This window comes from Lepidothrix coronata, unplaced genomic scaffold, assembly GCF_001604755.1.
Source record: "Lepidothrix coronata isolate B3197 unplaced genomic scaffold, Lepidothrix_coronata-1.0 Scaffold71, whole genome shotgun sequence".
In the NCBI taxonomy this organism is placed as follows: Eukaryota; Metazoa; Chordata; class Aves; order Passeriformes; family Pipridae; genus Lepidothrix; species Lepidothrix coronata.
In genome coordinates this window covers 4421084-4491991 of record NW_016690251.1, presented here as the reverse complement: position 1 = coordinate 4491991, position 70908 = coordinate 4421084, and the positions used below count along the sequence as shown (strand labels likewise).

The following is a 70908-nucleotide window of genomic DNA, read 5'->3' as shown; positions in this document are numbered from 1 at the left end:
TGCCCGCCGCGCCCCGCCCGCCCCGGGCCGAGCCAGGCCGCCCTATCCTGGGCTGTGTCGCTATGGCAACCACCGCCCTGCCCAGGGGGGACGGCGGCCGCGCACGGACAAACAGCGCGCCACGCGTTCGGCTTCCCGGGCGGGGTGGGGGAGCTGCGGGAGGAGAGGGAGGAGGAGGAGGAGGAAGAGGGAGAGGAAGGCTGAGAAGTTTTGAGAGAAGGGGAATGGGGTTAGCGATAGATACGGCGTGTGGGCCTGTAGGGGCTTCCCCATAGAGTCGTCCACCGCAGTATATTTATTGGAGGGGGCGTATGTGCCTATAATACCTATATATACATAAATATATTCATATATACACATATATCACAGAATCCATAAGGCTGGAAAAGACCTCTGAGATCATCGAGTCCAACCTACGACCCAACACCACCATGTCAACTAGACCATGGCTCCAAAGTGCCACGTCCAGTCTTTCCTTAAACACCTCCAGGGACGGTGACTCCATCATCTCCCTGGGCAGCCCATTCCATTGTCTAATCACCCTTTCTGCGAAGAAATTCCTGCTGATGTCCAACCTAAACCTCCCCTGGCGCAGCTTAAGACTCTGTCCTCTAGTCCTGTCACGGGTTCCCCAGCGAGAAGAGGCTGATCCCCAGCTGGCTACAGCCTCCTCTCAGGGAGCCACCTGGCTATATGTACATATATGTATATATACACATATAAAAATGTGTATATATATAAAAATATATCTATATGTGTATATATATATCATATCTTTTATATATATATAATATAGAGAGATATATTTTATACACTTTTATATATATAAACACATATATACGCATATATGTATATAGAGTGTGTGTGTATATATATATATATATGCCCACCTCTGCAGATGTATTATACATAGAGGGAAATCTATATTTAGAGTTATAGATAGGGGTATCTATATATACACACCTATATATATCCCTATACGCACTCCTATATATCTCTCCCTCTGTATATACACACCTCTGTACATAGAGACACACACAATATATACATAATATATATTTATATCTAAATACATGTATATGAGGGGAGAGAGATATCTACGTAGATATATAGGTATAGATATCTATATCTGTAGATAGAGACACAGAGATATATATCTCTAGATATATATTTTTTGCCTTTTGACAAGGGCACAGAGTGACAGGATAAGGGGAAATGGCTTCAAACTGAGAGAGGGCAGGGTTAGATTAGACATGGGGAAAAAATTCTTCACTATGGGGGGGGTGAGGCACTGGTACAGGTTGCCCAGAGAAGCTGTGGATGCTCCATCCCTGGAAATGTTCAAGACCAGGTTGAACAGGGCTTTGAGCAACCTGGTCTAGTGAAAGCTGTCCCTGCCCATGGCAGTGGGGTTGGAATGAGATGATCTTTAAGGTCCCTTCCAACCCAAACCATTCTGATTCTATGAAATAATAAATATTTTTATTTGTTTGGAGTTGTCAATGCCTGGAAACTACACCCAGGATAGAGGTACCATTTAAAACACCGTATAAACATAATTTAATTCAAGTCACTGAAGTATTACCAGCTTGAAGCCAAAAAAAAAAAACAGTTGCCAAGACAGAAGATTTCAGACCCAAATACCTCAACTTTAGCAGTGACTCCTACTGACAATTTATTGTTTCCAAAACAAGGAAGGACTAAAGAAGTGGAGGTGACAGTAAAATCATCAGCTGATGAGCAATTAGCATCGATGGCAAGTGGGATCATGTAGATGAATGAGCTGACCTGAGAAAAGGAGGAGAGAAGTGGAGGGAAAGTGAGAGATAGAAGGACCCCACGTTTACACCCCAGAGGTGTTGGGGGAAGCACCAGGATCAGAGAAACACAGACAAGACAGAAGAAATTTGGAGGATAATTGACTGCTGGAGGTGGTCAAAGGGGATGGGGTGGAAGCCCAACAGACATTGAATGACAGCTGAAAACCAGGACAAAAAGAGATGCCACGGCATGGAGAAAGGAGAGGATGAAGAAAGAAGACATAAAAGTGATGTCCCCAGCAGTGCACCAGATCAGCTGAGAGATGAGGTACGTTTGAAGGGAGAAGTCAGGTCGAAGCGGTGGTTTTATTGCAAAAGAAAAACTATTATATGTTGAACTTGCTTGAGAAAGAGAAGAGGAGGGATGAGAACAAGAGAGGGCCAGGGCAAGAGGTTAGAAAGCCACTGGTGCAGCAGCTGAAAAGAGAAGAAGGAAGATGAAATATAGGGCTGCTAATAGGAAAGATGGAGGAAGGAACAATATACAGAGAGAGAGAGAAGAGCACATTGTTGGAAATCCAGGAAACTTTCAACTGCCAGACAGGACCTTTGGCCTGGGAGTCAGAGATTAAAAACAGTTTTGAAGTTTTGGAGATGGAAAAGAAAGTAGTGGATTTATAATGTGGATTTTTCCTGAGGTTTTCAGTAATGTGAGAGGACAAGCAGAGGGGAAAGATGCAAGGGGGGAGACAGTTTGTGGTGCTGAGACAAACTCAACGGTAAGAGAAAGAAGTCAGGAGAAATTTCAGCACCAGTGTCAGAGTATCTTGTATCAGAGGTCACAGGAGCACCAAAAAAGAAGGGAAGGTATCAGCTGTGCTGTGCAGAGAGGTGTTACAGTGGGAGAGGAAGAACCAGGGCATTGGGAAATCACAGGAAGAGCAATATTTGCTTAAAAATCATCCAAGGACCAGATCACTCTGGTGAGCACGGGAGCTGACACACCACAGCAGGGAGACCCCCACTAAGGCATTGAGCAAATTGCTAAAGCCTATTGAAAGCTTTATAGAGGACCTGGGGGATGGCAACAAACTGACAAACAATAGCACAAACAGATTAGAAAGACAAGAATAAGTAAAAATTGTATAAGAAAAAATAGACATGTACACATACGCATAATAAGATTTTTTTAAAAAGCAGCAGTAAAAAATACAATAAAATTTAATGTTTTTTGGCATGAATTAGGACTCCTAGGATAGTCATCCAATATGTAGCCTAATTTGTAGAGCATGTACTAACTCCTCTCAGACAGTTGTGCTTCCCCTCTCTCTGCTTAGCAAAACTATTGAAATACATCTTGTTCAGTAAGTACATCTCCACATGCTGTGTTCTCGAACATCAAGCCATCAGGGGATAAGAGTTTCTCCACCCTCGCAGATCCTTCTGCGTCATAGAAAACACTTTTTCACTTTCCCCAGTGAGTGCCAATTGCAGATGGGACCAGCTAAGGCACCTGCAGCATGCCCGGCATGAAGCAGCAAAACATCCCCAGACTCTCCCATCTTCCTAAAATTCTCCTTGCCTTGCTATTTCAGAGCTCTCTGTCCTTCACCAGGCCAGGACACAAATGCTGTGGGCAGTATATGAAGGGTAAAGCCCAGCCTGGTTTTGTCCAGCAGCATTGATGAACCCTTGTCCATGGGAATTGAGCGCTTAGTGGTTGGAGTACGACCCAGCAGCAGAGCCAGAGGAGTTGGCTCCACTCAGGATGTAATTCAATACAACAGTAATAGTTAGGAAAGTGAGATAAATTGGTGTGCTTAGTAAGACTAAGCAGAACTTATTGCTAGAGTTAGACACATTCAGCACCAGCACTATTTGCCTGGCTTTAAAGTACATCCATAGGCAGCACACGTTCGCGCCTTTGACACATTTCGATGTTCTTCTCTCTCCTGCCCCTTGGTTCAGCAATGAGTTTTGCCTTGCTTAAAGCTCTCACCAGTTGTCTGTCTCATGAAATTATTGCACACTGCATGTAATGTTTCCTGCACTTTCAGTGAGGGACAGGCAAATTTTACAAGAGGATGGTCCAGGAGGAAGGCTTCTTTCCTAAGGCTCCATCCTGTAGTTAATCTGCTCAGCGAATGTTCAGAGAATTGAGACTGTAGGTGTGCTGGTTTAAAGGTAAACCAGCAGGGGAAATGAACTCAACTCAAAAGAGAGATTATAAGTCAGAATAACAATTTAATAAAATAATACAATAAGTACGATTATACAGACAAACAATTGGTTTTAACCCACCAAACCCAAATATATAACCCAGCACCCTGGGGCATGAACAGAGTGGTGTTCTTTGGGTCCCCTGAGTCCAAAGGAAAAGGAGAGGGGAAAACCTGTTGGTGAGAGTCTGGTTGAAAAGTGGTGGTTACAGTCCAGTCCAGAGTGGTGGTCTGCAGTCTGGTTGAGAGCGGTGATCTGCAGTCTTCCTCTGGATCCCACGAGTGCTTAAAAAGGTCCCAAGACTCCAAGATTATATATTCTCCAGTTCAAGCAGGAATGCTCAGTGCCTCCCTCAGGGCGGGGGGAGGGGGGGGGGACGTTCCTTAATGGGTGTGAGGACAAGAGCAACTCCTATCTCGCAGGTCTCTTAGCACCTAGTTTATAGCCTGAGGAGTCAGACTCTATGTGCAGATGGTGTAAATGGTTCATTGATAACAGTTTCTGGGAAATGGCATGGAAGGCTATAGAATACACAGTTTTGGGTTACACCCATACAGTGATGAACTGGGCCCAGCTGTTCTAACTAGGACAGTAGAAAAGTCACTCTGTTCTCAGCTTGGCTTCTACAAAACTTGACAGAAAGGGATATTTTTGAAACTTCTATACATAGGTGACAGTTTGTAGACATTAACTCCACCCCCAAAACAATATAAATGGATATAGATATACATCCCCACACCAAGTGCCTCAACCTTCTTTCTTTAAAAATCTGCTGGAAAATATAGCTGTCAGTTTCTAAATAAAAACTATTTTACACTCAGAAACTCCTGGCAGACTTTACAAACCCAAATCCTAATCAAACCAAAGGCACATACATTCCCAAATAGTCCTCTACTCATTTGGTGTAAGTGTCTTTAATAAATACATGGTTCAGATATGGTTAATGAAGCATTTCCAAGGGGTTTCCTCACATTGTCACAAAGAGCCTCTCTGCTACCCTTCGCTTAGTATTGAGAAAGCCAGTCCCACCTGCAGTAGAAATGATCCTCGCACTCAGAGGTGGGATCTCTGGAGCTTCTGTGAGTCTCCATCCAGCTGACAAGAACACAAGCAGCACTGCACCTCACTGACTCTTGACCACCAGCTGCCCTTCCTCCTCTTTCAAAATTGAGCCCTTGCGATGGACCTGCTCATTCAGAAATGCCTTTAGGCACATACCATCCTTTCCTGGGGTTGCAAAACAAGTCCCAAGCCCAGGAGAAGACAGGCTGGACCTTACTAATAATGATAATGAGTGGTGCAAAGTCTTTCATTCAGGCCCTTCCAGTGGTGATGACCAGTTGCCTTTCCTTGCATTCATATGCAAATAGACTGGAAGTACAGGAATTAATGACTTGGCCAATGGTTACTTCTTACCTGCTATAATACACTTCTCACAGTTTGAAATATGTTTCCAAGAAGGAGACATAAACCAGGACCTCTACCTGAATGTGCTGAGATACTCTTCCAGTTGGCAGACAGTTGAGGGGACAGAGGGATGGGCATCTCACCACCCTGTGGGACTCACCATCAGGCCAAAGCTTGTCATCAGCCCTGATGACAAGGCTAGTTTGCTGATTAGCAAATTAGCATTTGCTAATTTAATGCAGAAAGGTCAATGCTCACTGTTAAAGAGATGAAGAGGGTCCTCCATGGCCAATATTTGGAAGAAGGTATTATCTTGTCACGGATCGATTCATCAGGAAGGGTATTCTTCTCTCCACTCCTGGGAATCCTTTGGAGAAAACACTTGCTCAGCAGTGTCCTCCAATCTGCTGCTGCAGGGCTTTTCACACCTGATGTGCCACACAGACTTAGATGTCATTTCTGCTGTCCCTCCTTTAGCTCAGTCAGGGGAATCCTCCCCCTCCTTAGGCTACTCTGGTTTTCCAGTCTGTCAAAATCATGAGAAATAAACAGCATTGCCCATTCTCAGCGGCATGCACATGTGGTCCTTCTAATCCATGCACACAGTCTGCTTTCCTGAGCTCATTCCCAAGACAAGTTTCAGGTCTGTATTCTTACCCACTTTGCACGAATCACATTTGTGCATCTCCTTTTTGAACTCCCACTTGTATTCCAACGGAGGAGCTTGCCATGGATAACTTCTCAAGTGGCTGAGTGCCCTTCTGCTAGGCCTAGTGAAGCCAGGGGCTTCTCTACTGTGTCCCAATGGAAGATTCAAACGGACTCGCCTAATGGCCGAAAAGTAGAGGATGTCAGTCTATTAAGAATTAAATCACGTGCTGCATGAATCCACATTAGACAAGGAGAATTATCCCATTACCAATGGGTCTCAGCATGCAGTTTCAAGTAAATAAGCATCAAGCTGGCAGCCTGAAATTCTCCTTGGGAGCTGTGCAGTTTTAATGAGCTGCCACCAGTGCTGGGGTTTGGTATTTCCCCCTTTGCTCTTTCCTGCACTTGCCTTTTTAATGAAATGCCATGGACATCAAGCCAATCCACCTGCCAAGGTGTTGCTTGTGACTGTAGGTAAAAGTAATGAATTTGGGGTAGCCCAGGAGGGTTGTCTGGAGCTGGCACTGCCAGCACCATCCTCAGGAGCAGCTTAAGGAGAGCAGCAGCAGCAATTACAGAAGACGAGAGGACTTTAGTCCCTTTGGCAGCAGCAGCAACGACCACTGCTGTGCCAGGCAGAGTGCCAGCCCTCTGCTTGCCACAATTTGGGAAATTAGCTTAGACTAAATGGTAGTAGGTCTGTTTCCCTCTCCTCTTTGTCATCTGCATCCAGCCCTCTTGTTGACCTTCACAATTATAATGGTGATAATATAATCTAGAATGTGACCCTTCCTCCTGTGCTTGGCAGAGGAACCATTCACAGCTCATCCAGCAGCTGGATGACGTGATCAGTGAATGCTGCCTGCCCTTCCAGGTGCATCCCTTACTGGAGAGCCTTGTGCCCATCAAAAATATCTGGAGGCTGCACTGTGAGAGGTTGGTACAGGAGACAGTGGCGTGTTTCCAGTGCAGACAGTACTTGAGCAGGGATCCTCTGAATTCCTGGCCAGAGGTATAGGGAGATGGTTAGCTGGGTGGAAGGGTGTCCTTACTGGCACCCCCTTACACAGACTGTCATTTGAACCACGAGGGAGGGTGCAAATGTTTTGCAGCCATGCTGACTTTTGTGTTGGGATGTGGAAGCAGACACTTCTCCTTGCCCCACTGTGGAAGGACCCAAGAAGCTGCTATGGGGCAGCTGTGGCAGGATACAGAAACACCAAAGTCCACACTAAAAGTTTCCTATGATCTGCTAGGTCACACAAAAGAGGAAAGAGGTTGTAAATAGCCTTTGAGTTTCATCACCGTTTCAAAGTTGTGTTGGACTCAGTCCAGAACTGAACCAGAACAGCTTCAGCCAAAGCTTAGTTAGAACTGAATCACAAAGTCACTGGTCTGACTCTGCTGCTTTGATTTCCTGCTAATTGCTTCGTTCATTCTTCTGTGAGCTGATTTTCCTTTCCCTGTGCTTTCCACCTCCATTCAGTTTCAAAGCATTTTAAACATACTTCATGTGGAAATAAGCAAAAAGGCATATAACATAGAGAAGTAAATACACTGCTTACGTTTGTATATGTATTCTGTAGGAGATGACTTTCTCCCTCTGATACACAACTGTCACCTTGAACTCTAACTGTGAAAACACAGCCACTACATTTCTATTTCAAAATATTCATGGGAGATGGCTTTTTATAAGAGAAGTTTGCCCTACACAGAAACTTTTCTCATTACAAGGAGCACTCATGAGTTTCACAGAACATGCTGTTGCATTTTAAACATGTTGCTGGCTTCTTAGAAGTGAGGTTGTTTTTGTCCCCTCTCCTGCTTCACTTTCACTTAAGGAGCCTGACAAGGAAAAGTATGGTACAGAGAAGTGGAAATGAAGAATAAGTGGTTGTAGTTGACATTTAATTTCTGCACAGTTGGAAAGAGAAATGAGATTGTCTATTGTTCAACTCATTATTTTTCCCAACCATTCAAGAACGTAGCAATTTGTTGTTTCGTTATTAAATACAATACGGAGATGTTATGATAATTTTTCCTTATCAAGTTCTTATTATTTACAATTCATGGACAGTGGCAGTCTCTGAGCTCTCTAGTTTGCTCTGTTTTCTGGTGTATCATTCAATTAACACGGAGGCAATCTGTTATGTCCAAAAGGTAACATGACAGGGTCTGATAAGCAAGCAAGCCACAGAAAGATCTAATAATGTTTAATGAATTACTGCAGTGCCATGTTTGGAGATGTTCCCATGGCAGCACCTTTGGATTTACATAACACATCAGTGTGTCGCTGCTTGGGATCAAGAATAGCCATATATTTTGAGGCTATGTCAGGGCCAGCCTCTTGGGTATGCCAATATAATTTTATCCACGAGGCCAGGGAAATGCCTTGTATACAGCACTGCCATTTACTCCTGGCTTTTTAAAACACAGGCAGTGCATTCCTTCTTACTCCTCATCCCGGCACCCCTTTTATCACCTTTATTGGCATTAAAGACAGAGGAAGTTTAAGGCCACAAAGTCTCTTCCAGAGAATTCTCTTCCAGACTTTCCAGTGACCTGCACATTGCCACCTCACATCCCTCAACAAGCTGCAGTACTGGAGAACCATGGAATTTAGCACTGAGAACCACTTCTCCACTCTGGATCTGTAGAAGCAAAATAGACAGTGCTGATGCTGACATCCCCAAAAGCAAGAGATAAAGGCTGTGAAGGGCGTCTGTCTGGCATGCTACACCCAGGAGCTCAGCCATGGTTGCTGTCAGGGTATCTAGATTTAAGGCAGAAAAGTGTCTTTCAGGTATCCACCTTGGAGGACATCAGGCTGCAGAGCGAGGCCATGAGTGACATGAAAGAAATTAAAACACAGGAGAAGCTTTCCTGGAGGCCAGAGAAGATTTGGTTGATGGCATATGGGAAAGGAATAATAATTTACCTTTCTTTCTCTATTTCCAGTGTTACTTCTTTTCCTTCTCATGGTGGAAATTCCCATTCCCTTTGCCTAGAGAGGTTCAGGGTGGGAATTAGTGAGCTATTTACACAGTGGGATTAGGGTACCTGATAAGGAATGACTGTTTGAAGCTGAACGCTGGCAGATTGTGGACACAAAAAGTATCGCTGCACGTATTATTACACCCAGGTTTTTCCCTTCTATTTTTTCCCCTTTTTTTTCCATTTTTTTCAATGGAAATGAAGGCTAGTGATAAAGCCAAGCCCAGAATAAAATAAGAACAACCTGGGAAAATACAGATTGATGCAAAGCCAAAGGGAAAACACTGAAAATCACTGAGAAATCTTGTACAGACTTCAGTGCAATTTGATCAATAGCTACAGGGAGAAGCAGACAGGTATAGTCTTGGAATAAAGTTCCCTGAGAAAACACTTAAAGGATTTGGATAAGGCAAATTTGGAGAGAAATAAAGAGATTACTCTGGGTTAGTATAGAGCACATTTATGTCTTAATGCACTGCTTCTACATGAAATCTTGTTGTATTTAATGCTAAGATTAGGATCAGCACAAAAACAGACTGAAGTACAGGTCAGCTGTCTTAATAAGATAGGGCTTTATGGGTAATCCCTAGGGAAAAGGATGGTTGAGGACTGAGCTGCTGAATATGGTAATAGCCATAGGAAAACTATTTTAGGAGGTACTTGAAAGGCAGCACACACATCTTCAAAGGATCTACAGATACCTCTTGACTGGAATGAAAGATTTAGACAGTCTGGAAAGCCATTTTCCTGACACTAGCTCATGAAAATAAACATAACTATCTTTCTATTCAGGCCAGAAAGCCAAGTCTACCACCCAGTGCACCAGTGAGCGAGTCCTGCTGGGAATTTCAAGGGGCAAAAGAGACCTTAAGGAAAGAAACAGCAAACAGAAGCAAGGGTGTGGTGAGAGATTGCTGCTGGGGCTGGGGAGGGCAGGCAGGCTCCTGATGGGAAGCACTGGGGCAAAGAGAATCACTGATTGATGAATACAGGTTCTGTTTCTGCACTGGGTGGACAAGGAAGGATTCAGCCCATCAGGAGAACATCCGTCCCTGCAGTTCCTGCCTATTCCCTGGAGCTTTACTGAACTGACTCCACTTTTGTTGTCTAAAAGATAAAATAAGCTTCATCATTGGCTTCAAAGGCTGGCTTTGCCTGAATAAGGAGTAAGAACCACAGGACTTGGCCTGCTTTAAAAGGCAGCTGGATGGGTAGAGTTGGTGTGCTCTCCAAAATCATTGTCAGCATTGCTCCACCTGCAGAACAGCCTCCAGGAAGAGGGCATCCCTTTCCAGCATGCCACTGTACCAAGCCCATGAAACACCTTCCCACATATGGCCCATGGAAGATGGCTTTAGGTCACAGATGACCTTCATTCAGTGATGCAAAATATACTGTTCATGAGCTGAAAAAGGGTGTTCGGGAAAGGTCATTGAACAGGCCATCCAAAAAACCTCTCCAGACTTAGGAAGTGATGTCTATTTTAAAAACAATTTTTTTTGAGATTTTAAGCAAGAACTAAACACTATTAGAAAGCTTTTTTTATTCCAAGTTACCAGTGTCACCTGGTCCTAGTTCCTTTCAGAAATAACCCTTACTAAGACAACCTTATTTATTTATTATTAAGTAATCTTTCAACTTGCAATATAGAACAGGGTTTAGTGGTCGACTTGGCAGTGCTGGGTAAACGGTTGGACTCAATGATCCTAAAGATCTTTTCCAACTTTAACAATTTTATGAGTCTATGATTTCTTTTTTAATAACATCTGCAAAAGACATTAGGCAATGCTTGCTGCAATTCACACTCAAATCAAGCCAAGCAAAGCATTTTAATAAAACTACAGCTTATCATTCTCACCTCATTGTGTTTCTTCAATGAGATAAAATTAGATTAGGATCACACAAACCAGAACAAGAAAAACAGGTTTTATGTATCAGTAACTGCATATAGAAGATGTATTTAATGTGAATAAAAGAATGCATGTCCCAAACCAATGCATATCCTATTCTCCCTCTAGTGGCCACTGCTCCTCCTTAAAAATAATACTCTGGCATGGAGATTAAATCATACCACGCTGGAAAAGAAAGAAGAGTGAAGAAGACCTGAAACAGCTTTTAATTTCAAATGTCTATTTTTCTGTGATGTCTCACTAACAGGTCGAACATTGCTGGTCAAAGGCAGCACTCTGCGATCCTTCACATCCTCCTGCCTGAAGCGACAGGGAAAATCATCTGGTTTCAAAATAGAGCCAAAATGATTTTGTTGGGTAAGGGCCAGCTCCCTTTCAACTGCTGAATCACCGATCCAGCAAAAAAATAGCAAAAAAAAGCACAAAAGCAATTTGTAATCTCTCATATCATGATTACATTAAAAAGTCGCCACTCTTTGCTAGAGTTCAAAATAGAAGGAACATTAAGATACAAATGTAGTTTTGCCAAATATTTCAATTGATACAGTTCCCTATATTTCATATGAAGTAAAACAACTATCACAATTATTTAAACATCACTTGCTTATTGGCAAAAAGTCATGTGTATAAACACATAAACCACTAATACAGTGTTGCACTCATAGCTGACTGCATAAAAAACCCAATAGCATTTATGTTGGCTGTGAGAAGCATCATTGCTGCTCTAATGATGATGGCACATTTACAGAATTTACATGGGATATTGTTGCAAGCATACTTTCAGATGATGAGCATTCCCAGAGAGAATTTATGTTTCCCCTTCTTGCCTTGGGTTAAATACGGTAATATTATTATTGGTAATAACAATTTATATTGCTGTATGAAATGTCTGGAGTATCCACTCAGTCAAGCCAGAAAGCCCATGATGACAGATGTGCTGCAGCATAGCTCCTTCTGTGCCAGGAATCTGCAGCCTGAATAGGGAAGATAGATAAAAAAACATGGGAAGAAAGGAGGGAAAGGAGGTGCACAGGGTCACACAAGAAGTCTATGAGAACAAAGCTTTTATGAACCATATGCTCACAGCCCATTACTGGATCACATGGACTGATGGAAAGGGCACAGCCAGAGCTGTATGTCCTGTTAGAAAGCCAAGGTACAGCCCCCAACATCCCCCCATCTAACCCTTCTGCTCCTTCAAAAGAAGCAAGAGACTAACAATGCAATGTCATGCCTGTGGTTTATCCTGTATACCTGCCCAGCCTGCCACGTCACAGAGAAATGAGCTCTGCCCCCAAACAAAAACCAACCTGCTCACGTATGAAATTGAGTCTAGTAAATCAAAACAGCCCTGGAATTTAAGTCAGTGCAACTTTAAGGTGCATTTACCATTCAAAGGCTAAAATGAAACACCTTATAACAGTGTTTAGTCCAAAGACACGTTGCTAATCCCACATGGAAAAGCGGCATTAATCAGAATGTTTCTACATGCTGATGGCAAAGAAGAAGCAGCTTTGGGCAGTGAAGGTCCTTGCAGGCTAAATATGGATCACAGTTTTCAGCCATTATGTTTGGAATGTAGCCCTAAACCATTTGTCTGCTAACAGAGTCCCAAAAGACATTCCTTCGACTAAGGGTATCTCGCTTGGTCACTCCATCACAGACATTTTCCAGGTGCCCACTCACCACCAAGCCACTGTAAAGTTGGCATTCATCTCCGCAAAGGCAGGGCAGCTGGCACTTGCCTTAGAGAGAGGCAGCTGTATCCATCACATCTCTTTTGTTTTGTTTTGTCTTTTGGAGAAGCTCCCTTCTGAGGAACGAGCTCTGCCTCTTTAATCTCCCCATTTTCAAGTCCCATCATCTGGAAAGGTCAAACAACTGGCCTATTTACCCCGGCTCTTCCTTCAGAAGCTGGGTAATACCTTCCACAAGATTGTTTTTGCTTCTCTCGAGAGACATTTACCAGAGGTTAGTGCACTTTTTTGCTTTGGAGATGATTGCCATCAGCACTGGAAGAGCTCCCCAAGATTGCTAAAAGGAAATGTCATCTAACAGTATCTAATTTTCAAAACAGCCTCTTCTGCATGCAAGCCCCAGCAACGCGCGGGGAGCTCTGCAGCACTTTCTGTTGTGGGAAGTTATGAGCATTATTACAAATTTAAACGTTTCTCAAGAAGTGCTATTTGAATAATTAAGAACAAGATATAGGTTTGCTGCTTTCAGGATGATTGCAATTGAAGAGACATAAATGGCAGCCCGGGTATCAGAAACAGAGAGAGTTTTCCAGGGTGACAGGCACTGGTAATGGCAAGGAGACGTGCAGCTGCTGCTGATGCCTATGTTCTTATGCCCAGTGTTGTTTCAGCTGAGCTATACTTTCCACTGAGCATTTACAAAGCACATTTAGAGTCATTTTAGAAGTAGCATATACACAAAGATTGCTTTTCTTGAAGATTAAAGAACTGAAGGACTAAAAGCAGGCTCAGACTTTCATTATACGCAGCCCCCTGACTTGCAAGAAGTAAAAAAATCTTAACTCCTCTGAAGTCTTTCCTATAGTTCACAATATTCCTAACACAAAAATTTGAACAAATTATTCTGAAGTAGTGGTAAAAACCAAAGCAGAAGAATCATAAGACTTTCAAGGCTTCATTACCCTTACTAGGAACTGATGCTAATCCCTTGAAAATAAGAACAACATAAAGTGGGACAAACCATTTAAAAATTCTACCATTTTATGAATGCATAAATATCAACCTTGTGTCTTTCCCACTGAGCAAACACTAGAAGATACTGCATGCAAGAAACAAAAATAAAAGTCCTCAAATTCCGGTGAGATCCTGACCACTGCATCCCCACCCCTGGGTCGTACAAGAGGTCTTGTCTTAATTCTGCTCACAGGCAAGCCTATCTAGAAAAGCCTCATCCTAATTTCTTTGCCTCTTGGAGTGAAAATGTGAACATTCTTTGGCTCAATAACTAATGACAACACTCGATGGCCCCTGATCCTCGCAAATGCAAGTCACCTCTGCTGTACTCTCCTTACCTAAAAAGCAAACAGCACAAACACTTTATGCATGAATATATACCCCATAAAACTGTATTCTACATGGTAGAGGATGGTTTTCAAACCTCTAACATGATGCTGTTGTTGGCTTAACCTTTTATAACGTTATAAGTTTCTACAAGACCATTAGCCAAAGAATCTTCAGAGATTTCCCACAGGCTGTGCCAGCATTCGTGTGTGCAAATGATAGAGATCTTGTGTCTGCAAAGCACGGGATTAATGCCACTGCCCTGTACCCCTATCATCAAGCTGGCATCCCTATACTTTCATTACTGTTTCCTGGCAACAAAGCACGGAGGCTCTTTCACGAATGCTAACAAGCCGTATTCATCCCGCCGGCAGACCTTTCCGGTCTGAGAGCAAGAGCCCTTGCCGAAATGAATGAGTGGATCAGTGGTATCTGCTCCTGCAATATCAGACTCAAACACAAAATCATTTTTTTCCCCTGTATGAGGAAAGTATTATTAATGTGATTTTTTTAATCTAAAAAATCACTTCTATTTTTTGTTTTTGTTTCTGGAGTCATACCATATTATTTCACCCCAAAGTGTAACAATGCCATTTCTATTCATATAGCATAGAACAAGCTTGATTTATCAGTTTGGTTTTGTCAGATGGGAAGTTTGATAGTTGGGCTGGTTTTTTCCAGTTTACAGGATCAATGTGTGGTAATGTGACAAATCTAAAACTGGGCATATTTTTTTAATTATTATTTTAAAAAGGAATATAAACAGTGCCTCCATTTTAAGGTGATTGTTTCATTAATATCTAGACTAAAAGACAAAGAACCATATCATGAGGATGTTATACCATCTACTATTTAAAAGATATGACTCTTGAACCTTCCTAGCACTAAACTAAGGCAGAACTGCTGTAGTTTAGTAACTAAGAAGTTACTAATGGCAGAAAAGTAGGAAAAGGAGATGCTTTTTGTATCTTATAGTGTTGTGAATGCACAAGGAGAGAGGAATGCTGCTTTCAAGAGCATGTCCTTACTGATTTTTCCCCAGAGAAAGGAAAATTTGCTGTTAATCTGAAGTTTTTCTCACCTACACAGTACCCACTGAGAAGCATCTCTTTCAATCTAGAGGAAACATGGGTCGATTAAAAAAAACCCAACCAAATAACCAAAAATAATTCTGCTGAATTAAGATTAGGACGTTGTTTAAGTATTTGGAAAAAGAAAGGAAAATACTATTATTCCCTGTTCTTGGTTACCAAGAACTCCCACCAATATTCTGATACCAGGAGTCTTCTTCTCTCTTTAAATTCCATTATGCTGGTTATATCAGATTATGCAGGGTATCTGCATCCTCTGAGGAACATCTTTGACTCTCCTCACAACCTCCCACTCTAGCCCTGGTGAGTCTTTAGTTAATACTGAGGTGTTTAACAAATGAATGGACCCTTATGCACTGTGTCTGCCTTCCCCTTAGGCTTGCTCATCCCAAAATGCTGCCTGCTTCACATCATGAGAAGATATATTGCATGGTCTTATCATCAAGAAAAAAACATTGTATCAACAGAGAGTCAATACCCGGGTTTGTACTGATGTTGCCAATATTGTTAATACTTTAATGTCCTAAGGAAATTTTTTTTTACTTGAAAAAGATTTGAGCGTACCGTAGAACCGTTAATTTTCTGAGATTTTTCCCCTGGCAGCTGGCTCCGGTTTGAAGTCAGGGCAAAGAGACCTTTTGGATCATTAACATTGCTCTATGACCAAGTGTTTTCCCCCCAACAATTGTTTTCTTGGATAAAACTGTCCAGGTAGTGAGAAAGTGAGTAATGTGTTTCAATCACACTTAGCAGATCTAAAGGGTTGGCTGCCCCTTGCTGTAATATATGGCTCTGGCTGTGTTAGCCTAAAATGAGTTTAAGATAAATTCCCTGAAGAAATGGTTCATGGTGTATAATCTGGCTGCTGAACAGTATTTCTTCAGGTGACAGGATCCCCATCCAAAGTTCTCAAAGGCTGCAGCTGCTGAACAAAGTCAGCACATGGACATTCCCTGTATATAAACAGATGTTCCGCAAAAAATTTAACATTTTCAAAGGGCTCATTGAAGAAGGGAAGTACAACCCCTGAGATAGGAGCTATGGCACAATCCATGGCTGTGGTCTCGGCGTGCAGAGACAAGAGGTGACACCATCACAGCCACTAGAGAAAGTCACTCAGGGTCCAGAGACATGAACACCAAGCCCTGAGACATGTTATTTGTCCTCTCCTCATTGATAGACCCACTTGGGCTAAAGGACATGTTATTCCCTCCCCAGGATATGAATTTCTCCCTTTGATTATCACCTGAAGTTGAGAGTTCAAAGTTTGCTAGAGTCCAAAGGGGCAATAACAATCCCAAGTCTTGTTTGCTGCTTAGCTATAAAGAGCAGGCATGGATGCAGTGTGATAGTGATCAATAAATGCAACCCATTAGTTGACTCCCCCTCAGACATGTTTTGGATGCCAGTTCCCACCCACAGTTCCTGTTTTTAGGAGATTAGAGGCTGATTTGCCAGAGCTGAGAAGCCATGGGCTGTCCCTCGCAGGCCTGGCTGCAGATCAGCAGTGGGTTCTTGGACAGAAAACAAGGCAAAGGGAACACCCAAATCCAATACAGGAGAATGGAATCAGATTTGTGTCTTAATTTGATACTATAATGTTGCATAAGACAGGCCATAGAAATTTCTTCTCTTTCACAGAAAACGCATTGTCAACCCCCAAATTTCAATTTGTCATTACTTGTGAATGGTTAACGCTGCTTTTATCCTAACATGGTGTTAGGGAGGACTAAATATGTGCAATGACCAATAGAATTGTTAAAACCTAGACCAAAAAACCCTCAAACTCCAAAAATATTTTGCAATCAGCAAACAGCAAGAGATTGTTATATTTCTAACACTGCAGGTTTGGGAAAGGAGAGTCTAGAAGGCAGCACTGTATTTTCAGGCAATGCTACCCAATAGGTGCATCTTCTCTGAGAAACTCATTTAAGCTGGCTCTGCCCTGCTGGTCCTGCCCCATGTTCTTGGATGGAGGAGAGGTGAGGAGATCACTTTTCTCATCTGCTTTATGGTTGCACTTCTCCATGCATTCTCAGATGGTTTCAACACCTGCCTGAATCAAGCAGGGGAGAGAAAAGCAGTGAAAAGCTGCCATCAAATACCTGCGATCACCAGTGGCTTCACAGAAGTCATCCTTCTGTGCTTTTGTCACCTCGATGTTACTGCTTCACGAAGCAGCTAATTCACTGTTAGAGCAAGAATGTTTCCCTGTGCAGGAAATCACACCTTCGGCAGCAGTGTAGACTCACTTTCATGTAGCAACCGTGAGATCACATTTTCACATTTATCTGAAAAATGACTAACCTCAAAGTAATGAAGTTGTATCGGTGGCATAGGATTCTCCAGGATAAACTATCACTTCACACAGAATTCACGAGGGAGAAGAAGTATGGGGGGGAGACTTCACAGTTCCTCTGTCTTGCCAGAAAAGAAAAATACCTTTTTTAACAAAATTTTTCAGCGCTAGAAAAATATTCATGTGTTTTAACCATTTTATGAAGAACAAAAGCCTTTTCAAAAAATTCAATATAATTTATAAGAATAATTTTAAACAAAAGAATTTTAGTCATCTTTCAAGAGAAAAGTTTTCTCTAGAAAAATTATGACCAGCTGTGTGTGAAATAATTGCCTTTCAGGCTGAAACCAGGAAATTTTTTTTTTATTTAGGATATTGACTGCTTAATATTGTATAGACCTACTTTGTGACCAGAAGCACAGTGGAAAGGACTGTCTTAATCCACCTGCATACCTCATTTCAATCCAGCAGCTTCATATGTTCATCTATCCAAGTACCTGTTCTCATTTCACTCACTAGAGGTGGGAAATTTATGCATTTGGAGGTAAGGTTTCATTTCACAGAGATGAGATTTACTTTTACATTCCTGAAGGCACAGTGGTGTAAATCATAGTCAGAATGGAACCAACGCTTACAGAGCTGCTCTGCATGGAATTCTGATGGAGAGGAGATTGAAGCCATGTTTGATGTTGATCTTGATCTGCACCATTTGTTGATGTAGGGCTTTTTTTAAGTGAATGGCACAGGAGAACCCTAACACTTGGAAGGGGCTCTGCCACATTGAGTCTAAATGAGAAATAAGCACAGAAAGGCTCTCTGACTCCCAGCATGGCTTCAAATATAGGGTAGTACAACACCTGCAGTCTTTTCCACAGCCAGCCAAGCTTTAGGAGCACTAAAAGAATTTATAGCCAGCTCAGTTCTACCAGATGTGGTAAATTTACAGTCAACTCAAGTACCAGAGTTAGGATGATTTACCATCAGCTCCCCAGTGTCTGCTGCAACTGAGAACTAAATGATTTAAATCAATAAATGTTTGAAGGAATGAGACAATCGTAATATCTCCTGAGCTTTATTAGTATCTGTACAGGGAACTGGCAGAAACTCAGCACAAGGCCAGGCGGAACTTGTTAGTGGGGCCTACTACCGCTGTTTGCCCAAACTGCAGTAATTATTAACCATAAGACTAGTAATAAACCAAGCTTATTTATGGCTTCATAGCTTGCTCCTGGCACGGGTCTTAGCAATTTCAAGGCTGAGCTGGCTTGAGAAAGAGGCATTTGGAAATCTAAGAGATTCTTTATAGGTTCTTATTGTTCATAAAGCCCCACATTTGACGCTGATGGTGAGCTGCCAGTAAGCACTGTGGGAACCCTCAGCTGTGTAGGCCTCCCTCCTCACATAGCACTGGTGTCATCAAAGCTCTGCTCTTGATATCCTCCTGCTGGGCAAATCTGTCTCTGTTTCCCTATCAATCTATGTTTTCAAGGGCAGGCCTGCTCTTCCATCCAGGACATATTCTATTCCCTCCCCATCTGCAGACGTGGGGTAGTGGTGACACTGACTCAGGCTGCTGTGATAAGGGCTGTGAGAAGCTTTGCCAGGGCTGCTTCTCTCTGCTTGGGAGCTGTGCTTAGGCTCAGTTTATGACCTCTGGTCCTTACCTGAGCTGCATTGCAACAGTGCCTGGCCAGGTAACTCACAGAGCTAGGGCTGTTCACTTGGTCTCAGACCTGCCCTGCTGCTTCTGACTTGTCTGGTGGCCAGTGAAAATTCAGGAACAAGGGAAATACTGCAGGAGCCACAGCTGAAACTGGTTTGTATGAATGTGGGTGAGGATGTTCACAATGGGGACTGGCCTTTGTGAGACTTTTTTACAAAAAAAGGATGGAAACAACCAGGCAATTTCATACAGCTAAGCAGGTAAGTCTTGGTTTTATTATACCGCAATATCACACATGTATGAGGATTCAAAAGTATTGAATTCAAATGCTCAGTGTAAGTCACACCATTTACACTGTGTTAATATGTTGATTCCAGCTAAACTAAAAAAAAAAAATAAATTAACCCAGACTGAAAGAAAATGGAAGGAATGCAAGTGTTCTTGCACAACAATAAATCAAACCAGAGCTCTGCTATTCTTCTCAGAGTTACAGTGTGGACAAATGGCACTGTCACCAATTAATGCTAATAAAAGGACAACTCCAGCACCCTGAACTAAATTGGAACCATCTGTATGAAATTAAGAGCGCTACCCACATTTCATCTTTTCCAGTATATTAGCACACAAAAACTAATTGGGAATCACCATGATGATAAATATAGCAAACATGAGGAGCTGAATACTTGAAACTTGCAGTTTCAGATGAGCTTTTGCCCCAGGGGACTGGGGCAGCAGTGTAATGTAAGAGATGCAAGGCCCTGAAATTGCCAGTAGCAAAAAATTGGTCTGAGAGGGAACAGGCTCCCCATAAAGGAAAGACCAGTCTAGAAGTGTATGTTATTTTTTTCTGAGCATGCTTATGAAACACAAAAAGTGAAATATACTAATTTCCCGGTTTATGCTGGATATAACTAATTAAGCACCTAAAATTTAATTCTGGTTCACTTAACAATGATAACTTATTTCTTTTGAACATTTGAACTGTTTTCTGTTGCCATAAACTAGAAGTGTGCCCAAAGAAATAAAATTCAGTGCTATTGTTTCCCTTGGTAAGGGTGACTTGGTCAAGAGAACAAGCAAATTAACCTATCATGGCTGGATTAACCACGATGGAATGATTTTCCTCTGAAATAGCAGTGATAAATAATTGGTTGTGATGGTGTACTCTTCCCCTTGACTAAATTACTGCCTGTCAGGCAATGTATTAAATAATTAAAAGCACAAACTGCCAATTATAAATGTCACATGATTGTGTGGAGGTTCTTTTATTTTAGATCAAGCAGTAATATACTTAAGCATCTTTTTAGTTTTTTTATGAAACAGCCTTATTAAAGGAACTGCAGTACATTTTCCCCCTTCCATATGGTGTTTTTGTTTGCCTCTCTCCCTACTACTAGGTGTTTTATTGTCCCCCAAAGGGGGGTCAACCAGGTCCTTTTCCTGTGTGGTTACATTTAATTCAGGTTGTTCAAGCGATTCTTTTCCAAATGCTTTTCCAAGCACTTGTCAATACTAAATTTGTTCTGCCATCATGTTGTCCATTCTCTCTGCTTTGTTAGTTTACAGAGATCACATATCCTGAACCTGCAAACAATGATCTGTAAATCACTGCAAACTCCTCGGTCCTTTGGGCAAAGGCAGCTGGTCGGACTGCTCAGCAACCCGATTTGTAGGGAGCAACTCCTTCCCTTTCACAGCTTCCACATGAATATAGATCCCAAAGTTGTTCACCCTTCAAAGAGCCTTTTCTGTCTTAAACGTGAGGCTTCATGTATGTTGACTTTGCAAGTGCTCACAGCACCACTGCTTGTACTTGCTAGGGAATTTCCTTATTTCCTGTCATTTCCCTCACTGTCTTTGTCCATGCTCCAATATCTAACGATTGTATATTATCTTACTCCTTGACACAGAAGAAGTGGGCATTCAAAGGGCAGAACAAAAATACTGCAGACAAATCCATATCACAAAACCTTTCCACTCGTGTTTCTTTCTAGTGTGTGGTTGTGATTACAAACACACAGGTAAGATGAAAATATTCCTGTACTGATAAACTAAGGAAACTTTGCTTATTCCGCAGTCTTCATACAGGAAATAACAACCACGAGAAGTGTGAAGCATCCCTTTCTGTGGCCCAAATCACAGCCACGAGGATGCTGCAGAACTTCCAGCATGCACAGCTCTTTGTTATTGTTCTTTTTACCTCAGAGAATTTCATTGAATTTAGAAAAGGAAGATGAAGGGAAAAAAAAAATCTGATTTTTATTACAGGTTTCATAACAAACAGCAACAATAATAATGAAATGCTGGGTTTCCTTGACCTTAAGCAGAGGGCAGGAAGGGGGAAGAGAAGTGGCTACAAAGATATTTTCAAGAACCGTGTGCCCTTTGTTTTGTTTCTCCAGTGCTGTTTGACAACCTCTGATGAAACAGGTACCTGTCCAAGCTGAAAGCATGTTCCCAGCCTGTTATATCGGTGATGAATCACTGCTTACTAAGATGCTACAGGCATTCTTGCTAAGAAACTTGAAATAATTTTTACAATACTTCAAGCATTCAGGGACCTTTAAATAAATGACTGTTTTAGTAAATGTGAGAACACTATACCTCTGTTTGAGGATTGAGGAAACAGAAGTAATCCAAATGAACCTTGGGGAAGGGAGGAGGAAGGCAGCCTGAGGAATGAAAGTCACTTCTGTTGAAGTGGCAGGCGGACTGTGAAATCCCACCTGAGGAGCAGGAAAGACACACTTTTTCTGCTTTATTGCATTCAAATTCTGCAGGAGTAAATCAGTTGAGCTTAAAGTGACTCTGAGCAAGCACGAGTGTGGCAGCCTGTACTGGATGAATTACAGAAGCTATGAATTCTTCCTTGCTTTGCAATAAGTTGAGGGATTTTTTGTAATTTTTTTTTCTTTAGAGTCTCTTCTCTATGGACACTTGAAGGACTTTATTTAAAAATCATTTATAAAACATCAAGATTTTTGATTCTGCCAGTCCAATTCCCTTAGCTATGTGGACTCAATAACAAATAAGTAGTTTTGAACATTGTTACTAAATTATAAGTGTACATGGATTGTACTGCTGATCAAGGCACAAAACAGCACAGCCAGCCTTTCTGAAAAAGCATTTTAATGTATTGTTCATGCTTGGATTTCAGAGTTACACTTTATGTCAACAACTACCTCTAAGATAATAACCAAAGAAAGATAAATAGGACTCTAAAATTTGACCAGAACTGCTGCCTGCCATATTCTGAATTTGTGGTATGTATGCGTTGTATAAGGCATCAGCTAACACACCATTTCCCGCACCACGCCCTGCTGCAAACAACTGCAGAACACACTGTTTTCTTCCACCAGTGAATAACACCTCAATCAACAGCTTTTTTGTCTTTGTCTTTTACATTCAATTCCCTTTAACCCATGTTTTCCTTTCCAGGCTTCCTAAATACTACAGAATCTGGAGTAATGTTGGGGTTTTTTCCATAAAATATAACTGAAACAATAATTCTACCTAGTATTCTTGCCTCTTTACAAAGTGATGGCCTGTCCAAACAAAATTTATGGTTAGAAGAGAACTACCTTACTGATTATATCCCCCACTGCAAGAACTTCTTTTTTATATGTAACCAGGTTAAATCTTTGCAATTTAAAATTGTTTCCCTAAAAGCCTGCCTAATTATTCATAGAAATGAAGGCATGCAGCCTGCAAAATTATTCCAAAAATTCAAGGGCTGCAACCTCAATCTCTTCTCTGTTTATTTATCCTGAGGTAGCACCACCACAGGGATTTTTGAAGTACCTCAGAGAAATTACATGCACTGATACCTTGCCTTTTCAATATCAAAGCTAGAAACAAAAGTTAACTAATGAGTGTCTACAGACATTTTGAAGTCGCTGCTTTCTCCCCTCCTGGAGTGCTGCATCCAGCTCTGGGGTCACCAGCAGAGGAAGGATGTGGACTTGTGGGGTGAGTTCAGAGGTGATTAGAGGGATGAAGCACCTTTACTATGAGGAAAGGCTGGGAGAATTTGGATTGTTCAGCCTGGAGAAGAGGAGGCTCCAGGGTGACCTAATTGTGGCCTTTCGTTACCTGAAGGGGCTACGAGAAAGACGGAAAGAGAGTATCTACAAGGACATGTAGTGTCAGGACAAGGGGGAATGGTTTTAACCTGAAGGAGGGTAGATTTAGATTAGATATCAGGAAAATATTCTTTAATGTGAGGATGGTGAGGCCCTGGCACAGGTTGCCCAGAGAACCTGCGGATGCCCCATCCCTGGAAGTGTTTAAGGCCAGGTTGGATGGAGCTTGGAGCAACCTGGACTAGTGGAAGGTGTCCCTGCCCATGGCAGTGGGGTTGGAATGAGATGGTCTTTGAGGTTCCATCCAACCCAAACCATTCTATGAGTTTATGCTTTCAAAAGCTGCTGTTTTAGGTTGTGAAGGAGATAAAACCCCCCACATTTCTCTTTGCTTATTACTCTTAGCACAGGACAGAGCTAAACCCCGGGGCAGAAACGTCCACTTCAGGGCCAATTCCTAGCCTCGCTGCGACTTCCTTGGAGCCGGCAACAAACTTTTATCCCTTTTACGCCCATCTCCCTCTTGGCCCTTTTATCCTCATCTCGCTTTTGCCCCTTTTTATCCTGCTGCCCATCGGCGTCATCGGCGCTCGGTGCATCGACTGCTGCGGGAGCGGCTGTACCGCCTGCGCTGCGTCCGCCGCCATCTTGGCGGGAGGAGGGAGAGGTGAGGGGGGATGCGAGGGGAGAAGTGGGGCTGGGAGCCGGGATACGGGATCTAGGTGGGCGGACAGGCAGACAGGCAGTCCGGCAGACCCCAGTCCCCCCGGCCCGCGGCGCCGCTGCCCAGGGTTGTGCGGTGTATCGGGCGCGGGGCTCGCAGCCGCTAACGCGTCCCCTCCGTGTGCTCTGCCCGCAGGCGGGTCCTCAGGATGGACATCAGGCCGAACCACACAATCTACATCAACAACATCAACGACAAGATCAAGAAGGAAGGTACGAGCGGCTGCCACTTGGGAGCCGAGATTGTCCCGTGGGGCCTAGTCGTGCTCTCTCACGCGTCACTTGGCTCCCGGGGGGATCCCCGGCGGATCCGGCGGGATCCGGGACTCCTGGGAATCTCTGAAGGGCCGGGCCGTGTGGTCGTGAGCCGAGCTCTCGCAAACGCCTGCTCGTAATGAAACAGCAGCTGAAGCCAACAAATATATCAGTTTTAAGTCTTTTTGTAGAAACCTTCCGTAGAACGGAAGCTTCTCGCTGACTCGCTACAGCAGTTCTTTGGCTGCAGATTTGCTTGTCACTGAGTAACTAGTATAGGAGCAATGGGAATAGTCAGTGGATGATAACAGGCGTGTTGGCACACGTTTTGGTGGTCAGCAGCCCCCTCTTGCCGAATTGTAGGAACTTCAGCGTGCTCCTTGCTTGTTTAAGGGTGTGAACGTGGTATGAGCTGGTCAGCTTTGTGTCATTGTGTTACAAACACTCTCCTGGGGTTCCTGCAGCCCACACCAGAGAGAAGAGGGCTGTGTGCTGAGGAACTTTAGCTCCTCAAAGTGTGCTGAAAATAGCTCTCTTGCCCTTACCTGGCTGCATATTCCATGTCTGCATCAAACCATCCACTTGTGATCTAAAGTGATCATGATAATTTATAAGTGATGGTTTGTGAAAGGAGTGTGTGGATCATAATAGCACTACTTAAATGTTTCTTCAGGGTGCTTCAGAGAGACATCCAAAAGTGAAAACAGCTTTACTGATGAACTATTCAATGACATGTCAAGATGATTCTGCTGTGAATAAATTTAACTTGGGGCTTTGCAGCATGTTAAGTGCCCTATAAACTAATAAGTCCCCATTATGAAATTTCTTGGTTATAAGTCTTAAATAGAATCACAGAATGCTTTGGGCTGAAAGGGATCTTAAAGCTCATCTAGTTCCAAGCCCCCTGCCATGGGCAGGGACACATTCCACTAGACCAGGTTGTTCAGAGCTCCATCCAGCCTGGCCTTGACACTTTCAGGGGTGGGGCATCCACAACCTCTCTGGACAACCTGTGCTAGGGCCTCACCACCCTCACAGTAAAGAATATTTTTCTAATATCCAATCTAACCCTACCCTCTCAGTTTGAAGCCATTTCCCTTTGTCCTGTCGCTCCAGGCCCTTGTAAATAGTCCCTCTCCATCTTTCTTGTTGGCTCCCTTCAGTACTGGCAGGCCACAATCAGGTCACCCTCAAGCCTTCTCTTTTCCAGGCTGAATAATTCGAGTTCTCTCAGCCTTTCCCCATAGCAGAGGTGCTCCATCCTTCTGATCAACTTGGTGGCCTCCTCTAGACTCACTGCAACAGGTCCATGTCCTTCCTGTGCTGGTGACCCCAGAGCTGGAGGCAGCACTGCAGGTGGGGTCTCACCTGAGCTGAGCAGAGGGACAGAATCCCCTCCCTTGCTGTGCTGCCCACACTGCTTTGGATGCAGCCAAGGACATGGTTGGTTTTCTGAGCTGCCAGTGCACGTGGCTGGGTCATTTCCAGCCTCTCATCCTTCAGCACTCCCAAGTCCTTGCCAGGACAGCTCTCCCTGTTCATCCCTCAGCCTGGATTGATATTGGGAGTTGCCCTGACCCAGGCGCAGCACCTTGCACTTGGTCATGTTAAACCCCATGGGGCAAATGGAGGGTTTATAATTATCTGTAAAGCTTACAAATATCTTCCTATTTTAATACAGGTTTTGAAGTAATTTTTAAGGAAAGTATTTTGATAAAAAGCTTTTTATAATAAAAAAAAGCCACATCAGTGTGGTTGGTCAGGGGCAGGTGGAGAAAGTGACAGTGGGCTGATATTGTGAAGCCTCAACAGCAGTAAACAAGAGGCAGTGCTCTTGCTGAAATCTTTAAAATATAAGGTTTTGTGAGTTAGAATGATTACACAATACAGAGGATTTATTTGGCTTGATTTGGGTAAGATTAAGGTTTCATTTGGCGTGTAGTCAGGTGATTTTAAAGAATGAAAGTAAATCCATTGCAGCTGTAAGGTGCAGTAGGACCATAGGAAAACAACTCAGATCCAGAATATGAAAAAATTGATTAAAATTGAGAGAATTGATTAAACAGTTACAAACAAAATTTCCAGATTTAATTACCCTTGTAGTTACTGTTTTTCTGCATTCTTGTTTTAAGTCCAGCTCTTTAGTGCTTCTTGTTGCAGTATTGATTTTCTGATCAATCTTGATGGTTGTCATACATGGTACCTGCGTGTATGGGGGTGTGTGTATATATACATATATGAAAATATGTATTTACATACCTCTGTGTAACTGTTACTCCCTTGCAGTGATAGAATGGATGGTGCTACAACTTCTTCACTACCTGAATACTTGAGGTGTGAAACCTGGTGTTACACACCACCTTACAAAAACTGGGCAAATAAAGTTGTGCAGCAGTTTTGACTAAATGGATGTAAAATATCACTATCTGAGTTAAAGCTGGTAAAAAACATTGTCTCTGAAGGATAGCAGACTCTGTAGAAGTGGACATTTGCATGTAACCTGTTCTGGTTTGTTCTCTCCTGTCATCCCCAGAGCTGAAGAGGTCCTTGTATGCCTTATTCTCACAGTTTGGTCACGTGGTCGACATTGTGGCTTTAAAGACCATGAAGATGAGAGGACAGGCTTTTGTTATATTTAAGGAACTTGGATCGTCTACCAATGCTTTGAGACAGCTCCAAGGCTTTCCGTTTTATGGGAAACCAATGGTAAGTTATTTTGTTACCTTTTTAAAGAGAGAAACCCCATGATAGTGTGATACAGTGTTTTGGTACTTTCACCTTGGGAGTGAACTATTACTTGCACTTTGTTACTGAAGGGTTCCTCAGTCATGTCACATCCTAAGGAGTACCTGGGTGTTATCTAGAGTATCTGATGAGTATCTAGAAAGATGCTGAAGAGACTGCAGTTAGAATACACACAGAAGTTGAACTGAGCATTTAGGCTTCCTAAGTGATGGCTTTTTGTTTTTCTCTGCTGGATTACAGTTTTTACCTTAAATACTTCCATTTTCCTCATCATGTCTTCCATTGAATCAGTTAAATTTTTTCTGTAATATTGAAATTAGGTGCTTTCAGTTACTTCATGTAGAGTAACCTTAACTACTTTTAGATTCATAATGAATATCTAGAACATGATGCTCCCTTTTTGAGGTAACAGTGAGGAGGGTGAAGATATCCACAGTTTTACTTTCCAGATGTGCTCAGTGATTTAATATTTTTCATTGAGGGCTAGTTCTGCTTGATTGTAGACCACCAAACCAAGTAACTGCACTTCAGTGTAGCTTCAGTGAAGCAAATACACTGCTGGTTGATAAACATGATTTAGTAATGTACTCAATAACATGCAGAATAGCACTACAACTGATAGTAGTTGGATACTTGGATAATTAGGCATCTCTTAATTCTGCAGCTATTGGTGAGGTGCAATACATGATGGATGGCTACATTACTACTGGCTTTCAGCTTGTGGCTTTGAGCACTGAAGAGAGCAGAGACAGTTATGCTGCTGAGCTATTTTCACTAACAACTTCAGATTCTCTAATGAAATCCTTACACTGAATTGTGCAAGCTCAGTCCTGCCATTATTTATCCTTAAGGAGTTTTGTGCTCAGTGAAATTCAATAAGAAATAAAAAGATTAAGGCTTCATAAGCTCTCAGGTGTACTTCCCTCTTTGAGCTTTGCCTGCAGCCTGCATACTCTATCTGGGCACTAAACAAAGGCATTAAAATGAATCTTCAGCTGCTAAGTAGTTTGTATTGACGTAGCTTCTAATAGGGAAAACAGTAGGATTGTGTGCATACATAATGTTGCACCCCTGAATAGTCCTACTTGCACCTGCTTACCCTCCTGCACTGGGGGGCCTTTGTCAGAAAATCAGCACTGTTGTGCTGCTGACACAATTTATGCAATCTTATTTGGATTAAGGTGGGTATTTGCCTTTCTATTTAAGATGTCTGAGTTTTGCTGAACTCACTTCTCTGCAATCAATCATGACTGGGCTTCGCGAACGAAGATTTGGGAAGGGCTCTACCCACATTTGTTACAGGCGCGCTGGTGGCTAAAAAGGCCAATACGAGATAGACACGTCCGACTGCAAAAGGCACAGCAGAAAGACTCCTTAGGTGGAATATTCTGCAAGACACAATTCTTTCTGCGTTGTCTTTTCTCCTCAAGAGTGATCCTGCGTGCTTTCTCAAAGGCAGCAGCAGCGTTATAGATGGCGTGTCTCCAGACCTCTCGATTGGAGGCCAGAGTAGACCAGTTATGTTGATCAATATGGCCAAGGCTGAGATGTTGTTTCAGGGAGTCCTTGTATCTTCTCTTCGGGGCTCCTCTCTTGCGGCAGCCGGAGGCAAGTTCACCACAAAGCAAGATCTTAGGGAGGTGGTGGTCCTTCATCCTTGAGATGTGTCCTGCCCATCACAGCTGTGTTCTCAGGAACATGGCCTCAATACTTGTGACTGCTGCTTATTCTAGAACAGACGTATTGGTCACATAATCTGACCAGTCACTTCTCTGCAGAGATACAAGAAATCACTGTCAAATTTTAGTTCCCCTTAAAATGGAGTTAAAAACCCTAACAGGTTTTTTAATGGAAGCTAGTGCCAATTTTGTCAAATGTCCTTGTATCTCTGTGTACATGTTACCTTGACAGATGTTAAAAAGATGCTGTTAGATGGGAGTTCTGATTTCAATGAGTTAAAATAAGTAATTTCCATATTAGGGTTTTTTTTAGCATTCTGTAATTGCGTTCAGAACTAATTATGAGGATTAAATCTCCGTAAGAATACCTACAATTTATAACAATATTTTTAGTGTAAGAAGTTCCTGCAAGAAATGTATAAATGCACGGTTAATGGAAGGGGTGCAAAATGTTGTGTTATTAACTGCAAAATGTACTGGGTTGTTCTTTTTTCTTTTAAAAAGCGTATCCAGTATGCAAAAACAGACTCTGACATCATCTCTAAAATGCGCGGGACTTTTGCTGATAAGGAAAAAAGGAAGGAAAAGAAGAAGGCCAAAACTCTGGAGCAGTCAGCAAATGCACCCAATAAAAAGGTTATCCAGGTAAGTTGCTTCTCTGTTTAAAAAAAATTAAAAAACAAACACAAAAGCTGTTTTAAATATTTTTTTCTCAGACTTAAGTGTTGTCTTTTGGTACTTTTCAATTCCTAAATTGGGGTCTGTTGGTATCTAGTGCTCTTGAGCACTTGCTGGGAGTTGAAGGAGAGTGGACTGATTGTACAGTCCTTGCTGTTCTTTTTTTTTTTCCTCCTTTGCTATTACCAGATGAAAATAAAGATGTAGGGCAAAGGTACAATAAACCAAAGTAGAAACTAACCTCTTTTAAGAAAAGGAAGAGAAGGAATGTGTGCTTATCTTTAATGCCAGCTTCAAGTGCTCAACCAGCTTTTCCTTCAGTGTTTTAATGCCTTGATTGCCTTATAAGCACTGAAGAATGGTAAATGGGAACAGGAGAATTAATTCATAGTTAGGTGAAAAGGAGTTGGCTTGAAATGTATCTCCACTAAGGGTTGGTCTGGCCTACACTAACAACATTTAGTAATTTTTGTGCTGAAGTATAGAGGAAAACATCAAGGCATCTGACCAGCTCCTCCCAGTTTATATACTGGGCATGATGTTCTGTGCTGTGGAATATCCCTTTGGCCAGTTTGGGCCAGCTGTCCTGGCCATGCTCCCTCCTGGCTTCTTGTGCACCTCTTCACTGGCAGAGCATGGGAGACTGAAAAGCCCTTGATTTAGAACAAGCACTACTTATCAACAACCAAAACACCAGTGTGTTATCAGTGTTATTCTTGTACTAAATTCAAAACACAGCACTGTACCAGCTAACTAAGAAGAAAATTAATTTTGTCCCAACTGAAACCAGGAGTCCTAGACCTTCATTTTCAAAACTGCTTCCTCCCTCCCTAACTGTTAAACTGAATTTTGTAATGTGGAGAAATAGTTGACTCAGCCATTAGTCAGACCAGATATTACTGATGTTTTTTTATTTTGATTGCCTGGTTTTGGAGGTCAGCAAAATTCATGTGCTTTGTTCCCTTTGGGAAGTATCTCATAAGCAACAAATGTTCCTTGGATTGTAGCTTAAAAAAACCTTAACAAATGTCGTGAGTTGTATAGAAACATGGTGATGTGTGCTGATATATTTCTAACAGAACACCTCTGTAAAGTTGTTTTGTATTTATTTGCTAGGGAGCAACACCAAATTCAGCTAATGCCCCAGGGACTGCACCACAGAATCAGGTATTGCTTTTTTATTTTTGTAACTAAAAGCACTAATGTTTAAAATTATTCTCTATGAATAATAGGTTTGTTACACAGGGAAACTTGAGAGTATATTCTACAGTTTTCTTTTTGGCCTGTGAGACATTTGTTTTACAACTAAATCACAGCAAACAAACAAAAGAAATCCCCCTTTTAATATATCTGGTTGACAGGAAATGAGAATCTGCAATTTCTTATTATACAGAAAACAGCACTTTTATCAAGTCATACTGGATTCTTAAATTTGGACTGTGTTTAGTGTCATTGTTAATAAATTCCCTCTAACTTATTTTGTTCTAGTAGTAGATAAGGAGAAGGAAGACAATACAGGGTACCAGAATATCTGCCTCAAAGCTTCCTTTCAGGAGTTTGGGGGTCCTCTGCTTACTTTTTTCTTATAAATGTCTAATTTTCCAAAGGATTGTGAGGAGATACAGCAACAGCTCCCAACACTTCACTCGTCTTGTCTGCTCAGTGACCTTCTAAATGATTCGTGCGTGTTAGAAATGAGGGTGCTAAAGAGAGCAAATACTATAGAAGAATATATTTGCCTGCCCTGCATCTCTTTCTTGAGTACTGTAATTGGGAATTGCATACATCTACAGGGGAGAAGTCTTGCTCCCACTCTGGCTTTTCAGGCACAATATATGTACATCAGTTCACATCGAAGCACAACACTCTCTGGGTATTTGTTTGAACATCAACAGTTTATTTTCTAATGGCACTGCCCGGAATATTTCCATCAGTTGAAGGAGGTTGTTTTGCTGAGGCTTTAAATTACTTGGCGCCATTATTAGGATGACTTGCAGTTGTGTCTTATAATTTACTGGATGACTTGGAGATTCCAGTGTCAGCAAATGACTACTCAGCCTTGTGTCTGGTGGGTGGCTTCAAATTCATATCAGCAGGCAAATCTGTCAAAGACTAAAGCTTTTAATCTAATGAGATTTCTAATTAATAAATTTGAATTGAGCACTGTAGTAAAACCATGTGGGTTTTGTGGATTTGGGTTGCCCAGAGATATTCAGTTTTTTGGTAGTACTGTGGATGAACAGGGTATTCATCTTGGCTTCCCACTGCTCTTCTGGAAGGATGTGAGTCTCCTAGGTTCTTCCACTGCCACACGGGTGTCTTGGACAGCACTTCAGCCATTACTTGAGCACCTGGGTGTGGAGAGTGCTGCAGTGTCAGCTCTTGACTTGTTAAGATGTGACATCTAAGACAACATGTTAATGTGATTTTTGTGGAAATAAGAACCTCTCCAAATTAATATATCACTGTAAAAGCCAATGAGCTCTGTCTGAAGGTCTTGTGAAGCCCAGCTAGAATGTTATGAGCAAAGCTAAGGGCATGTCTCTTGGTTCAAATAATCATGCAGACAGATGCAGAAGAATGGGTAACTGTGTATAATCTTCTGAACTTTGATCTTCTGTTGTTGCAGGTGCCTGATAACCCACCAAACTATATCCTTTTCCTTAATAACTTGCCTGAGGAAACAAATGAGATGATGCTGTCCATGTTATTCAATCAGTAAGTTTTGAATAGAGATGGCTCGTCCTTTGAATTCTTCCGTTACCTGTGTGTGCTTTCTCAGCTGGCAAGCTGACTTTATAGAAATAAGAGTTTCTTCTGAAGGTAGTTCTTTGTCTTACTGCCAAGGTTGCAGATGTCAGTTCTGATGACTTGATTCAGGAAGCAAATCCAATCTTTTTCATAGCTGGTTTTGATTGTGTAATTTATCTGCTATCAATCCGCACTGGGTTTAAGCTGGTGACTGTAATCTTAAAGACTTTAGGACTGCAGGAGCAGTTTTAAAACTAGCTTTGATTGCTCCTGTATGAATACAAGACTGATTAAATTGCTTCCACCTTACGATCCTTAATTGAGGCATAGTTCTAAGGACTGGACATGTAAAACCCTTCAGTTTAAATCTTTCATTAGTAATAACTATTGCACTAGTAGATGCTTCTGAAAAGGTCTTACTGCAACTGAAGAGAGATATATTATCAAGCTAAGAAACATGATTTGACTCTCACCTCATTTTACAGGTTTCCTGGATTCAAAGAAGTTCGCTTAGTGCCTGGGCGCCACGACATCGCATTCGTGGAGTTTGAAAATGAGAACCAAGCAGGAGCTGCTCGAGATGCTCTCCAGGGGTTCAAGATCACTCCATCTCATGCCATGAAAATCACTTATGCAAAGAAATAGCTGGGTGCTCCTGTAAAGGAGTTCTGTGGATAGGGTTTTTTTTTTAAATGATGATATTTTCATCAGCTGCCATGTTTGCTGTTCTCTGCAAAAAACATAAAGACTCGTGCAGAATTGCCACAATGACCAGGACAGATGTAGGATTTCCACAGATCTACTGTATAGTAACTTTTTCTGTTGAAATACTAATTTTTATAAAATAAAATATAAATATGCTGTTTTCAAGCCATGTTTTTTCCTCAGATCTGTCTTAATATTGATTAGCCTTGCAGGGCTTTATTCAGTTTAACTACTTTTAAGGTGACACTCATTTCTCAGAAGTAGGTGCTGAAAAATAGCTGTCCTTCCAAAGCAAAAAGTGTGATCAGGAATGCTAAATGCCAGCATATTCAGAATAAATACAGCACTCAACCTTCAGCCTCGTTGTCAAGGGGACAGCTGCTTTTCAGCAAGAACATTTTGTCACTTAGGAAAAATGACTTATCATTAGCGAGTTTTTTTCCCCAGCTATGGGTAGAAATTGCAGTTTGACACCACTGTTGTTCAACTTGGTTTTGTCTTGGTGGCTGGCAGTAGAAGCAAGTCCCCAGAAGAAACATAAAAGTTTCTTTTGCAAAATACCTATTCCTGATGCCTCTGGGTTGGTTAGGTTTGTTTTACTTTATGTTTTCTCATTTATTAAAAACCTTGCAGGTCTTATGTAATTAACACTGGATGCAGTGAAATAATCAGATGTAGTATTGTAACTGCTCTAAATGTTTTGGTAAAAAAATCACTTTAAAAAGTTGTAGTGTTTTGTATGTGGCAACATAAGCCACTTTTTTTTTGCACAAGACCTAAAAAATTGAAATTTCATCTGCTCCCAGAATATATTGCAAGATGATACCTCTTTCACAATCATCTCGGTTACTGACCTGTCTTCATATACAGATTTTTTCATTCTTTTTAGTGATTTTTTGTGAGTGTTCTAATACTTGTAAGTTAAAATTGTTTCCATGTGCCTGTAAGGGAGCAAAAATGACAGTTAATCCATCATGAACCTTTTGGTTTTCCTTTTGCAGTCGTAGTTCTATAGGTATTAATTATGCTGTCATTGCATCCCACTAGTCTGTGTACATGAGACTGCCATTGCTTTTCACATTTATTCACTTCTAAGGGTTTGGTGCTGTCTGCCAGGAAAGTTGAACACTACATATCGGAGTTCGGAGGAAGGAGTAATGGGCTGGAAGGTTAGAGGAGAATGTGGTGAAATCAGCTGTGAGGGGAAGGTGATGCTAGAAGTTGCAAGATACAACGTCTTTAAAGGAGAGTGTAGGATATTTGATGACAGTTTACAGGTTCTGCTGTTCTGCCTGTGGGCTGAAAGCTGGTACAGCCAACAGCTCTTCAGGCCTCCTCATGAATTGGGAAGCGCTGGTTCTCTGGAGTGCTGTTTAGGAATTTCCAGACTTGCTTTTTGTCACATCTAAGGACTGATCCAGACCAGCCTTCTGTAGCCTGACAGCCTGTACTCTGAATTGCTGACAGGGCAGCACCCACAGCAGTTCTGGTGGGTGTTCCTTTTGTGTGTGTGTGCCTGAATGTGTTTTAATTAAAATACTCCCTACAAGTCTTGCTTCATGTATGCTAGGACAAGATTTGAGGAAGGTAGATGAATTCCAGGTGCCCTCTCCAAGGTTTAAAGAGGACATTTCAAGTCAGTCTGTGGCACCATTTAGTGTCTTGCATCTGCAAACTCTGTAAAAAGGGGGAAATTGTTGCTGTCCTGGTGTGACCTGTGTGTTTTGCTGTGACTGCATCTCCCTGGGGGAGGGATCTTACCTGCACAAGTATGTGGTGCTTGAACTCTTAAATTTCAAATTTGAATTGCTGACTTGCAAAGCCTTTTTCCTGCATTGCAACTCCCTAATGGTTTGCTTACATTGCATCCGTCTCTTAGAGTCCCAGTAGGTCCTTTCTGTAGATGGAAATGGGAATCTCTGCCACTGAGGGTTTACAGTCCAGCAAAGATCATGCTTGTCAGTGAGCAGTTGCAAAAATGAAGGATAGGAGGATTTGGAAGGATGTAATTTCCTTCGCTGCTTAGCAGGATCTGACTTAATTTCCATTTTCAAACTTTGCTTGAGGTAAGATTAAGGCTGTAGACAAGTCTAGGAAGGCTTAGCCTGTTTAAATAATACAGTTGATGATTGAAATGTTAATGCAGAATGGCTTTAGGAGGGGATTTGGTTTTGTGAGTGGACCCTGAGATCTTCCCCCTGCCTGCGGCTCCTTTGGTGGGGTGGAATGTCACCCCAGCCCCTTCCCATTGGCCCAGCGTGTTTGTCCAGGTGTCTGCCTCTTCCATAAAAGCCTGGAATCATCGAACCTGGCACACATTCCTCAAGTGCTGCGGCAAAGAAAAATGACACAACGTGTTTATTTGGTGCTTTTACTTTTGTGTCTCAGCTTAATGTGTCCTCTTGCAACTGGAATTTTTATGGACAAGCTTTCCAGCAAGAAGCTGTGTGCTGATGATGACTGTGTCTGTAAGTAAATCTGGTTTAATTTTGAGGACAAAATAGTCTCAAAAATAACGGTGGAGTTCGGATGTGTTAGAGAGAGGTGAAAACTACTCTGCTTACTTAGCTATGTTACATTTGCACTGACTTTAAAAGTAGAGTGGGAGGGTGATGTGTAATGTCACATAATTTTACTGCAAAGTGGGGTTTGTAAAGGACATTTTTCTTTTAAGTGAAAATTAAGTGTAGAGAGAAGGATTGTAACTTTCACTGTGATGAAATGGCACAATCTTAAGCTGTCACTTTGCTTACTGTAAAATAGCAAAATGAGCAGAGCAAATTCTTTAAGACTTCTACTGATTTCAAGATAACCTATTTTTATCTGTGGAAATAGATAAAATCCCACATGTATTTGTATTTCTCTAAAATTATCCATGTATTTAAATACCTCCATCTCATTCCTTTGGTGTTTTTCTTTCCTAGACACTATTTCCCTTGCCAGAGCAGAAGAGGATTATAATGCTTCAGACTGCAGATTCATCAATATTAGAAAAGGGCAGTTGATCTATGTTTACTCAAAACTAGTGAAAGAAAAAGACTCTGGAGAATTCTGGGCTGGAAGTGTAAGAGGAGGTTCTTGTATATATGAACAAACTAGAAGTAGATTAACACACATTTCTGTCAAAAAATGGATGCTAATGCTAAGCTATTGTGGGGTTTAAAGCAACAACTTAGTTTTAAAAGTGAAAGTTTAAACAGACTGGTTGAGGAGTCTTGAGGGCTGTAATATTTTTCTTTTTTAAAATGAAATATCTTCAATAGCTATATAGAATTATGAACTGAATCTTAACAGAAGGGCTCAACAGTTCTCTTCTGTGGCTATTTGCTGAAACTTTGGAGGAGAAAGCTTTTATCACAATTGGTCATAAAACTCTTAAATTTAAGCGAAGCAAAGATAAATATTAACTGCATTTACAAAAAAAAAGATCCAGACAAACTACAAGCAGTATCAGTTTGCTCGAGCTTTATGCCTGGTTGTTTCATATGCCAGCTGATTGGAACCTAGGAAGTGTAAAACCAGAGTAAGAACACTACTGGGTGAATCCTTTTGACTAAATGATAAACCAGCTGGAACCAGATGAGGATTATTTTAAGGTACCTAATTATACATCTCCTTGCTTGAAGGTTTATGGAGAACAGTATGAAGACCATATGGGGACAGTTGGTTATTTCCCTAGCAGTTTAGTCTCAGAGCAACATATCTATCAAGAAGCAAATAAGACTGTTCCTACAACGGTAAGGAATTTGCAAAAGCCAAGCTGGCTGCATAATTATACTTGGCTATGTAATGCTAATTTGCTGATTGTGGAAGTTGATTGTAGCATGTTACAGAAGCTTAGGGATGCAATCTTTATACAGGCGAATAGCTTTGATAAGATCCCTAACATAAGCTTTGATACTGCAGACATTACAAATGCTGGAATAAGGGCTTCATCCTATTAGAGTTCCTGTTGATTTGGATAGTATTCCTTCAAGGCCATGTAACTTTTAGCCAAAGCTTTCTATTTTATAGCCTGGCTATTGTGCTGTGAACTTCAGTAATGTGTAAAAGTGTGCCTTCTGTTAATTGTGCATACAGATGGACACTGCCGTACAAAACTTGTGATTGCTGAGAGCATGTTTGCTTTCCATTACAAAGTTAATGGTATGTCAGAAAATTGAATTTAAAAGGTTTTGGAAGCACAATAGTGTTCTGTGAGTAAGCAGGCTGCATTTCTGAAAGGATGGTTGTCCCTGATACTGCACAGTAGGGTTTCCTATACCGTAAAATTTGTATTTTTACTAAATATCTGAAGCACTTCACAGAGGAGTGGAAGAGGAGGGTCCTTTCTTCAGAGGCTGGTATGGTTTGGCTTACAACTAATGCTTACTGGTAGCTTACTTCTGTGCTTAAAACCAAATCGAGTGGTAGACTTACAGTACTTACCTTCATCCATACTGAATGTTTAGCTATACACTGTTTTGCAGCATATGGCAAAATACAATTAGTGTGTCAACCTGGAAATTGTATCTGGAGTCTTTAATCCTAGGTTCAGATTATTAGATGGGTCTGATTAACACAGAGGAAATAAGTGAAAGGAAGAATTTTGTTTCAGGTTAATAGTTGAGAGGATCTGTGTTACAATGTGTCAGACAAGTTTTATTTGAGGAAATGCACATCTTTATCCAATATTTATCCAGTGATTGCTTTTCTTGACGCTACACCGGGTTATTCCGAATTTGTCCCAGAAGCTTTGCAGTAATTAATTAGTCAAAGAACATGAAAAAATGACTAAAGTATGTTCCTAAGCTCTTTTCTCAATGATATGACAACAAGTCTGCTGCATGGCAAGCTGAACTGGAAGCAGAGTAGGTGAAGCACTGCCCTGGCCTGCAGCCTGACTCAGGGTCCACAGTGGAGTCCTGTCAGGCTGCAATACTGAGTTTTAATTGGCAAGTAATTTCTTTCACAAAACTATTGACACAGACTTCCAGTCCTTTCACCCTTCCTTCACATTCTTGCTGTGCAGGAACACTGTGAGGAAAACAGGAGGCAATACAGAGGTGTTCTTCATGTCCTACTGATCTCAGCTGTGTGTTGCAAATAGGACCTTCAGGATCTGACTCTTTGTTCACATTTAAAACAGTCTATAGCACACCTTGACCCATCTGTGGACATGCTGCCTGCTCCAGAAATAACCCTTAAAGGAGCTGTTCTACACAGAACTAGTGTTGCACACCTCCACAGATGCCACCAGCTTTCCATCTGCAAGTTGGGAGCCAGTCTTTTGCTCACAGCTCTGTAACCTTCTCTCAGTGTTTTTGCTTTGTTTGCAATGTTTTCCCTGGCCTTGCTCCTGCAAAGCCCAATATTGGTGTGCTCTCTTAGGAAGGGGTTCATATTTATATAAGGAGATCTGGTGATGCCCAAAGCTTAACAATAAATCGGCATCCAGCATCTGCCCTGATCAAGGCACTGGATGGCAAAACCCATGGCACTGGATGGCACTGTGTGAAGAAAGGACTGATAGGGAACTCAGTGGGGAACAATGTTGTGGGGAGCACCTGAAGCCTGAAAGAGAACATCAGCCTGGGGGCCTCTGTGTCTCTGACCCTCCTTTTATTTTTTTTCTTTTTTCATCCCCAAAAGTAACTTTCACTGTTGGAGTCAATGCATGCCATTAGCTGCAGATCTTGCTATAGTAAACCTGCCTGTGAACTTCTCTCAGCCTCCTTTTGTGCAGCACTTAGGTAATCCATGCCTGTCAGTTGCTGTTTGAGCAATAAATCTTAGGAGATTTTTTTTTTTCTCAGTGCTGCTACTTCTGAACCATTGAATCAAATTGAGTACAATGGACTGAGCACAACAGGCCATGTGTACTACAAAGTGGTGTCGGATTGCCTGCCTTCCCTCTGTCACTTAAAATTGGCCATTTGCTGGCTAAGATGAGAGCACTCTCATTACCAGTAAGCAGCTGTTCTGCCACAGCTCCCTGTCTTCCTGCGTGCAGTGGGCAGCTATTTGGGATACATTGAATGGAAATGAGCACCACAGTGTGATAATTCAGTGCAACAGAATCAAGATCTGTGTAGGCATGTAAGGTAGTAGCAGGAAGGAAGCAATATGCTCTGGAAGTCTATTCCATGCCAGAAGTTTTCAAACAGAATATTGGCATTTGTTTTCTAGTCAGCATTTCTCCGTAGCAACTGTACTGCACAGCCTCAGTCTAAGTCATCCTTTTCATGTGGGATTAGGAATTGTTTGAGGATAAGGGGTTACATACGACTAATGAATCCAGGTGTGGATGTAGAAACACGAAACAAAAAAGGGAGATAAAGGAATCGTTTGAAATTAAGAGAGAAGGAGGTATTGTCTAATTAATTTTAAGAATTCAAGGCAGGAACAAATCTGAGCTATGCAAAGGAGTCAAAAGACAAAAGGCCTGTTTCTTTTCCAGAATGCTTTGAATATATTATGGTGTACTTTGCGTATATTATAATGTATTCTGTGTTTGCATTTACTCATGTACCTTCGGGGGCTGATAAAGGAATGTTAATCTTCAGTAATCTCAAAACATCTTTCCTTTTAACTCTCTTTTTCAGGACATTGATTTCTTCTGTGAATAGCACTGAAAGCAGTCAGGCAATCTTTCGGCTGCTACCAGGGAAAGCTGCTGGGAAGAAACCGGGGCACCCTCCCTGGACACAGAGCTCTGCCCGTAATAGATGTTTGTGGAACAAGTAATCTTTCTCCAAAATAATAAAATTTTCATTTAAAGAGAGTGATTTGGGATAGGGGCCCAGTCCCACATAGGATTTGTTCTTCAGAAATTTTTTTACCTGCATGTACTTTGCTACTTGTTAATAAAGCTGATAGCCTTTGAATTGCTATAAGTCTCTCTGGTATGAATATGCATTGAATGGGATTAAACTGAACTCAGATCTGCTTCCTGCATTTCACATTTTTAGGTGAATCTTTTTTGGAAAAACACGGCTTGGCATTCAAACCCCTCAGTGTTCATGCTGCAGCGTACCTGGCTGAAATAAACAGGAGCTGACTTTCAGGAGGAGGGGAGAATCAATACTATGCTAGGGGGCATTGGAGGATGCTTTTGATTTTCTACAATCTTTCTTTTTCCCCTACAGTGATTGTTGTCCTTGCACTTTCTCTTTGGAAATCACAGCAGTTTCACCATTATTGTTTCAGTCATATGTACACTTGACAAGATCTCAAGGTCTATTTCTGTTCATTTTATCACAGCATAGGGGAAACATGCACAGCTTGAGGTGTATGTCAGGTTTGCATTTAAAAAAGGTTGTGTAGAACTCTCAATGTGGCCTCGAAATACACTCTTAACTCATGGCATCTATTTGTCTGAAGGCAGTATTAAGTTTTCAACCTCAGGCAGGGATTCAGAAACCTTTAAACTAACCTGTTGTGTACTTTTCAACAAGGATGTCTTTGAAGAAGTGTAATACTCGTAAGTCATTACCTTAAGTCAGGAGCTTGTAACTGAGCTAGCCTTCCCGCTGCCATGGGATCTGATCCCTTGTTTGCCGGTGGGAGCAGCACTGTTCGGTGAGCGCAGGGTGACATCCAGCGGCTGGCTTCTGCCTGGCTCTGGGAAGGACTCCGAAGGCTGGTTAGTAGCATCACAAGGACACCCAAGCTGGGAGGGTCCTCGGGGTCTCCTACCAAAATCAGGGTCACACCGAATCCACATCAGAGTGCTCACAGATTTGCTCACTCTTAAAAGCCTCCAAGGATGCTGGGTGACTCGTTCCTTTATTTATTCTCATAGTGAAAATTACTCGCTTTATCTGAAACCTGTTTTGGTTTGTTTGTTTGTTTGTTTTTTAAATTTAGGTCATAGTCATGAAATTCATAGTGAAAATTACTTGCTTTACCTGAAAGCTGTTTTGTTTTGTTTGTTTGTTTGTTTGTTTGTTTTTTAAATGTCCCTTTTCCTCCACAGAAAACCTCAAGTAAAAGCCCAGATCCATCTTCTCAATATGCCCCTTGTAGTTTAAGGGGAACTGTTTCTTCCCTAGGCTTGAGAAGTGCAGCTTACACAGCTTCTCCCATCAGGGCTGGTGGACCCTGCCCAGCTCGTTCCTGAACACGCTCTAGTTGTGCAGCAGCAGGCCAGGTTTCTGATTTGTGGTGTTAGTAACAAGAAGGATGACTGAGTTTCAGAAGGATTCACACATGCTTATCTGATTCTCACTTGTGACAACACTGACATTTCACAGTGTAGATTTTTTTTTTTTAATTACATACAGTGCTGTAAGCATCTTGTTATCTACTCTGCTAACAAAACACATGCCTCAGGGCTTATGATACATGACAAGGAGTTCACTCAGAGCTTTCCTGCAACGTGTTTCTTCCACAGAAAATATGTTCTTGCCACCACAACTTTGTCATGCCAGTGCAGTCTGACAACAAGAGCACTGCGTGTTCCTGAAATGTGCTGGCCCTGTGGCAGTGAGACAGTGCTCGAGGTGCCTGCACCCACAGTGGTGCAGAGGTGTCACCAGTGTGTCAGCCAGCTCTGCACAATAAACTTTAGCGACGCAAAATAGTAGGCAGATGGTAAGTACCAAGTTCCTTTCCACACACAGGCTGCAGCATGAGGGGTTTGGTGGAGGAGAAACATCCCCAGCTGCCCTGGCCCAGAGCTAATGAAGGGCTGATTGCAGCCCTGACTGAGATCAAGGGGGGATGAGCAACAGCTGCTGTAAAAAATCACCACCTGGGCAGGGTGAGGGTGAAATTGGGGGATGCAAAGACAGATTGAGGAAGGAGAGTGGTTGGCAGGGTGGGCAGATGCAGGAGAGGGTGAAATGTGATGGTCTCTGTTCTGTTATTCTCTGTAACTCAGAGTACTTTTTTTTGAGCTGGCTATTGCAAGAAAATACCTGTCTGATATGAACCTGAGACTTCTTTTGGCCTTGAAATTTAGGGTTCCTTGCTCTGGAATAGTCAGGTAAGGAAAAGAATAAGTTGGGGCCTCTGTTGATTCTCATAATAGTGCTTGCTATTAAACTACTCCTCATTTATATTTATTTACTGGAAATACCTTATTTAAGCTGAAAGATAATTTGTCTTTCTTTCCTCTTCTCTAGCAGAGATGCTTTATCTTCTGCTGGCTGACACTGACCTGTCTGCAGGGTTTTTTCCCTTACAGCCTCCCACTTCTATTTGGTTTTCTTGAACTAGTATGGCTGTGTCACCAGCCCCCAGAGGTGACTGATAGGTTTATGAAGCAAAATGGCTTTTGGGTTTAGAAATGGCTGTTTTTTTCAGGGGTGGGTAATGAAAACTGCTTTGGGATGGATGAATAGCGTTGTCACTACAAATCACAAGGAGCTGGTTGTGAGGCTGATTGTTCTTCCTGCTCAGACTGAAATTACACTGCCAGCCCATGACAAGCTGAAGCTCAAAATATATAGTATTGCGTAAAACTGTATGAGTATTAAGTAAATATCATTGAATATATATATATAGTAATATTTGAGTTTCTCAGCATTGTTTAAATAAAGATGTGAATTCCTCTGAAGAGCGTAAAATGCAAAAGGACACTTAGCCTTGAGCAAGTACACAAACTGTAAAGCTTGTCTTACGTGATAGTGTGGTCAGAATGCAGCTTAAAGAAAGCTCTCCTGTCTGTATTGTAATGCTTTTTTCACACATTCTATAGCAAAGCACTGCCTGTGGCCAGGCCCTCAATCAGTGGCAGGGGTGTTAAGATTTGTTAGAGGGCAAAGACTTTTTTTTTTTTTTCAGGTGGGGAAATGCCCATAGAAGAACACTGGGTTTCACTACTGTATTTTTGCCACAAGGGTGTGTAAAATTGTTTGAGTGGGTGGACTGGGTTTGTAGGTGTAGTACCCAGCTCTACTCAGATTAGATGTTTTTTCAAAGGGCATACCCTTTGAACAGGGTGTGGAAGAGAAGAGCTGCCAGTCCATCTGCTAGTGACTGTGTTGGAGTATAGCCCACACCAGTGAGTATTACATTATAAATCTACCAGTTTCAATGATGTTTTGTTGGCTGGAGATGGCTTAAGTCCCAGGCAGACTTTCTGGAAGTCAGAGGTGGAGAAATTCCTCTGCATGAGTAATAACCCATGGGTCTAGGCTCTCAGCTACGCTACAGGGAAATTCTAACTCTAATTGCTCGTGGTTGTAACTCTGGCTGAGTGCATCCTACTTGTCCTCACTTCTGGAGGTTACCGGGGCAGCTATTGGTGACAGAAGGGGATAGTTCCCAGTTCTGGTGCAGAACAGAGAAATACCTCAATTAAAAGTTTCCCAGGAGAAACACTCTTACTCCCTTCAGAGTTCTAGTGGATTTTGAAAATCTTTGAGAGAAATATGGGTCAGTTGTTCCAATGAATGGCTTCTTGTAGATGTTGTAACTGCTCTTCTTTTTGGAAAGAGTAACACAGCTTTGTTTAATCTAAATGCAGCTAGCTTGATACCTGGGGTGTTCTTTAGGCAGTTGCCAGCCCTTTATGCTACAAAGGGTAAAACTGCTAGCACTGGTCTGATGTAAAGTCAGGCTAGTTTAATATACTGTACAGCATGTATTGATCATGGTGCCAACCAAAGCCTTAATTTCTCTATATCTTCCTTCACATGGAAATGGATCTTTGTAATGTGTCCGCACACCCTTTCCACTTGGTCTTACTAAAATTAGTATTTTAGCCTGGGTTTTGTGATGGGAGACACTGAATGGGCTGTGACTCAAAGCAAGAACAATATTGTAAATGCAGATAAAGTTTCCTGGCTCAAATGATACCAGTGGGGATGAGAGAACTGTGTACTGAAAGGAAGCAGTAGGAGATGGGGTAGGAGACTGGTGCAGAAAGATGCCTGGAGCCTTAAAAGACCTGAGAAAAACAGAACTGACATGGAAGATGGTCCAGACAACGGGAACAAGGCACAGAAGATGTAGCTTGTGCTTTCAAGAACACAGCCATCCTGTGTTAGATGACAGATTCATCCCTGCACTCCCTGGACCAGAGGTGATGTCTTTGCATTTAGTATCCCTGGAAGAATTTTTTCACAGCTTTGTGTCATTGCTTTGTGAAGCTCATCCCAGACACTGTAGCTTAGCATACCTGACTAGTTCCACTTTGTGTTGCAAGAATGCTCAACGTGTAACAGAGGCAGTTACGTGTGCAAAGTACAAAATCATGTTGTTTCAAGCTATGGATGTGGCTCCTGAAAGCTTCTTGGCCATGTGAGTGTGATATTGTCCCTGGTGTAATTAGCCCCGTCTTTCAACTCAATAAACAGTTTTTGCAGCACACAACAGTGCTGTAACTCTAATGCTTGCAGCCTGTTTCTAGCTAGCTCAAGGGTCTCTTCCTTATGCTGCTTTTTGTGGTGTAGGCAGACTTTTGGAACTTTCAGTTAACTTGGGAGAAAAGGTCAGAGTGTCATGGCCCAAGTGCTGTCTTTTCAACAGGAAAAGCTGCACCTACAGAAAAAAACGTGTCGTTAAACTTAATCAATAGAGAGAAGACAGCAAAATCTCTGTCCCTAAGGCATTACTACCTCCTTCCCTGAGGGAGACATAGGTTTCTGCCAGAACAAGTTCAATATGCTTTCATTAGCTTGTGATATGTTTGTACTGTAGACTTGTAAGCAAATGCTACGTGTTCTTAAGGGTTTGAACTGCCACTTTTTGTGTTGAAGACAGAGTTCTGTCCTAAACACTGTTTTTTTTTGTTTGGTATATTCTTTTTTTCTTTTGTTTTAAGGGTGAGAAGCAAGTGCAGGAGGAAGTAGCTATTCAAGGATACTCAGAACAGCCATGGGCAGGAAATTACGAAGTCTATGGTTCAGGCTGTTAAGCCAGGTCATCCTTTGGTATTTACAGCCTACATATGTATGAAGTCATAATGTGCTGCCGAGCAATTTAGGTTGTGTTTTCATTTGTATGTGTTAGATACACTTGGGCACTGGGAAAATATTAAGCTGTTTGGAAGCTCATACAATTTCTGAGTAAACACTAGTGGGTGTTGATGCTTTCTGGAGTTGCTTCAAATTGCCTGAATGTGACCAGTGAACACAGGGAGTCTGGCAGGCCTCTTTGGAGCATTATCAGAAAAGTGCAGTTTTTCAAAAAAACTAAGTTTAACAGAAGAGTTTACGGGGAGGGAAAAATGTGTAGTAAAAAAATGCTTATTTTGACTCTTCATGCGAACATAAATATTGATTATTTTCCACCCTCAGCCAGTCAACTAAATACCACCATAACTACGTTTGTTGCACAAACAAGTGATGCAGATGTTTCTTGAAATACTCCTCCATGCTGTGCGTTCTGCAGCTCTACCTTGTACTACCTTGAGCTATTGTGGCACTTTGGTTCTAGCTGTGCTGAAACTTAATCTGTCAGCATGAAGGCTCCAGAATGCAGGTAGTGACTTTCCCATTCTGTTCAATTTGGTAGCTGCTGATGGCTGGCTGTGTATGAAGAGCAGCTGGTGTGATTGGGAAGATTGGCAGCTTTTAAAGCATTTCTTTTTGTGGGAGGCACAGTGCAGCAAGGAATGGGTGTCTCCATGATGTAATGGAGCTCAATGCTCTGGTTCTCAGTTGGTGTTGCAATGTCACTTAAAGCAGCAGAGTCCTGTGTACTTAATACATGACATCATGGTCATCTCAGTGTGATCATCATTAGGTTCCCCTTCATAAGCCAGCCTTGTTTGTGTCTCCAAGTGGATGATGAAACCAACTGGTTCTTTTTTATTCTGAAGTCAGCTGCTTTGAATTTGTCTCCTTTGTTTTCAGATAATTTTTTTATCAGAAAGATGTAGCCATTCATACCCATTGTTGGCCTATGTAACGAAGAAACAAAAATCACTGTGTGCTGGTTCTGGGCCCCTCTCCTGGCACCTTGCACCCCTGTGTTGCGGTAGCAGTGATGCACTCTGAACAAACAGCTGTTGCTATCTGTCTCTAGTAGGAAAAAACATGAATGTTAAACCACTGTCATGAATAATCCTAAATAGTTCTGCTTTCTGCTACCTTGTGCTTTGAAGACTTTACATTATACCCCCCTTATCTTCTTTGAAGCCACCATCAGTCCTTCTCCACTAATGTTAAAAAAAAAGACCTGTAACCGAATCGCCTATTGTACTAGTTTTTAAGAGCACTTTGAATGTTGTCTGAGGAAAGGTTGTTGTCCTCATGTCATATCCCACAGCTATTTCTTCACTGAAGCAGTACAGAGATTTACAGAACCCTCCTCAGCCCTTTACCACGTGAAGAATGGTTTTCTTCAAGGTATAGATTGTTCCGCTCATACCATGAATACTTTAACTATCAACCACTTCTTTGTCTGCATTAAGTGCTACTGCCATACCACAGGATTGCAGACTGAAGAACCTACAGAAATACAGTCAACCGTGTTTTTTAACCCTGAATGTAACCATGAAAGATTTAACTTTTTCTACAGCTGGCACTTTCTCCAAACTGGAAGTGCCAACACAGACATGTACATAAGCTGACTCCTTCCACTTTGCTCATAAACCAATGCAGGGCAGAGATTCTAAGTGATTGTACCACTAAACAGAAAACTAAATGCCTTTGCAGAATTGGCTGCAAGCCCAAATGTTAGCAAGCTTTGACAGGTAGTGGCAGCCAGTCCTTCCAATTTTTGAGGAGAATGCTTTTGTTTCAATCTTGCCAGGCACCTTTTTAAATAAATTGCTCTTTCTCTTGTTTCTGATCTTAATGGATGAATGAGGAAGAACTGTTTGAAGATAAAAGCTATTAATCCTTCAAGAGCAAAACCATCTTCTTCATCCATTTTTAAATGGCTCTGTTTTCTGTGTATCAATCAGTCAGCAAGCTGAACCAGAACAGTTAGAAAATCAGCTCTGAAAGGTGTGGAACAGGTTGTTCCCCTGTGTGAAGGTAGAGCTCACTCATGATCCTCTTACTGAGACTGTAGTGTGAGCTTTAAACCAGTCCTTCAGAGACTTAGCCTTAGTCTCCACAGATAGAGCACAGGCTGTGCCTCTTGGGCAGCTGTTCACCTCCTTGGAGGAAAATGGTGGAGACCCCATTCTGTACAAACCTGCTACTCAGTCTCTCGGTTACCACAAGATGTTGTGAGTAATACACAATAATAGGAAGTTTTCTGAATGATGGTGACTAAAATGGGCTATTTTGGGGGCCTTAGTGTTGAGGGAAACTCAATTTATGACTATACTATTAAAAAATATTATTATTAAAAAATCTTGCTCTCTGCTCTGTGACATATGCTGCCACCGCTATCCAGCTGTAAACTAGCTTAAGGAATTCTTCAACACACAGAACTAGGTGTTAGGCTAATTAAGTTCTGTCTTGCACCTCTAGTGTTATTGTCCTCTGTGTGCCGCAGCATCGCATCCATTAAACAGGCTGTGTGTTACTCTGAATTGTGTGTGATGTGTCTTAGATACATTTTATGGGCTCTCTTTCATTTCTATGGCTCCTGATCTGCAGCTGATGAGTTCCTGCCTTGCACTGCTGCTGAGGCTGTTGTACAATTTGTGAAAGCCCACTTCGAGTACTAGAACATAGGAATGTTCTGGTTTTCCCATGGTCACAAGCTACCTGTCTACAGAGATAGTGCTTCATTTTGCTCAAATAAACCAAAGATTTGGACATGCTGCCTGCACTCTGCCCTCTACAGAGTAATAGCAGGTTTTGAGGTCACCTTTGGATATCAGATCAGCTCTAATTAGAGTAGCTGAATTTAGAGGCTCAAGTATCTTCCCTGGTGCTCAACTAGATCTGAGTCTTGTAGATTTACTTCAGGTAGCAGCACAGTAATTATCATCTAAGTCTATGTGATGGATTTGAATACTTCTGGAAAATGCTGACAGGACACTGCTTTTGTTCCACGAATCCAAGTGATGTTTTACTGACTGAGTTGCAGTGTTGAGGCACTCCCATTTTAAATTCTTCAGGAACCAGAGCTGATTAAACCAACCTTTGAAACTAAAGTTTATGAATTTGAGTAAATATGGCCCAAGCGTAGGGAAGGAGATTGTGCCACAACTGGTGGCCCACTCGGATTGTTGACTCATGGATTCCTGATAGCAGACTGGGAATCTGCAGATACAGGGCAACTGATCACCTTTGATCTTTCTGTATTAGAAAAGGCCAGACCCACCTCACCTAAATATTATCTCTGTCTTCATCATTCTTGCCACTAGTCTGGCATTCCTGTTTTGAAGATTTGTCAAAGGTTGGCAGAGTTAAGGGTAACTGCACATTTACCAGGAGATGTACTGGTGAGAGCTGCCATAGAAAGACCTGCAGCAGCATCACAGAGCTGCGATCATCTGAATTTTGCAGGAGGTTGTTGATATATATATGCAGATTAAAATCTTTTCTTGGAGTCTTCCCCATAACTTGCTTCCCTCTAGGCTTATGTGGTGTCTATGTTCAGTAAAGTTTCATGAGGCTGAAGAGAAAGTTTTCTCTGAGAAATCAGAAGTGGCTGTTGCTGGAGCCTTTTGAGACAATGGAACTCGTATTTGAGAACAGAGGCGAGATCTCCCTGAACATAACATCCTACTAGGAAAGTGCTTTGGTTTGGGTATTTTAACTCTTACAGTAGGCACGTTGCTGAAGATTCTTAGCTGCAGTGTTTTAACCTCTGGATGCTCAAGATAGAAAAATACACTTTAAAAGCTGTTGTAATGTTAATGGTCCATAATTACTAGCATCTGATGCACTAGTTTACTGCTTGTAAAATTGAAAGTCTATTTCCTTCATAGATCTGCTGCCTCCCCCATAATAGGAGGGTATGGGGGGGTGTGCCTGGAGATCTTCAGTTTAAAGGAATTAGGTCTGGGGTATAGGCAACTGTCTTTTATATTCTGTCTGTCCTTGTGTGAATTTTTCAGCCTGTGCTTCCTTTTCAGCCTTTGTCCATTATGTCATAGCATCAGTCTTGGCTGAAGTATTGATTTAATTCAAGGAGATTTGCTTGGGCTCTGCAGTATTACAAGCTGACAAGCTTTTTAATAGATGAAAAGATCTCTTAAGAGTCTTTCCCTTGAATACCTGATATAGAGGAAGGAAGTTGGGTGATACAGTAAAATAACAGCTGGATCCATTTGGGCACCCTTTCATAAAACAGTGAACTTGCACATGACCAGCCTTGTTCAGCACCTCTCCTGGCTTGTCTGGGGAAGGGTGGGACTGATGGGGATTAGACCTCTGTGACCTGGAGCCCCTTCAGGACAAGGGAATAGCTGTTTAGACATAAAACAGCAGATTACAGAACTGGACATTGGCCTTGCTGTTCAGTTTTTCTTTTTTTTTCCTGTGAATGGGAATTGGGAGAGGGGATTGAAAACTGTGAATGCTTCATTGACTGGTTGGGGCAGCTGGGGTGCTGCTGGGCAGGGTTCAGGAGACTGGTAAATTCTGATGAAGAACTCTGGTCTTGTAAGGCTAGAGTGAAGTCTTAAGTATTTGTTTTGTTTCTATTGCCCTAAATGCATGAAATTTTATAACTTCAGGCTTAGCGAGTCCAGACTCTTCTCTCTGTCCATATAACTAACTGAGATTAAAGAAATTGTTGTTAAGGGCTATTTGAATTTGATTTAGCAACACAAGAAATTACTGGAGGATAAAAAGCCAGCTCATTATTTTTTTTATAGTAGGCACTGTCCTATTAAATTGTTCTTTCCAATGATCTGCAGTTGTTGTGCCATGTTTTTATCCAGTACTTTTTCTTTTGATGAGGTTTCTATTTGAGAGTTGGCAGTCATATATATATCAAAATCCTTTTCTATTCCATTTGTAGTTGTTGAGATTCTGCATACACAAGCAATGTTATTTTTTTTGCTGTTACAAGTCAGTAAAATGGAAATTGTTTTCTCAAAGGGACAGTCTGTAGATGCTGGGGAGCTCAAGTGAATGAAGAAAAATCACTGAAGTAATTTTACAAATTGCTCTCATTTTGTTTCTAGAAGGCTCTAATTTAAAATTCAGTAAAGGACAGTTTATACTTACAGATCCTCTTATATACATTTAATCCTATGTTAGTTTGTATTCAGATTTTTAAAAACCCCAATATTTTAACGCATTATTGTATGCCAGCTACAATTATTGAGAGTTGTGTCTCTACCTGCCCTTCCTGTTTAAACTGAGCCAGGGGAATAGCTGATTAAAACTTTTACTAGTTCCAGGGAAAAGCAATGGCTTGTAAGATAGAGCAATTACTGAGTCTGGATCAGAGGAAGATGCAGTGAATGGGAAACATAGAAAAAAGTTTATGGGGCCGGAGAAATGTAAGGAAACTAAACTGAAGACTGTAAAAGGAGACCAGCAAAGGGAAAAGGAGTAGTTTCTTTTGAAATAACAGGTACCATAAAGAAAAAAAAGTTAAAAAGAAGCCATCACTTTGCTTTTGTTATTTATTAATAATTGCTTGAGGGATTTTTTTAAGATTGGAGTTTGAAATTCCCAAACAGGATTTAAAGTTGTGCTTTTCCAAGTACGTAACAATTACATCTGGAGGAGTAAAGCGGCATTGTGGTTCTGTAGAAAATCAGATTAATGTCTGTGTTGTCAAAGCCCTATGAACGTAGGCAGAGTAGGCACTATTTCTTTCATTGTAGTTCTAAGGTTCGTTGGTAAACTAAGCTATGAGATGGAATAACACATTATTGAGAGGGTTGGGTTTTTTATTTTACTTAGTCCAAAATATTGACAGTTAACTGAAGGGAAATAATATAGATTTTGGTAGATTGTATGCTTGCTTTTCTGAGAATATATCAGCCAGATTATGGCAATATACTGACAAACAGTTGTGCTGCTGGGCAGCCTGAGCTGCTTAAGAATCACTGCAGGCAGACCTGGTACTTGAGGTCTCCAGTGCCACTGTGAGAAGTCACACAATGCATCACAATGCATCTCGTGTCATGCTATGAGTGCCAGAAAATGCAAATGATCATTTAAATAATAATCAGCAGAAAACCCTAGATGTCCTTTTTAATGTTCCTTATTAAAACTATGTAGCAGTATCCCTAGGCAGCCTTGCTCCCTCTTAAACGCAAGCTTAATGGCATTATGATTTCCAAAAAGAACAGCCATTCTGTTGGAAGGCCCGTGCATAGAAGACTAATTCTATAATTGTGTGAGTGAAAATGGCACATTTCTGTTTTTTTGACACTGGATTACTGGAGTACACTTGCTTGCAGTACGTTGACTTTTGTTTACTTATTTTTGAATGTATTTGAGGGCAAATTTAACAATATGTGCTCTAGGATAGAGTGAAAATTTTAAGTTTTTTCGTTCTTTTTTGTTGTTGTTGGTTGGTTTGGGGTTTTGGGTTTGTTCTGCTTTTTTTTTTAATCTGAAGCTAGATTTTAGACTTGTTTTGCCTGATATGCACTGCGAAGGCCTGGCAGCTGTGGTGGTTAGGCACTGGTTTTCATGTGGCAACAGCTGTTGTGTGCTCATGCTACATGTTGTGCTTTTCAATGGGCAGTCCATGTGCTCCCTGCATGACTTGTACATAACAAAACAGGGTGAAAGGATGACTGCTATGTTTCAAGGCTTTCCATTGCCTCTCATCCTTATTTTGTTCTGTCTCAAAGCTAATATTCCTGCAGCTTTGTTGTTGTTGTTGCTTGACTGCCTTTAGGGACTCCTTTGGGAAAAGTTTTGCTTGATTTACTTGACAAAAAATATTCCTGTGAATGTGTGAGTGTAGCATGTTGTGTGTTCACCATTGAAGGGACACTGGGTACAGTGACTTTTATTTTTTCTGCTCTGTGCTTTTAAAAGCTTTTCTTTTGTGAAGTTACCAGTTTTCATTTTCTCCCACGAGTGGACTGCAGATATTCCTATAAACAGGTCTTTCTTTTAACGGATGAAAATCCTCTGGGTTCACCCAAAATGTGGAGATGCAGCTGGACTGGGTGTCAAGAGTGAATAGGCAGGTGCTTTGAATAGAAGGGCTGTGGTACTCACTGTGTGAAGTGCTTCCTTCTGCCCTTTTCCTTATTTCTCCATTTGAAAAAGGTTTATTTGCACCTTCTCTTTCTTCCTCCCCCTTTAATTTCTTGAGGTTGTCAAGGGAGTAGCAGAAAAGGGGATAAGATAAATGCTTAGGAATTTGAGTTCCTGGCTCTCACTCTAATACTTGGAAGGAGAAGAAAGAGGCTGGACTCTGTCCCCCTCTCTTCTGTGCAGAAGTGTGCACAGTGTTGTGTGGAGAGAGGGTTCCTGGGGCTGTGAGCTGTGTGTGTGCTTTGTTACTGCCTGCTCCAACCCTGGTGACTTAACAAGGCTCTGCTGTCTGTTGACTTTGACACAATTAATTACTGTATTTCTAGAATGCTGGACTCATTTTCGGGGAAGAGCTCGGCTTGCTCAGTCTAATTCATCACTTGTCAGTAGTGCACTAGAGAGAGGCAGCCTATAACAAACTCAAGATCATCTCTAGTGACTCAGCTGAAATAAAGTAATTGTATCTGGGGGAAGAAGTTTCTTTTGCAGCTGCAGACTATCTGATGTGGTATTGGAAGAGCTTCTTTGTCTTGTTCCTCTACTCATATTTTCCATGGACACTGCAAGCTGCTGCCCTTCAGTGTTGAAATACCTCAGCCATGTGCCCAGAAGCCTTTGCTGAAAGTGAGTGATTTATCTTGGACTTAATTTTCCACCAGCCATATGAGTTTAAAAACAAGCAAGGTCAACAGTACTGAATAAAGCTCCATAATTTGAAAGTAAAGGCAGCGTGGACTGTTTAATTTTCTACACAAACAGTCAAAATGGTCCTCACAAGCAAAAACATAAAACTGTTGTGATGAAACTTGCTCCTGCTTAGTTCTGAGATTATATTTTCATTTTCTGAGCTACATGTTGCATGTAGGGGGGGGGGAAAAGGGCTCCTGCCTCTTGATCTGTCAAGCACTGTTAGAGGAGGCAATGCCAAGTTTGTCAGCAATGTGGAGCTGAGTGGGTGGCTAGTTGCTTTCCATCCAGTGCTGATGGGTCTTGACAGCTTGCACAGTCTTATGTAAACAGACCTGACAATTAAAATCTGCTCATTGATCTAGCTGAAAGAAACGCAGTACAGCTTTTCTGAAGTTTAGTTTTCCTGAAACCTGAAACAAGTTTCCTTGCATGAATTCTTTTCCTGGGAATGGTTCTGTGGTCCCCTGTTCATAACAAGAGAGGCTAAAGTAGTAATTATGAGACATAGACTTCTTACTTGCCTGACAACCTGGTTAATGGGCTGGTTCTTTTTACTTCAGGATTGATTTAATTTTTTTCCTGTCATCTAAGCATGCACTTGCTTAGGAGCTGTAGTCACAGACCCTAAAGCAGCATTGGCTTAGCTGTTCAATGAGTTGAACAGTTGGGAATAGAGAAAATGGAAAGTTACTTTGTGGATGATGCCTAAAATTGGGTATAAGGTACAGTTTTCAGTTGACTGGAAGAAGAGGAGATGATGCTATAGTATATCAGCAACCTTCAGGGGAGATGAAAGACTCCTTGTATCTGCCCATACTTCACAGCTGAGAATTGAGAGGGCAAAGCAAGGCATGGCAAAATGCAGTATGTGCCACTTAAGTAGTCTGGGAACAGGGCTGAGCCCAGAGACCAGGTCACTGAGTCTCATTCAGATGGTTTCCAGAGGCTTCAAAGGTGGTTCTTCAGCTATTCAAGAAGAGTTGCAGTCAGTAAAACTACCTGTTTTCTAGTGGCTTGGTCATTTCCAAACTGAAACTCAGAATTTCAAAGTAGGTTTCCGTTTGCATCATCTCAGTGGACCTGGGGGAGATATAAGCAGTTCAACCAATATTAAAAAGTAAATAAATAAAATCAATGTTTCAATGTATAAAATCAATGGGAATTTGAAAATGGGGGGACAAGGAAGCCAGTGGAAGGGATCCAAAGACCAGGGTAATGCAAATTTACAAAAACAAGTCAGTATGTAGTTGGATTTTTTGTTTGGTTGTTTTGTGTGTTCGTGTTTTTTCAGGGAGGGATATGGTTATTTGGAAGCTGAGTGAAGAACTAATTTGGTTTGGACTTTGTGGTGGGGATGGAAGGTTGAAATACAGAGTGAAATTTAAGGGATGAGGAGGATTCAGAGACAATGGTGTGTTATATCTGTGTTTATCATGAAGAGGGAATAGAGGTGTTAGCTGGTGAGGCAAGGCTTAAGTGTTGGTCTTACTGGATCATAGGCTGTAAGAGCAACAAACGCTAAAAATAGAGGTGGTCATATCAGGGTTAGAGGTGGGGGAAATTGTGTTTTAACAGAACTATATGTATAGAATTTAGCCAATGCAGTCTCTATAGGAACTACTTTTAACATGTTACAGATGAGAAGCAAATTGCTCTGTGTGGTCTAAATGAGTATACTTGATTTCTGGTTTTGCTATTGTCACCAGGTATTGGGGGAACATATAAAGCCTTTTTAGAATCAGAAAACATAGATGTCTGGGAGAATTATCCTTGCTAGTCTGCAAAGATCCTCACTGTGTGCCACTGGCATGGCCTGGAGAAGATAGGGAGATAACTACGGAGCCCTGGCACAACCTGGGAACTGGGGAGGTTTTTGGAGATGTTAGAAAGGGATCTTGGTCTTCTGTCACTGGGAAGATGAATGCTAATCAAGGGTAACATAAAGCTATGTTTGCTCACCATGAGAAGGTAACCACATGAAAGAGTGGGGCCTATCGCAAAAATGTTTCTCTTATTGACAAATCTGGTGTTAGTTCAGCGGCCATGAAAATGTTCACAGAAACAAATCCATTCTCACTGTAAGAGAAATCACAAGCTGTACGTTTCATTTGATTAGACTGGATGAATAGCTTGGCTTTACTGTATTCATCCCAGTGTAGAGCAAGGTTAGGTACAGGCCTAATGTAATGGCAGAAGCAATTAAGCTAACTTTATTTCACAGTATTAAACTTATTTTGGTGAAGAGACTGAGGCCTTCTAACACACAGAGCATTATCTTCATATAGTCCCTAATACATCCTAATGCTAACTTGTACATATCTGCAACATAGATCTGCCTTGAAAGTACAGGCTTTGAAAGCCACATGAAAATTGTAGAGCACCTGAGAAGACTTTTTTCCCCCCGGTGGGCTCTTCAGGAAACCAAGTTTGCAGTAGAAAAGCAGCTGTTATATATACAGTTACAAAATTCACCAATATGTAGTGAAACTTCTTTCTAACTTGGCAGTTCATGCATATATGGATTAGATGGTGTCAGATGACTTCATGTGCCAGCTCTTCTTCTCTGCCTCATTATTTGTGAATTGCAGCACCTCATATTACTTGCAGATTTAAGAGCCATGGTAGCTTTTGCTCAGCAAAACTGCTGGGCCCTTATTTCTCCCCTGTCTCTTTGCTACTCGTTAGTTTTTAGGTAGATTGACTCTTCATCCGTGAAGCAGTAAGTTAATTTTCGGCACTACATATGTATTTTAATTTTACTGGCAATTTACAGCATGGTAATTTAGAGTGGAACCTTTTTCCCCATTTCCATTTTCAAGGACCCTGGAGGTCTATTAAACTGTTTGTATCTGTATGAATGCAGCTACTTAGCACAAGAGAGTCAGAATGCAATGTGAAAGGTCAGGTATACAAGGATTTCTTGATAACATTTCAGGATTTATTTGGAGTGGGGGGCTAGAAAAGGATGGAACTTAAAAAGCAGTCTTAAAATGCTGAGTTTACAACTCACTGAACATATACATTAAATGTACAGGCCAGATTACTGTTTCCTGCCACAAGGAATGCTTTCCAAACCAGCTACATCAGTCAAAGTCATCGGTGCAGATGGTCCTAACAATTGGTTACTTACAGCAGGAGTTTTTCTACTTGCAAAAGCACTTTATTGACATTAGAGGCATTCTCTGCTGTGATCTTGGAGAGGTCAGAGAGAATAAAACCAAATCAAATTAAAACAAAATTAATATGGTGTGTATCTGTAACAGCCTTATTTAAGATGGTCAGAATTCATTGTAAGTTAGATCTGGGACAAGGTGCCGCTTCAGTTTCTAACTGGGAATTTTCTGGTGGATAAGCAAACCAAAAACTCAAAAATGTGATTGACTTCAAGTTGCTTCTGGATGTAAGTAACACCTTCTAATGCTTTTGATGGGGAAAAGACTCAAATAAAACCCAATGAAACAAACAAACCACAAAACCCCCCAAAACAGTATCAACAACAAACTTAAATGTTCAACATTTCTGTAACTTAGGACTCTTGCAACACTGGGGAAAAAAGAGTTGAAGTCCTTGCTTTGCTTCCTTCAGGATTAAAACACGTGGAGAGAGGGAGGGACATGATAGTCTTGGTGATTATGCTGAAGGTTATTCTCATCCCCTAAGATTTTAACTAGACTTTTTGTATTGATTAAGAGATGAGTGTTCACCAGAACTTGATCGTTTTTGGGGCTCTGTTTTGGGTAAAAGAACATTATAATCCCCTCAAAAGTGCTTTTTGGCTTTGCTGCAAGTGTGCTGAGAATACCAGGCTTCGGCTTTCTGCTGTCATTGAGTTGACCCTGGTGTCTAGAGAAAATATGTTTACTTTGTAGGCTTTACCTGAGGAGAAGCCGTGTGGCCAAGGCTGCAGGATGGGCAGGAAGCCACCGGGTGGCAGAGGAGACTCAACTAGGCGATGGCTCAGTGAGTGGCACTGCCTGGGTTTGTGCTCAGGACAGGGAAAGAGATCAAATATTATATACACCTCGCTGATATCTTCTAGTGGCTTTTTTCAGGCACTAGGAAAGCAGAAGAGAAGATTCCTGTAGACCTAGTAATAGACTGAAGTATTCTGCAGGCCAGCTGGAATTATTGCACTAGAATTACATTGAGAAACCAATGCATAATCTAATGCACAGTTATGGGGTGGGTTTCGAATAACATGTGTATTCAAAACCAGCATATGCCTTCAATCTTCATCTTTCTTTTTCTATTTGCTTCTTATCCTAAAGGTAAATTATTGACTGTTTTAAGGAAGGTGAAATAAAAACAAATATGATTTTTTTCCTTCTGTTATGTACTGCAAATGGAAATATTGGTATTTTTCTTCAACGAGGTACTAGTGTAATCCTGTCTTCCTGTTGTGTGTGGAAGCCTCATACTCTGAACTCTACTGCCTCACTATCTGTGACATGGTCAGGTTGGCACTTCACAGTTATATCCTTAAAAAAAAAATTCCAAAAAATAAATTTTCCAAGTTGCAGTGGGGTTTCCTTTGATGGAACAGCTCTGCATTCACTTCATGCTTAGTTTGCTAGATTGATTCCAATTAGGTTTTCCTTGATTTATAGTGAGGGCTATTTGTACTGCAGTAGATGCTGCAGCTCATTACTGGAGGTCTCCACATCGGTCTAGTGCCAGCAAATTCATAACTCTCGGTGTTGTTGCCCACCATGGAGCAGGGAGCTGAGTGAGGTGTGTGGCTGCAGCTCTGGGGGCACTTGGGTGTGTGCCACATGTTGGTGGAGAAGCAGTGTCATCCATTCTCTTGCTCTCTCTCTGTGCCATGGGGTGGACTGGAGCACCTGACATGCCTCTCTTGAGGTGCACTGAAGTTGCCTCTTTAACTTAGAGTGAACATTTTCAGCACATCCTCTGTGAACACATGCAGCTGTTATAGTATAAAAAATCCCAGAACAGCATCTGGTAGGTGAGCAGCAGACAGCTTGTTATTATGTCAGCAATAAAGTCCCCTTATTCCCTTCATATTATCAATGAATAATCTAATTTTCTGCTCTATTGAAGAATAGGAACTGTTAATTGACTAAAACTGAAGTATGGGCACTATGAGGCTGGTTAACAACAGCTGCTTGGAGACTTCAGGGTTTGCAGGTTTGGCAGGGATAACACCTTTTTAAGACCACACAGATTCCTAGATGACAGTGTACAGAAATCAAATAGCAGGGGCAACACGGGCAGCACAAGTCACTGGAAAAACAAGAAGGTGTTTGTTAGGAAAAAATTGTTCACTTTGCTTTTTTGAAACTATTTCTGGTGTAAACTGTTTTTCTAAGCAAGCGAGGGACAGTGTCAATGAACCAGTGTTCTCCTTTGCAGATAGAGCTTCTTGCATAAATTCCTCCTTCTGGAAATGTAATTTATGGCCAGGACTGTTCCCTGATTCATAAAGAGCATGGAAATCATTCACCTAGGGCCTGATCCTCTGCCATGTGATTCCTTTGATGTTTAGAGTAAAGTTTATCTGCCATGCGCAAAACCTTCCTCTGTCCAAGCTGCAAATTACAGTAATTAGCAAACAAAAGCCAGCTTGTAGACTTTCCATTGAAGCTGCAAAATTGCAAACAGACAAAGAAGCATCTAGGCACGTTTTCTTTCTTGTTTAAACATTATAAATGTCATTGATCATTTTACAGAATTAATCTTGGAAGGTTAAAAAAAAACCCTAATGGCTGAAAGAGTGTGAAAAAGGTAGGCAGTGAAAAAACAGGGTGAATGTTAATGGAGGGTACTCTGGCTGTCAGTGGTAGTGATTCAAGCAAACAAGGCACTTCTCTGTAGCTTAGCTGAAGAATATTTCTATAATACAAAGAAATGAAGTGTGTAGCATAGCAAATGCACTTTGAAGAGCCATTTCCTGGAAACCATTTTTGTTTGCATCATAGCCCATCATTAAACAAAGTGTGGCTGCACCTTCCAGTGCTTTTGAGCTGAGACTTCCCATCCTTTTCTGTGAGCTGCAGCAACTCCTGTTGGGAGAGGAAACTTTCTAGGAAGGTGTAGATGTTAAAGAGAGCAAAGGGTTATATCTTTGTATATGCAGAGTTTTGCTTGAAATAGCAGCCCAGAAAACAAATTGTGAATGTTCCTCAGTGATGATTTAAGTTCAAATTTGTCTGGGAGAACAACAAGGTGACTGATTTTTTTTATTTTATTTTTTTTTCCCTTTAGGAGTTGAGAGGTGTGTGGATGGCTTTTAGACCAAAATCTGTCAGGCTGTTTAAAGGTACTTCTCTTTCACAGTGCCTTGTTTTGCTTGCTTTATTATATTATGGGCCTATGTACCACTGCCTTTCATTTTCTGTAATTTTATACTTATTTTCTTTTAGTGCCTCTTGTTCTTGGTTGGATTTCAAGATTATGATGCTCAGTCATGTTGAACTCCTGCATTGTGTTACGAATAGCAGATGCTGCAAAACTTGCAGTGCTCCCTTTTCACCAGGAGCTGGCTGGATGCTCAAGTGCTTTAAATGAGTTAGCACTGCACTATCTCCACGTTGGTCAGAGCAGGCTGCAGGAAACAGTCCAAGTGAACAGTGTGTGCTGACCCCTTGTGCTGTTACTCCCCTCCTTTGAATCCTCCTATGTTGTGCTATAAAGACAGATCCGCCTGTGAAGACCCTGTTTTTTTGCTTCTTGGCACGCTGACTCACAGTCCCACCAGCTGGTATAAATGGCAAGATTCACAAATCAATCATCAGTGGGCCTAAAGACTGGGCTTCTCTCAAGACAGTGCTTGTTACCATTTCCTTCAGAGCAAACAGTGCTGATTAGGCTCTGAAAAACTGAGCATAGAAAAAATATAGTACTGGTGCTTTCTCCATGAATAAAACATGTTTTCATGCCTGAGCTGGGGTTGAACTTGTTTTTACAGGTCAGACTCTTGCAAATGTCACAAACACAGAAATTTGTGCTCAATTTCTGTATAACTACGTAAATAACCTAATTACCAGTCCTGATTTTCCCACTTCCTTTTAGCGTTAAAGACAGCTATGAAATACAACTATTTTTTCTTATTATATTTGTACTTGATGTTGAGTCATGCAGTGAGGCAGTGGATAAAAAAGTTTGGGGGAAGGAGGCAAAACTAGTTCTCTAAGGTGTCATCCTTATCTTTGTGTGAGTCATGACACAAACCCCCCTGTGAAACCGACTCCAGCTCTGTAACAGGAGTCCTTCACTGGGAATAAAGAGTAGGAAACAATCCTACCCCACTGAGTTACAATCCAAATATTGCTGTGAGTGTAAACATTTTAAAATCATCCTTTCCTGAGTTGCAGCTCAAACAATCTGTGCTCTAGCAATGATTTCTCAACCTTATCTCTGCTGATGAAATCTGCAGGATTTTTGAATCCAACCGACTTCTGGTGCAGTGATGTTCTGTTGTGGGTTTTGTCGTTACTGAGTTATTACTGTTTGATGGGGGATACTGGGAAGAAAGTGTTGATGTTACAGGCAAAAGTGAGAGCCAAAATATTTTTCAGATGAAGGACCTTATCTCTCTGTCTTAAGGATTGCTTCAGAAATAGGATTTTGTCCCTTCTTCCCTGATCCTTAGGGCTGATCAGCAAAGGGTGCAGTGTTTCAGAGGCCAGGATGCAAAGGGACAACAAGAATTTGTGGAGGCTAAGAAGAGTTAGAACAATAACCTTGCCCATGAGGAAAAGGAAGACAGGTAACTAAAACTGTTACAGACCAAATGAAAATACACTTGCAATATGATCACAGTTTGGGGAGGGCAGAAGAAACAACAACCAAAAAAATCTTTGAAAAGCTCAAGGTAGCTTCACTTGTCAGGGAAGGTCCCTTTAGAATTGTACCTGAGATATCTCAGTGGTAACTGGTCTGATCTTGCAGGAAGATTGTTCAGTTTGGCCTCTGACCCTACTACTCGTTCTCCCAACAATTTTCCTGAGGCTGTTTGCAGGGAAATGGAGCTTTTCACGGAGCTACAGCCTCTTAACTCATATTCCTCTCTTCCTCTTCCCTGCATACCTTCTGAATACCAGTGTATTGGTGTGTGCTGCAAGAATGGCTCTGCTTTGGGGTGTTGCTGCAGCTGTGGAAGTGGGATGACATTCCTGCCACTTGGTCCCAGCTCACCCTTAGTTCCAGAGAGAAATGCAAGAGGAAATCTGCTTTCATGTTCCTGACTTCTAGCCTAGTAAAAGTGATGCCCATTCTTGGATTTCATAAAGGATAACTGCCCTATTCCACTTGCACTGCCAGCTCTGAGATACTTGTTTCTCTTTCTCCCTCTCTGTATCACTCAGCTATTAAAGAGATGTTGAAGACATCTTTCAAACAAAAAACTTCCCACTAGGTGGACTGTTAGCAGCAGGATGGTCCTGTTAAGGGATACATATTTCCTGACATAGCCAGATGTTCTCTGAAATTCTCATGTAGATTCAGATCTCCTTCTCCCTGGCCAAGATTTTTCTTGTGACCTAAAGCTTAATTTAGATGCTAAAACAAACATCCTAATTTTTAAATATCCAATTTCCCTTGGGCATGGTTTGAAGCCATCTTCTGTCTAAATGGTAAACAGAAGTGTTAATGAAGTGTTAATGATTAGTGTTTAACTTGGCAATAAATAAACAGCTCAATTTGAAAAAAATGCTGACTTTTCCTGGATCAGAGTGTGGGAGGGCTTGGAAAGTGTGTAAAAGGATGATATGCAGCCCTTATTCTATAAATTTCATCTTACAAGACAATTTTTTTTATACTTATAATGCTTGTTGATTGATGTGGCAGATACATGTAGTCTGCATATGTGTGTGAGTAATGTCAGTAACTCATCACTGCTGCTGCCACAGTGAGAGATGAGTTGGTGGGTTTGTGCAGCTGAGGTGGAATTTGGGGCATATGAGAGCAGGATGACACATGAATGGGAAATAGGGGTAAAAGCATCATCTGCATTACCAAAATGAGTTTGTTTCAGAACACACTGGCACTTCTTTTTATGTTCGAATTAAACTATCATTTGTCTGGGTGTCACTTAGATTTGTACAGTGTCACGTGAGAAAGGAAATATAGGAAATTATTACAACAAGTCTTTGTGGAGGGGGGAGTGAAGACAAAGAACCAGGAAAGAGGAAACAATTCAGAATCGTTTACTATTGATTGTTTTAAGAAATGTATTTCTGTAGGAGAAATACTGCAAGAAGACAGATTGTACAAATTAAATCTGTAGTGACAAAGTTAAGCAGACCAAAAAGTGTCATTACAGAGAAGTACAGAAAAGTCACGGAAGGGGTCTTTCTGAGGACTCGAAGACAAATATCTGCCCAGTCCAGGGCCAGGAACGTGCAACATTTTACAGGAGCTCCTGCCTGGGACAAATATTTTCATTTTTTCAAAACAGGCCATAGTTAAAGGAGAACAAAAGCAGTTTCAGTGAAACAGTGACAAAACTGGTTCTCTACTAAATGCAAACAGCAACCAGTTCAGAGGAAACTCCTGGGAATGGAGGAGTTTGTCTATTCTGGGCTTGGCAAGAGCATGTGGAAGCTGGCAGATGAATTTGAGTGACTGGGGAGGTGAGAAGACATGGCTCAACTGCTTCTCTCATGAAAAGGATAACTCTTCCATAAGCATAATAAGAAGTGTTGGAGCCCAGAGACCCCCAAGATGTTTTCAATGGCATGATTTTATTCTATTGCTTTTTGTGATGTGGTGCCCTCTTTGAAACAAAATCTTTACATGAACTGCTTACTGAACCTGGCAGACTGGAATATAAATCTCAGAACATCAGGGAGAAGTGTCACTGAATTGGAGAGTATGAGTAAGTTCTGTGAGGACTACAAACAGCTCACTTTTAAAAAGCTCTGACCTAATATATAGCCAAATTGGTTAAATCCTGAGATGGCAAATACATAAAGATTTCACAGGTTGGAGGAGAAAATGGCAACTGCATACTGGCACAAACCTTTGAAGGGGTGTTTGAAGCAAAGTGCACTGATAGAATGAGATGATTTAAACTCTTGTTCCTTTTCTCCTAAGAACATTTCCACTGAAATATATTGCTCTGAGTACCTGGATATATTAGGAGGCTTGCAGGTGTGGTGGACTGTGTCTGGATGTCTCAAGTCAGAATTTTTTTGAAAGGGTCGTCTCACCTTTCTTTTCAGCATGACCAGACAAAGCGTAACTATGTGAATGGTCTTCCTAAGTATTTCCTTAAAGTCATCTTTTGATCAAGTATTTAAAATGGCACAAAATGTCTCATGGCTTAGTATGCAACAATAAACAGCTCTTCAAAAACCTGCTCCTTTGTGAAGGTACTCTGTCTAAAATTCGAATAGAGTTGTGGAGATCATGCAACATCAGGATGTAAATAAGTTGAAGATTTCCAGGTGTATCCTTGCAAGCTGGTGAGCAACAACTTGCTTAGAGGTGCTGGTTTTCCATCAGAAAGCAATAGAGCAGAAATACAGAACATTTGCAGGAGGAAGGCAAACTTGTTTGTGATGAGTGCTTATCATGAGCTGGCTGCTGAGGGCAGCTAGCAGATGTCATAGAAAATATTATTTCTGTTCTCTTTGTGGTTTACGTACATATCTTAGCTAAGTGCATCAGACCCTTAATTCAGACTTAGTAATAACTCTGCCTTGCGTTTCATGCTGGAAAAGTAAACTTTTTCCAATGAGCTAGAATGAACAGATGCAGTTGCAAATAACTAGCAGATGTTAGATGCAAGTGAGCAGGAATCAGGGCCTATCTGGGGAGAGCCAGTTCTCCCTGGATTTAGGAGACAGGGAAGGAACTGAAGAGGTTTTCCCTGAAGAGATGGCAAACAATTCTGTAATAACTCTTTTTTACCTTAGGTATACAAGGTCCTAATAAATTCCAGAAATCTCTCCTATTACTTCTCCCTTTGTTTTTTTGGTTTATAATTTTTTGTCTTTTGGGTTTTTTAAAGAGTCTAATCATCTTGGGTTTTTTGCAGCCCAGGTGATACTCCTATCTTGGATATATATGTAGGGCATAAGAATGGTCAATAATTATTCTTATCTCCAGAAGTTGTCTAACATCTAAAAACAGGGTAGCTTTTGTGCTACCTCTTTGCAGAAGTGGAGTCGAATGAGAGAAGATAAACAGAAATTAGGGCCATGTGAAAAAGACAGTGGCAAGAAAAATATTATGAGTCCAATTTTTTCCTCTGCAGCTCTGGAAGAGCTGGTTGTTCCCAACCAGCAGTTTCACAGAAGTTTTAAGCAATCTCTGGATTGCTACTGGATTAAAAGCTGAAAAATTACTGTTGTGGGCAAGGTGCTTCCAATGATGCAGATTACCTTGTTTGCTATTTTATATAAGGTATTACACATGGAGCATTAAGCAACTCAGTAATTTACAAAAATCTATTCTCAATCTGCTTGTGAGACCACGCTGTGCTGCTCTGTTTCTTGGAAACAAGATATTATGGAGAATCAGTTATTCTTCTGGAAAAAAAATAAAATCCCAAAATCACAGACCTGCAACATTAATTAGGAAAATCTGACTGTGTAAAGTGGGAGTGCAGAATGGACTTTAAAGAAGGTAGTTTGTCTCTGTGCTATTAAAGGAAAGGATGGAAAAAGGCATAGTCATTCAACCTGGAAGCTAAGGCTCCTGGTGCTGAAGGAGAAGGTGGCTTAGAGCATGGGAGTTGTAACTCCCCACCAATTACAAGAGGAATCACAGAATAGCTGAGGTTGGAAGGCATCTCCAAAGACCACTTAGTCCAACCCTCTCCTTCCAAGCAAGATCAGTTAGATGTTTTTCAGGTCTGTGTCCAGTCGAGTATTGTCAGTTTTCAAGGATGAACATTCCACAGCCCCACTGGGCAACCTGTTCCACTCTGCTGTCACCCTTAGAGCCTTTTTACTGTTTCTCGTTTAATACAGAACTTCTTGTATTTCAGTTTATGGCCATCTTGTCCAGTCACTGGGCACCAATGAGAAGTGTCTGGCTCCCTCCTTACTCACAATGCTGTCCTCCTGCTCTGTTTTTACACATACACTGATCCCCCTGGGCCTTCTTTTCTCCAAGCTGAACAAGCCCAGCTTTTCCCAGCCTCTCTGTATGTATCTGATGCTCCAAGTGCATTGCTCCTATTTGTAGCAATCCACTGGCCTCACTCCGGTATATCCATGTCCTGGAGAACATGACCTGGCACTGAGGATGTGAGTGAGCACTCTTCTGAATGGTATTTGACTGGAGGTTAGTTATTGTAAATAGAGAGGGAAAGAGAGACTGAGGATCAATATTATGCTTGCCATCAGTTAAAACCCAGTCAGTAGAAATACAGGGTGGAACTATCTCCTGGGAGCCTTATTTTATTTTTAAAATAGAACTGGTAAGTCTAGAGAGTACACTGATTGTGTTGTACTTTCTATAATGAGAAGGTGGGGGAGTTAGTCCTGCAGCAGGATCTAAGATAAGCCTGGCTTCAGCACTGCTGTTTCATTTACAGCCAAAAAGACATTGTAGTCTTCTGAGTAATTGAAGTGACACTACTGGTCCTTACCACTGGGAAAAAAATAATCCTGTGCAAATCTCTATGGGAGAATATATAAGTGGTTTGGCATTAAATCTATACTGAAGTCTAGCTCAGCTGCCCTACTTTGACGTGTAATTTTGGCTGATGATAAGATATTTAGCAGGGTTTTTCCTGTCACATCATTGTAGTTAATGGTATAAATTTCTGATCCTGTGTTATTTAATGCTGTCTGTAACAGCAGCTTGATCCAACATGATCTGTGAAGTCCAGAGGATTTTCATGAGATTGCCCATACTCTGTTAAAAGCAGAGAGTAGTTTCCAGAGCAAAATTAAATACAATCAGATCTCTTCTAGGATTTATGCTTCTTGGCCTGACCGGTTGCTGGGAGATCAGGTCTTTACAAGCTTTTAAAAATGTAGAGATTAGTTCTGCCATACACCCTTCTATTATCACCTGTCAAGGAGTGTGAAGGTGAGAAGGAGTGTGGGGGTGGAAGTTGCTACCACTTCCTTTTTGAGTCACTGTTGACAGGCTCATGTTTCCTACAGAGGACTTTCCTTTGTTTAGGAACAGACCTCTGCTCTATTTCCCTACCACCACTCTAGGACAGAAAACATCCCTCCTGTAATAGGTAACACAGCATCTTTTCTGAGTGGAGCTTTCCTGTGGCATTTACAATTCAAACACAAAATTGTTTTCTTCCAGAGCTACTGTGTTCTGTAACAAGCATTGCAGTCTGCATTGAAGTGGTATTTTGTAAAATAAGGTAACATCTTTGCTGTTTGGGAGATGATAGCCATTTTATGCACTTAGCTCTGCAACAGCATAGGGAACTCGTTGCTAGTACAAGTGGCAAAGCAAATGGCACATGCAAGGGGTCAATCCTGTTCAAACTCTCCTGCACTCTCTTTTCCCAGTGCTCCTGAAAGATGATTATTTTTAATAAAGTTCTGGTCAAACATCCAACTCCTAAAGGGAGAAATTGTCAAATACACTGTATTTCTGATGGAATACGAAACCATTTTCTGTTAATCCAAGTAGAAATTGTCTGTTAATCCAAGTGGAAGATTGTAGGCTGGCATATGGGTAGTTTCAGTATGTAACTTGATTTATGTAAAAACTTTTACATAATATTTTCAGAGCTCTGCACTGTGCTCAGCTAAGACTTGTGTCCGGCCTCTGTGCGAGCTGGTTCCCACAAGCTGTGGAAAGAATGATTTACTCATTGATTTCAAGTAGTAATATACCAGGCATTCCTGATAATGCAGATTTGTCTTACTGCCATATCTTCTTCTTGTTGACTTCTGGACTTTGACAGAATATTTTTAAAGGGCTCACAAACCATTGAATAAAAATCCAGAGAAAATCCAGTTTTTATATCTCTATCTGTGTCTTAACCATGTTATTACAAGATTGGTGAACATGCATTTCATGTATCTGTGTGTAATTCTAGTCACCAGCTGTTCAGATATACCTCTGGGGAAACCCAAATATCCAAAATACAATATGTTTTCATATTATCTGGTGTCTATTGGTGACTTTTATTAATATGGAAAATGTATGATGGTGTTGTCATCAGTGTCTTGCTGCAGTAATAGCTTATCTTTGCTCAACAACATATGTGTGTGTGAGCTGTGAAACTGGGGGGGAAAAAACTTTGTTTAGGTGGGATTGCTCAGATTACAACAGATCTGAGCAATGCTAGTCAGTCATTCTGTCCTCACAAAGGTTGCCATTTTCTTGCTTACAGTGATTCAAATATGACCCCTTCCTGAAACACAATCTGTGATCAGGCTTTAAAATTATCAAAATCAAGCCAAACAAAGGTTCTTCCCCCTACTCCAAAGAAAAGCTACCCAGACAACTAGGTTTTGTTTTTCACATGCATATGCCATATATGTTCATAGAAAAACCCATGTTCTTGTTTATATCGTTTAAAAATTACTATATACTTCTGATGGCAGGTCTGCCAGTGTGGTAACCCTTGGAAAGATATAAGGACAATTTTGCAAAAAGAACTATCAGCTGATGTTGGTGATAATTTACGGTGGTTTCACTGTTGACAAAACAGTTTGTGTAACCTATGCCCTTGGTACAAATAAGTCTACATTTAATAAATAAATATATCACCACCCCAAGGTTCCCTCCTCCCCAAAGAAAACTCAACCCAAAACCCAGCAAACAACCCACACTGTTGGCCAGCCAAAAATTTCAGGTAGGGAGATCTGTTGGGTGCTCAGTATCTTCAGGATCTTCTGAGGAGTAAAGTCTTCCCTTGTAGGAAAGAAAGGACTAAGGGTCACCTGTGGTTGATTAAATGTAGAAAAACAGATGATATCTTAAAACAGATGGGGACTTTAGCCTTGTGCTGGGACTAAAGTGGCTCCTAACAGTTCTGGGTGTCAGCAAACTATGGAAGTTCTTGCCTTTTGTCTCCTCCTATTTTGACCTCACACTAATGAGTCTAGGCTGAAGGATCGAGTTCTGGGGACAAAAATTTCTAATACAGGATATGTTGTTAGAATTTGGATTTTGTTTCATACAAATATAGTAGCTTTGACTTTTGGGAGTACAGACTAATTTAGAAATATATGAGGAAACAATGAAAACAGATGTCTGCACAGCTAATCTTGCTACGAGTTCATCCTTTATCAAATGCTACTGCAAATCCGAAGCTCTTGCCATTTTGCAGGAGAGAGGAACAAACCCCAAACCAAACACTGGAGGTAGCCACTAGAGATCACCCCTTCTGATTTTTGTTAAGTTTTATTTTAGCTCACAATACACAAGTGTCAGGTTGCCTGTCACTTCCAGAAAAAAATGGAACTTGAGTATGTGTCCTCTACATTTCTCTGTATTTGATTGTAATTTTTGAAATTGGAGAAAAATTCAAGTCTAAAGGAAATAGAGTTTGTGCTTCTAGTAGGCAATTTTCTGGCCCTTACTAAGTTTTAAATTACATACTGTAGATAAAATAAACTGTGATTTGTTTCTTCTTTCCTGTATAAGAACAAAAATCTGGTACTAGTATTTAATCTGTAGCTCTGTTCTGTGATTAAATGTTGCCTTTCATTCTGTAGCTAAGAAAGGTACCAAACACAGAAAGAAACTCAGAAACTGAATTCAGAGAAATGAAGGAAACTATTGGTGAAAGCTGTGAGATCATTTTAGAGATGAGTATTTGGATGCACTGTGAAGCAAAGGTGCCCTCTTGTGAACCAAACAGAGGGGTCAGAAAACTGGAGAGTAAATATTTTCGGTGAACTTCATTTTATTTTATTTTTGCCTTCATACAGGATCTTGTAGTGACAGGACAAGGGGGAATGGCTTCAAACTAAAAGATTAGATAGTAGAAAAAACCTCTTTATTATGACGATGATGAGGCACTGAACAGGTTTCCCAGAGAAGCTGTGGGGGCCTCATCCTTGGAAGTGTTTTAGGCCAGGTTGAATGCAGCTCTGATCAACTTGATCCTGTGGAAGGTGTCCCTGCCCATGGCAGTCAGGTTGAAACCGGGTGATCTTTAAGGTTCCTTCCCAACCCAGGCCATTCTATGATCCTATGAAGTCTAACACTGGTGGTCAGGAAGTAGTTGATTAAGGAGATTAAATCCTGGGCTTAATATCTCTAGTAGCCTTTTTAAGTGGCTGTAGTGGAGTCATGATTGCAAATGCGGTCCTACAGAGCTCTTCCTAAGATGAGTTAAAATAAATGGATTGTCGATTATCACTAGAATAATGCACTATCAAGTCCCTCTGGTTTGCCTCCTTATTGATGAACATTTCACTGAAGCATCAGTGCTAAAGCTTCCTGGCTTGGCTGTTCCAGCATGGTCTGCATGAGGATGAGAAAGTGTAGGGAGTAATAGAGAGTATCTGTCTGCTTAAGTTACGAACTCCAAGTGAAACCCATCCATTTATTTTGGCCAAAGTACCACCTGATGCCTTGTTTAGCACTCCGAATGCACTCTGGTTAGACAAAGGGTTGGATTCATGCTCCTTAGGAGTGCCAAAGTAAACTGGTAGTGTTTCTCAAGAACAGGAAGGTAATGTTCCATAATTACCGGCTTAGTCTTATTTTGGGTTTTTGAAGCTATTAAAACTGGGTAGCTGTGGCCAAGGGAAAAACCAATTCAGTGTTGCTGCTTTTAGGTTTCTTTCACTGATTATATTCTCTATTTACCAAAAGGTGTCTCCTCCTTGAAGTTTTTTTATCTTGTGCTTTCCTTTTTCCTTGTGACTTCATTGAGACAAATGGATACAATGCAAAATTATCTTTTGGGTGGGATCAGATTACTATTTGGTGGAGATGAGTCTAAATCCTTAACACTGCAATTCTGTAGATGTATCCTTGCTCTCAGGAGCTTCAAGGAGGGCTGAAATTCAATGGCTTATTAAGACTGCTTTGATCTGTTCTTATTAAATTTGTGGCAATGTGTGAGCCCTTAAAAAGAGCTCAAAGGGCTTGTCTTTGCTACTCTGAGAGATGTCCCCGTTAGTCAAAGCTGCTTTCAAGTTGAACTTTTAGCACTCATTCTGATAAAGAATTACCCTGACATAGTAATTTCTGTAAAAATGGCTAACCAGCCATTTTTTAATATAAAAATTTTTTTTAATGTAAAAATGGCATCCCAGATGCAGCATATTGCTTACACCATAGTAAACTACAGAAAGAATAATATAATTTCTTCATCATTACAAGGACACATTTAGAAAATTATGATGACATTCAGCACTTTGGCCTAGAAAGTCTGGAAAGTCTGATCTTGAGTTTCAGTACTAGCAGTTTCTGGCCTGGTGCTATGAGCAGCAGGTCTGAGGAGGGTACAAACATCCTTTAAGGAGTGTGTTTTTTGTTTTCTTGGCAACTAGTTTGAGATTTGTTGGATAAAGATTTTAAGCAAAACTAGAAATGGACGCTATTGAAGTTGAGATCTTAGATGAGGACTATGTAACTTAGAAGAAATGCTGGATGAGAATCTGATTAGGGTCAGTATCAAAAATAGCTGAGAATAAAACAAAGAAATTAACCCCATATGTGTTTCTACATATGGCCACCTGTACATGGAGAAAGTTTAGTAGAAAATATGAGTCAAACTGCATCAGTTGTAGTTTCCTGGAGACTACTGGAGGCGTGTGGGTCAATGCAGCAATGAAGAAATAGCATGTTTTGTGGCAGCTTTGCTTCACTTAGATTAATTTTTAGTAGATGGACATGTTCCTAACTTTACTCCCATATAGTGTAACTTAACGCTGCACTTAGATATTGTTATACTAATAAAAATCTTTTTCTAGTGTCTCAAGTTTTACATCTTCCTTTTTACCCAGTGCTTATGCTCTGAGCTGGATATTACTAGTTTATCTGGAGTTTAGCTAAAGCTCACTTCACACCCTGAGTGCTCTGAGTAAGAGGGCAGTGTGACAGGGGATTGGAAATATCAGTGAAGGTTTTGAGTTGGGTTTTCTTCTGTAAATGGAGAGCACTCATCTGCACTACTCTGATAATTGTAGATTGTACTGTGATTAAAAGGATCAAGAGGAGAAATTGGAAAGGAAATGAAGCTTAAAAACAAAACAACAACAAAAAACCCATAGGGTTCCCTAGCAACGGGGATTTATAGAGTTTTCTAGTGTGAGACTGCTTTTTGAAAATTCACCCAAAAAAAAACCAGAATCAATGCTTTGCTTTCCTCTTGAGGACATAGGAAAGACAAGTAAAAGATTTTGCTAACCCTGGACATGAGGAGAAATAGAAGGTCAAGTGAGTTGCTCTCTAGGGATCATGTACTTTAGACTTCTGATATTTATTCTTCAAATGACCCTCTGGAAATTCTGAGAATTCATTTTGTTTTCTGTGCTGAAAATCAAAATCCTTAAGATGTATAACTTTGTTTCTGTGTGATAACTTCAATTTCCAAATACTTACTGGTCATTCAGTCTTTTTTAGTATGTTTTACTTTATCCTCTTCCATGGCTAAAGGTTCACTGTTTTGTGACTGTCCTTTGAGTAAT

The 70908-nt window shown here is 41.2% G+C and overlaps 3 protein-coding genes and 1 long non-coding RNA gene across 15 annotated transcripts in view; 2 read left to right on the top strand and 2 right to left on the bottom strand.

The window, feature by feature from the left end:
- The window catches only part of KIF16B (kinesin family member 16B), a 141141-nt gene extending 141116 nt beyond the window's left edge, over nucleotides 1-25 (bottom strand). For all 10 annotated transcript variants that reach the window (XR_001875482.1, XR_001875483.1, XM_017818932.1 and 7 more), the window contains exon 1: nucleotides 1-25. This exon is cut by the window's left edge and continues 86 nt beyond it. The gene's annotated coding sequence lies outside the window, so the exon portion shown is untranslated.
- A 16572-nt stretch (nucleotides 26-16597) lies between these two features.
- On the bottom strand, nucleotides 16598-19276 carry LOC108499275. The gene is made up of 3 exons (XR_001875484.1): nucleotides 19035-19276; nucleotides 17379-17492; nucleotides 16598-17127 (listed from the first exon to the last, which is right to left on the bottom strand). It is a non-coding gene; the product is annotated as an uncharacterized LOC108499275 (long non-coding RNA).
- Nucleotides 19277-23711: 4435 nt separating this feature from the next.
- On the top strand, nucleotides 23712-32820 carry SNRPB2 (small nuclear ribonucleoprotein polypeptide B2). 2 transcript variants are annotated; one of them, XM_017818950.1, is made up of 7 exons: nucleotides 23712-23782; nucleotides 23975-24051; nucleotides 26627-26799; nucleotides 29022-29162; nucleotides 30312-30362; nucleotides 31825-31913; nucleotides 32432-32820. In XM_017818950.1, the coding sequence occupies exons 2-7, from the start codon at nucleotides 23988-23990 to the stop codon at nucleotides 32589-32591; spliced, it is 678 nt and encodes a 225-aa protein (XP_017674439.1). In that variant the 5' UTR covers nucleotides 23712-23782; nucleotides 23975-23987; the 3' UTR covers nucleotides 32592-32820. The 2 variants fall into 2 exon arrangements, with proteins under 2 accessions (XP_017674439.1, XP_017674440.1); XM_017818951.1 differs by lacking the exon at nucleotides 23712-23782 and adding an exon at nucleotides 23813-23837.
- Nucleotides 32821-34858: 2038 nt separating this feature from the next.
- OTOR (otoraplin) lies at nucleotides 34859-39436 on the top strand. Of its 2 annotated transcripts, XM_017818952.1 has the most exons (4): nucleotides 34996-35119; nucleotides 35576-35715; nucleotides 36278-36388; nucleotides 39236-39436. In XM_017818952.1, the coding sequence occupies exons 1-4, from the start codon at nucleotides 34996-34998 to the stop codon at nucleotides 39257-39259; spliced, it is 399 nt and encodes a 132-aa protein (XP_017674441.1). In that variant the 3' UTR covers nucleotides 39260-39436. The 2 variants fall into 2 exon arrangements, with proteins under 2 accessions (XP_017674443.1, XP_017674441.1); XM_017818954.1 differs by lacking the exon at nucleotides 39236-39436 and having other exon boundaries at nucleotides 34859-35119; nucleotides 36278-37508.
- Nucleotides 39437-70908: the final 31472 nt, after the last annotated feature.

Excerpts from the sequence above, each read along its gene's own strand:
- SNRPB2 (XM_017818950.1), top strand. The coding sequence starts at position 23,988 with ATGGACATCAGGCCGAACCACACAATCTACATCAACAACATCAACGAC. Across the intron at positions 24,052-26,626 it reads CGACAAGATCAAGAAGGAAG|AGCTGAAGAGGTCCTTGTAT; the intron begins GTACGAGCGGCT and ends TGTCATCCCCAG. Across the intron at positions 30,363-31,824 it reads GGACTGCACCACAGAATCAG|GTGCCTGATAACCCACCAAA; the intron begins GTATTGCTTTTT and ends CTGTTGTTGCAG.
- OTOR (XM_017818954.1), top strand. The coding sequence starts at position 34,996 with ATGACACAACGTGTTTATTTGGTGCTTTTACTTTTGTGTCTCAGCTTA. Across the intron at positions 35,120-35,575 it reads TGCTGATGATGACTGTGTCT|ACACTATTTCCCTTGCCAGA; the intron begins GTAAGTAAATCT and ends TTTCTTTCCTAG. Across the intron at positions 35,716-36,277 it reads GAGAATTCTGGGCTGGAAGT|GTTTATGGAGAACAGTATGA; the intron begins GTAAGAGGAGGT and ends CCTTGCTTGAAG.